General features: G+C 42.9%; 4 protein-coding genes and 2 long non-coding RNA genes across 7 annotated transcripts in view; 1 reads left to right on the top strand and 5 right to left on the bottom strand.

Moving 5' to 3' along the window:
• Window positions 1-870: 870 nt before the first annotated feature.
• On the bottom strand, window positions 871-4,980 carry zbtb8b (zinc finger and BTB domain containing 8B). Of its 2 annotated transcripts, none has more exons than XM_034094615.2 (5): window positions 4,882-4,980; window positions 4,158-4,352; window positions 2,881-3,772; window positions 2,517-2,695; window positions 871-1,882 (listed from the first exon to the last, which is right to left on the bottom strand). In XM_034094615.2, the coding sequence occupies exons 2-5, from the start codon at window positions 4,329-4,331 to the stop codon at window positions 1,571-1,573; spliced, it is 1,557 nt and encodes a 518-aa protein (XP_033950506.1). In that variant the 5' UTR covers window positions 4,332-4,352; window positions 4,882-4,980; the 3' UTR covers window positions 871-1,570. The 2 variants fall into 2 exon arrangements, with proteins under 2 accessions (XP_033950506.1, XP_033950507.1); XM_034094616.2 differs by having other exon boundaries at window positions 4,158-4,349.
• Window positions 4,981-18,283: 13,303 nt separating this feature from the next.
• Window positions 18,284-22,431, top strand: heyl (hes related family bHLH transcription factor with YRPW motif like). The gene is made up of 5 exons (XM_034094896.1): window positions 18,284-18,732; window positions 20,707-20,773; window positions 20,863-20,946; window positions 21,050-21,131; window positions 21,346-22,431. Exons 1-5 carry the CDS (start codon window positions 18,653-18,655, stop codon window positions 22,023-22,025), a joined length of 993 nt encoding a protein of 330 aa, XP_033950787.1. The 5' UTR covers window positions 18,284-18,652; the 3' UTR covers window positions 22,026-22,431.
• Window positions 22,432-26,418: 3,987 nt separating this feature from the next.
• Window positions 26,419-36,440, bottom strand: LOC117455317 (plasma kallikrein-like). The gene is made up of 11 exons (XM_034094771.2): window positions 36,287-36,440; window positions 36,051-36,207; window positions 35,568-35,677; window positions 35,308-35,470; window positions 34,520-34,638; window positions 34,297-34,429; window positions 34,033-34,139; window positions 31,160-31,319; window positions 28,982-30,987; window positions 26,806-28,809; window positions 26,419-26,633 (listed from the first exon to the last, which is right to left on the bottom strand). Exons 1-9 carry the CDS (start codon window positions 36,345-36,347, stop codon window positions 30,885-30,887), a joined length of 1,113 nt encoding a protein of 370 aa, XP_033950662.1. The 5' UTR covers window positions 36,348-36,440; the 3' UTR covers window positions 26,419-26,633; window positions 26,806-28,809; window positions 28,982-30,884.
• A 7,868-nt stretch (window positions 36,441-44,308) lies between these two features.
• LOC117454984 (uncharacterized) lies at window positions 44,309-45,076 on the bottom strand. The gene is made up of 3 exons (XR_004553045.2): window positions 45,019-45,076; window positions 44,857-44,933; window positions 44,309-44,396 (listed from the first exon to the last, which is right to left on the bottom strand). It is a non-coding gene; the product is annotated as an uncharacterized lncRNA (long non-coding RNA).
• A 234-nt stretch (window positions 45,077-45,310) lies between these two features.
• Window positions 45,311-45,854, bottom strand: LOC139434789 (uncharacterized). The gene is made up of 3 exons (XR_011644094.1): window positions 45,780-45,854; window positions 45,586-45,661; window positions 45,311-45,488 (listed from the first exon to the last, which is right to left on the bottom strand). It is a non-coding gene; the product is annotated as an uncharacterized lncRNA (long non-coding RNA).
• Window positions 45,855-70,560: 24,706 nt separating this feature from the next.
• The window catches only part of LOC117455323 (glutathione S-transferase A-like), a 3,074-nt gene continuing 2,296 nt past the window's right edge, over window positions 70,561-71,338 (bottom strand). The window contains exons 5-6 of the mRNA XM_034094781.2: window positions 70,990-71,075; window positions 70,561-70,860 (exon numbers count right to left, since the gene is read on the bottom strand). Of these exons, the coding sequence (XP_033950672.1) occupies window positions 70,731-70,860; window positions 70,990-71,075 (216 nt within the window). The 3' untranslated portion in view covers window positions 70,561-70,730. The remainder of the gene's footprint in view (window positions 70,861-70,989; window positions 71,076-71,338) is intronic.

The following is a 71,338-nucleotide window of genomic DNA, read 5'->3' as shown; positions in this document are numbered from 1 at the left end:
ACCATGGAGGAATGTAACGGGAGTTGACAGGAGAGGACTCTGGCCGCCTCACGAGTGCCTATTTGTCTGCACCGGAACTGTCCTGAGAGTGGAGGTCTGCAGGCAGACCCATGGATGTATAATGTATGCAGACCCCTCTCGAACTGTCAGTGTATCCGCCCTCTGGTGGTGCTGCAGACCCGGCGTCATGGGCGGGCCCCATGGGGCCGGGCCCGCCCATCCAGGATTTGGGCCCGCTGTTTTAATCAGGGCTGAATACAACATTTTAATTGTTTTTATTATTATGTTCAGTGGCGGCGCCAGGGTATACTTGGGTAGGCTACAGCCATACCAATAAATGGCTTAGCCCCACCATGAAAAATGATTTTAAAGTAAGCTAAATAAAGTCCGCCAACTCGCTCGGAGTAAATTGCACAGACAGCAGTTAGTAAGATTGATTTCAGCAGTCACTTGTCTGGAAATACCGAAGACTAGAAACGGTTTGAAAACTTTTTTCACGTAGTGATCATCTTCTCAATAGAACATCTTTGATAATGTCTTCTGGCCAATCAGAATCAAGATAACGACGTGGTGTTGTTGCAGGAAGTCCCGACGGAGAATACTTTTGCTTTAGTACATCTCTATATACATCGATACAACATTACTAATGAAATAAGACCCCACGGTTTGATGATTGATGTGTGGGCTGTCTTTCATTTTGACACACAGAACAATGGGGGCTATCCACCCTTATCCACAATGTAAAGTAATTCACAGCCTCTTCCCTCTTCTCTCTGTGAGGAGCAGCAGGTTCAGCTTTCAGAACAAAGTAACAAAAAACTGAAATGGCATTCATTTTTTTTTTAAATATGTCATGTAGTAATAGATTTATTTATTTTTCTTCTCAAGAGAGGACCAGAATGTGTATTTTATGTTAGTATTTCAAAAAATCTCCTGGGGGAGAATCTCCCCAGACCCCCCTGCAGGGGTTGGGTTTTCAGCATGTCAGCTCTTTCACAATTCAGTTTTCGCGGGAAATGTAAGTTTCGGGGTGGGCCCGCCCTGGTACATCAAATGCCCGCCCAGAGACGTATGTCTGCCGCCGGGTCTGTGGTGCTGTACAACATCTTACTTACAACTACTCAATACTGTTATGCAAATTGTGCAATTACCTTAAATAATGCATTAACCGTTCAATTGAGATCTTTATACATTTTAGAGGACTCCGTTTACTTTATTAATGCAAAAACGCCTGTGATTTCAATGACCAATTTCAAGGATTTCTGAATACTTTATACTTTTCAACCACTAGATGACACCAAATGGCAACTTTGTGCCAATTTTGCAGCAGGGAAATGTTCATAAAGCCAATGACAAGATAACGAAATATGTACACATAGAAAAGCTAATGAAAAGGGACCAAATGTATCCACATGGCCCCGATATAATCACAACTCAAACTTATTTTCATGACCTGCAATCTCTCTACAGAAGTCAATAAATAAGGCCATATTAAATTCATACTGTAACATCTACAGTATGGTCACAGTCGAGCAGTTAAAGGAATGTTTATTTCTCCCGGTGCAGTGGGCTACAGATTCACTGTGTCACCTACACCAGTGCAGACAGCCAGCTGCCTTTCAAGAATCTGTTTCTCCACCAAGTCCTCCACTCTGCCAACCTCCACCTCATCTACATCGTCCATAAAACTGGACCAATCTGGACCCCCGTCTGCACGCTCCATGGGCTCTGATTGGCCGGGGTGAGCAGAGTCATCGTGTGTGGTGGTCACACAGTTGCAGCTGTCACAGAGGCCGAAGCGCCGGAGCCCAGAAGAAACGCTCGATCCAGTGAAGGTTCGCCTGCAGCTCTTACAGGACACTGGCCAGTAGTGTCTGTGGACCTGTTGATGGTCAGCACAATGAGATACATCATTATATAAGCAACCCCAATTTATAGATTATAGGTGAAGAACATCAACAAAAGGGACACAAATATTTACTGTCCTCGTTATACTTTCTTCTCTGCACACAAGTAGCAGGGAACGAGACAGTTTTCAACAGCACTAACAACAAAATTAAGAGTGAGCTAATTACTGCGTATAAATAACTGTCAGCAATTACTGGCTTTGAGAGGGTTTTTAACGTCAATTAAATTCTATCAACTACAAAGGAGACAAAATAAAACAATCAATCTACAACGAGAGGACATATATTTGCAACCATCCCATTTCTAAATTGATTAAAAAGAAAATTCATGTAACCACTGACTGTGCTAAAATAATAATAACTCAATTTTTCAAACTAATTTCAATGTGTCTGTTATTTCTGAAAGCTGCAAAAAGACTTGTGTTTTTTGTTGAACAGGATTTGTAGAGAAAAGAGCTCACTACTTAACAGAAAGTTGATGACTGAATGGCATTTAGTAGTTGTATAATACCTACCTCATCAAGAAGTCTACATATCAAAAGCAGGTTAAGTGTCCCAACACATTCAAATCATATTGATTTGTATCTTGCAGTCACACTGAGCTCTTACACTGAGGGCATGGCTGCGAAGGTGCTCCTGTCTTGTGAACCTCTTGCCACACATGGGACAGGGGAAGGGTCTCTCTCCTGTGTGGCAGCGGATGTGTCTCTTCATGATTCCTTTCTGCTTGGCAGTGTACGGACAGAATGGGCACTTGTGGAGTTTGACTGGCACTACCAAACCATCACCTGCAGGGGGAGAGAGAGGGCAACAGGTCAGATTAACCTCAGTAGGACAGCACTGCAAATTGTGCATCCTTACATATGCATTGTTACATGTTTCTGTTACGTCAGTGTAATTAACAGTATGTATAAAATGAGGTTCGCAACCCAATCTCTACCATTCGCACCAGTTTAGATTGATCTTAAATTACCTGTGTCCTCTCCAAGCCAATCAGACTGGATCTCCATGATAGATGACCCCACAAACCCTAAACTTTCGTCCATTCTGCATCCTCCAGTGCTGCTACCCATTCCTTGGGTAAAACGCTTCCCCCCTCTCTCCCGCTGAGGACTTTGGCCTTCCCCTCTGGCCAGCATCTCCATGAGCTGCCTGGCGTTATAGGAGGGGCTGTATCCTGAAGGGGAGCGCTCATTGGAGGGAGAGGGAGGAAGTAGTCTGCTGTTATGAGGGTTATGGAGAGAGTGCCCGGGATATGACGACAGGTCTTTGGAGTCAGGGGACTCCATAAGATCCTCATCAGGGTCGTACTCTATCTTAGGGTTCACTAACTCAGGGGTCAAAGCAGACGATGAAGAAGATGAGAGGTTAGACTGATCCATTTGTCCCTTCTGTCCTTCATGAACAGATGCAAATTCTTCCCTAGGGTGGTAGTCCATGTCTCTGTTGGGGCCAGGAGTTGTGTTGACGGGGATAGACAAGGGGGTTCTAGCTGAGGTCCCAGACTCTGTTCCTCTATCCGAATCTGCAGCCTGAGAATGAGGCTCCCCAGTCCTTGCTCCACTGGAGGTGGTCGCAGCAGGAGTGCCGCTGTCTACAGGACCCGGCCCCCCATCCTGGGTCTGCTTCTCCTTCTCTGCGCTGCTCTCCTTCTCCTTGTTGCATATTTCCAAAGATGAGCGGATGTAGCCCTTACAGAAGTTGACCAGATCGGTCATCTGCAGGTAGCTGCCGGCTGACATCACCTCGATCACATTGCTTCTGTTCAGGGCCAAGCGGCCAGAGTAGAGGAAGTCCAGGATGATAGAGAAGGCATCGGCTGTCACAATGTCCAACGATGCCGTGCTGCAGCGCTGTCCACTATCCTGAAAAGAGATGTATTGAAAAGTTTAAGACAGTATTTCTTTAATTACTTGACGATACACATGTTGCTGTTGAACTAGACTTTGAGCCAGGTTTCCTGTTACTTACAGTTTTATGATTTAGAAAGAGAAGCAGTGCAATTATTTTGGCTAGATTTATTTAACAGATGTCATTTCAGATTAAAGTGTATTTTAGCAACATACTGGATGGCCCATTTTGATAAGATCAGCAATGTATGGGCCACAACAACTATGGGGAATCAGTTGTCACATTAACATACAAGACCCTAAACCACATTACATTTGTTTCTAAAAATAGACATGCCAAAACTCTCACCGTTTGCTTGAAATTAAATCATTGGTAAGCACTGATATAATCCAGTCATACCTGCAGATAGTGAACCAGAAGAGCCCGGAAATAGCCGCTTCCAGCAAACAACACATTGCGATGAGCTTTGAAGACGCGGCCTTCAACAAGGATGCTGCAGTCACAGAAGAAATCCCTCTTACGCTGCTCATTGAGCTCGAACAGCAGTTTGGGCATGTAGCAGGGCACCTCCATGTCTGACCTCAATGAGCCCTGCTAGGGAGAGGGGACAGATGGGGAATCATTTAAGGGTGTGTCACTTTAAAAAGAGGAAACAGCAAAAGGCACAATGGAGTTTTTGGTTTTTTAACATTAGAATATAAACTAATTTCATTTGTATTATCTTTTGGAATAATTGACCAGAAATGTCATGTTTATTTCTTCATTCTGTTAGATAATAAACATATGTTAATTGTACAGTACTGACTCAAAATGGGTTAAATGGAAAGGGGGAAACATTCACCAATGAGTTCACTTGATGCTAAAACGCATTGTTTACACATGTTTACTTACCTACGTGTTACACCCCATATAAAACAAAGCCTGCACATACCCACGTTTGAAATAGGAAATACAAAGAGAACATTCAAGTAGCTCTATACTTTTGTTTGCTTACAAGCTATCTTGTGATGCTAGCACAGACTAGCCAGTTGTTGATACTTTATACTAAAATGAAGGACTTTCAACACCGATTGAAGCATGAAAACACACAGTGGAATACACATATATAACATAACGCTCTCACCTTTGTAATTACGCGACCGAAGTTTCAAAAACCTTTATAATAACAGTAAAATATTGATTAGCAAGGAGTAGCATCGTTCATTGTCCTGTCCATAGGAACTTCCGGTTTCAAGAGTCGGTGACGTATCACATTCAACCAATCAGTGGCCGAGGGAGGCGCGGCCCATTCAGCCCGTTTGTAAGATTACTTTTTATATCGTCCTGTCTTTTTTATTTTTTTTTCTCTCTTTCTCTCTCTATTCTCTATTTTATACACCAACAAACACTGCAACAGCATCAAAAGGTTTCAGGTCTGTTTCAGGAAAGTAAATATAAATATATATATATATACTTATATACTTTATTCTTCATACAATATATAAACAATTAAAAATGTATCACTAGTTGACGATGTGATAAAATGAAAAGCCACAAATGTAACACAACATTTTTTACAGTTTTATGTTTGAGTAAATGGATCAACATATATATTTATATATATATATATATATCCTTTATTTAACCATGCATGGTAAAATAACTCATTGAGATTAAAATCTCTTTTCCAAGAGTGACCTGGCCAAGAAGGGCAGCATGAACAAAGTTACAACAGATAAAACACAAACAATACAGGCAGACAAATACAGCTGTGAAACACAAATAAAATGGCACATTAGCCCGTCAATATGAAAAATAAAAGAAACTATTAAAAATCATAAAAAACTCACATCTACCAATGGTGTCGTGTTCTCTGTCCTATTAAGATGGACCTGAATTCCCCCAAGGTGATCACATTTGATGGTTTCAGCTCCTTCTGTACATTATTCCAAGCATATTTAAAAGCTGTTTTACCCAGTTCTGTTCTTACTTTAGGAACCAGCATCTGAATAAAATATTGGGAGTGCAGGCCATATAGACGTTCTCTTTTACACATAAATGTGCACATGTACTGTAAGAGGGAACAAGCCCAAGCAGAGATTTATAAATAAAACCCAACCAGTGGGAAAGATGTCCAATTAGCAGCAGCATATAAAGTGCAATGGTGTACCCGATATCCACATCCAGTAATAAAACGTAAGGCACAATGGTACACAGTATCCAAACTCTTTAGGCACTTCATATAAAGCAGATCACCATAATCCAATACAGGTAAAAACGTTACAGAGATCAAATGTTTGCTTGTCTGAAAGGAGAAACAGGATTTGTTTCTATAAAAGAAACCTCATTTTATTTTTAGCTTTGAGACAACATTTTCCGTGTGTAACTTGAAAGACAAGTTCTGGTCAATAATAAAACCCAGATATTTGTAAGTCGTGACCCTTTCAATATCAGTCCCTTGAATATGTGACGATGATTGTTTGTTTCTGACAATAACATGTTTTTTTCATGCAGTTTCATTTCTATGACAGTTCAGTTATGTCTGCCTTTCCCCTTTGCAAAAACGAATTGATAGTGATGATGATAATGATGATGGTGATGATGATGATGATGATGATGATGATGATGATGATGATGATGATGATGATGATGATGATGATGATGATGATGATGATGATGATGATGATGATGGGGATGATGTTGTGCAGAAGAACCTCAAAGTGTCACCCTCCCTCTCATGCCGAGCCCAGCATGCCGCTGCACAGCCTGCCCACATTGTCTGCTCAGGAATACTTGTTTATTTGCTTTCCATTTTGGAGAGAAAATAATTCCCCTTTTTTATTTTCAGACATAGCGAGAGTAAACAAGTAGTTCCTTCAGCGCTGCGCCACACCCTCTCAGCACAATCCACAGCTCTTAGAAGTGTTTCTTTACACTGATGGGTGCCAACCAAGCAAGTTATTTGTTTCAGATATTTTCCCATGGCAAACAGGGCGAATACAAAGGCTTCGTGGTGGCCTGGAAAAACCACGGGGTAGGCGTACATGAGCCTCCATACTCACCCGCTTTTGAAAATGAGATTTATGGCACCTCGTAAAAGTTCTATTCATGCTTATAAGCACTAAATATAAACTAGTATAAAACAGCAGGGATCGACTCAGTCCTTGTAAACCTGACCTGACAGAGCGTTGGTCGGGCTGAAGGCAGGCCAGCCGCCTCTTGACCCAGCGGCCCAACCCTCACACAAGTCCAACCCGGAGCGAGGCTGAAATGAACTCTGAGGTAGCCCTGGACGCTGACCTTCATCTTGCTCTGACTCAGGGAAACACAAGGCCTTTGTTTTGGTCATTTGTTGACATATGAGCAGGAAACTCCTCTCCACAGAACTTTTACAGCCAAGCGCTCACACTGACGTTTCTACAATACCGCCATATCTGCGTGCCGGTTTGATGCTGGTTTACACCCATCAAGCCCTTAGGAACAAATAATATTCATGATTTATGATTGGGTTTTGGCTTAAGCCTATGATTATGATGGCAGATGATTTACTGTTTGAAGCTCAGACTAAAAAGTAAATAGATGCAGCGATGAATGGCTGCATCCAGGTTTGAGACCTCACTCATTGTGTGTGTTAGCCACTGCGAGACCCACGGCTGGCACAGAGGGCTCCAGCAGCACCCCTCTGGGTCCCTGTGGTCTGGGCCTCAGCACATAACAGCCACTTAGGCCTGCATTTTCCCAGGCTGAGACAACACACCACGGTGGCAGCGCGAGCCACAGAGAGGGCCTGATTAAAGAGTAGGGACAATGGAGGGAGAGAGACCGTGGTGGCATTTTCCATCTCCGCCGCTGTCTCCTGGGGGGACGAAGTATGTGCCGTGAAACGTTTGAATTATCCCAGAATCTCTGGAATTCAGACAGAGGCACCGCGGAGAGGACCCTCGACCGGGGATCAAAGAGCTTTGAGAGGGGTGTGGTGGACTGGTGGTGAAGTCGAGTACATAGGGGAGAATGTGTGTGTGTGTGTGTGTGTGTGTGTGTGTGTGTGTGTGTGTGTGTGTGTGTGTGTGTGTGGTGTGTGTGTGTGTGTGTGTGTGTGTGTGTGTGTGTGTGTGTGTGTGTGTGTGTGTGTGTGTGTGTGTGTGTGTGTGTGTGTGTGTGTGTGTGTGTGTGTGTGTGTGTGTGTGTGTGTGTTTCAGAAAATGGACTTGAAAAAGATATAGATGATGTTTGAATTTGAATCATATTTTCTTTTATGGCGACATGTTTTTTTTCAAAAGCCATGTTTGACTTCTGAGGATGCAGTGATCATTAAGCAATGAAATATAGGCGTGTGTGTGTGTGTGTGTGTGTGTGTGTGTGTGTGTGTGTGGTGTGTGTGTGTGTGTGTGTGTGTGTGTGTGTGTGTGTGTGTGTGTGTGTGTGTGTGTGTGTGTGTGTGTGTGTGTGTGTGTGTGTGTGTGTGTGTGTGTGTGTGAGTGTTGCTGTCCTTTTATCCCTCTTGGGATCAGATAATGCAATCATATGGGAGTCTAATACAGCGGGCGCCCCTCTTTAGTTAAAGACGCCACTCTCCTCTGTGGTGGCAGAGGGAAAGGAAGGGAACAGCGTGAGGGGGAAACCTCGTCCTTCTCTTTCTGTATTTCTCTCTCTGTAATTATCACTTAATGTTCTTCGGTGATTTGGAGACGTATGTCTCTCGCTTTGTCCTTTCTTCCCTCGCTGGAGAGGAAATGTATCACAGTCTGAAATAAATCTGCCAGCCTTTTTATAATTGTAAATTTAGCAGCAGAACAGAGTAGTAAATGGAGCCGTCCTAGACCACATGCTTCCGGTAAAGAGAGCCTCAGTGCTGGCTGTCTCTGCCACAGCCAAGTCTAAAGATCAAAGCCTGCCGTACTATATACAGTTAGTCGTCCTCAAGCGTTGACCTCAAGCAAGTTTGCATGTCTCAGAAAGGCAGCGTGTGTTTGGCTCGAGCCACATGCACAGTTTAGGGAATTAGTTCACAACACAAGTATGCCTTTCAGCAAGGCCTTTCTGCAGGAACATCTGTTGTGTGTGCTTTTCTGACTGTGTCGAGCTCATGTCTATCGATATATCTTTGCGCTGTACGTCAAGTTTTGTCATGGCATTGTGTTGAGTTTGTTTGATGGCATTCGTGTTTATATAAAAACTAAATGTAAAATGTAAAAAACGGTGGTCTTGAAAGTTGCATCATGGCATTCAACAAGAATAATTAGCATCACATGTTATCTGATTTGTGATGCCCAACCAGTGGTTTTAAAGAAAACTCAACTAATTAAATCAACTAAACTTCTAATTTGATGCAAACAATACATCCAAATATTTGTGTTAAATAGGAAAATAGATAGCCAAATAAACCAAGTATGCCTCCCAAGCAAAGTAGAATTGCATCTCTGCAGCAATGACAACTAAAATGGGAATCTATTCATCATGTATCATCTCCTAATCTTAGTGGATTGTAACATTTTGGTCATGAAATTAATCTGTAAAGGCTCGACTTCAAAATAAAAAAACAGACTTAAATGTTTTTAGTCTAGCTGATAGGCGAAAATGCCTTTTGCTTCTGAAGCAGTTGTTGATTACAAGCCCGTTAAAAGAAGTGAGTCAACAACGGTATAAAGCAGTCAACACCATCCACAAGAGGTCCTTGGGCGTACAATCATAAATGAGCACAAACAATAATGAGGCTGGTGGGTCCAGTATGTGAGATGAACTGCAGAAGTGCCTGACGAGATCATTAGTAACAATAAAACAGTTGAAATAGCAAGCTTAAGGTGTTGAGTAAACTGTTAACAGTCTTACAGTTAAATAGTGCTAAAATAGCTGGCTTCAAATGCATACATATAGTCCAGTCGTAATAATAATATATGAAATTTGTATAGCGCCTTTCAAGAAACCCAAGGCCGCTTTACATGGTGAACAAACAAACAAACAAACAAAAGGGGCAAATAATAAAGTAAAACATTTATAGCAGTAGGAGTGGAAGCAGGGGGACTGTGATGGGTTAGGGGTCAAAGGCCATGGTGAACAGGTGAACTCGTAGAATTAATAGATGATGAAAAGTATTTATTTGAAGTTAATTATCTGTACAGTGGTAGGTAGTAGAAAACAAGCAAAGACCTATCATGCTATTTTTAGGCAATAGCATAAGTATCAGATATATAAATACATATAAAAAACATGTCTATGAAGTGTTTTGCTCAAAATACCAAACAGTTCACCCATTCTAGCCATGCCTCATATCCCTCTATTTCACTTCCTGTTTCAAAAGTGCTGATTTGGGGTATAAAGCTTTTTAAAAAAAGGTGGTCCGCTGAGCTCATGCAGGAGATGCTACCGGCAGATTCTACGGTGATGAAACGCCATATCATGGATTATCAAGGATTATTTCTGAAACAGTCTGGAGCTCAAAGGCTTTCTCTCTTGCCGGTTATACCACAAGGTGAGTTCCTTTTTATTTCCTGCTTCTTCACACACATGCTCTCCAGTACCGGTTAGCTCTGAGTGTTAGCGATGCTAATGTAAACACAACCATATTATGTCCAAAACAGTCGGGCATTGTTTCTGATAGCAACGTTTCTGATAGGGCCGTGGGCGTAAAGCCATCCTACATTTCCGATATTACGTCATATCGGACGCAAATCTGGATCAGCTCCGATGTAGCCCCGCTTTTAGCGATTTGGGTACGGAGGAAAAAAGAGAGGGTTTTATTTTCTCACGCTGCGTGAGTTCCCTAACACACCGGGGAAAACATATTTATGTGTAAAAGACATCAAAAAGTGCATTTTGCATGATAGGTCCCCTTTAAGACATTCACAAGAACAGATTTGAAACATGGTGGTGCTGATGAAGAGGTGCTTGAGCTCATCTGACAGGGTGTTGGATGTACATCAGACAAGTGTTTCCTTCCAATACACTAAGACACACTATATTAGGCTGTTGTATTGTATAGTGTTGCAGTATATAAATTAGCTGACCTATAAATCCATTAGTTTTACCGAGCAATGCATAATTAGTTAGGCAAGATTAAATGTTGGCAGTACTGATTCCCAAGATTTGAGATAATCAGAGAAAAGCAAACTAAAGAAATATAAATATATTTACTTGGAGAAACAAATATCCTCTTCGATCATAGTAAACTGCCTCCTTTATAATAAACAAGTGCTTCTTTGATAATGAGGATATGTGTATGAAGGGGGGTTTGTTAAAAATACACAAATGATCGAAATAAAATCTGTAAGTTATTGGAAGCAAGCATTAAACCCTTGCACACATTTTCCCTGATGCAGGATACCCAGTGGAAAGGGCCTTAGGAAGTTTCTTGCCAACAGTATCTACTAAAATGTGCTTTGCATTAAGTAAAGGAAGGGTCATCGTGACCTGAGTGGGCCGTTCTCTACATCTATTAGGTCCTAATAAAAGGCTGATTGGCCAAGAAGAGAAGTAAATCATTCTGCTCTCAGTTCTTAATTAAGAGCCAACAGGTGATCTAAAAGAACCTCCAATCAACTCGAACAAATCGTGACATTCAGCTCAAATTAATTGGGTAAAGGGAAATAACAAGTATCTTTGAATGAAGGACACAGTGCTTCCATTATTTCAGTTTGAGTAATGTTCGTGATATTCATCAAGACCAATAAAAGCCCTACAAACTCCCTCAGGATATCAAAACTATGTTTGCCATTACCCTCATCCCCACTCCATCAAAGTCTCCCTCTCTTTCCCCCGCACACTCACTGTAATCCCCTTCTTGGAACGCTAAAAATTACCCAGCAGCGCGGTGGCGGCAGGTTTTTATGCTGGTTTTTAGGGGCTTATGCCTGCTCTTCTGAGCTGCCGTCGGAGCGAGGTGTCGGCTGGACGCCTCCCTGATAAAGCCGTAATCTGAGGTGTAAAGTTATAGGAGGGATTTATGAAAGTGTGAGGCTGTCAGGGAGCTGCAGCCAAGGGGGGGGGGGGGGGGGGGCGTAAAACAGGGATGGAGCACCATCTCCAGGGTGTATGGCTCTTTCTGATCTCTTCTGAGCCCACCTTGTGTCCAATTAACACAAATAGATCCTTGAATTTAAAACAGACAAGGGAACAGATGTTTCCTGAATACATCCTTTCATTGTACTTCTCAACTCATTCTGTAAAGTCTTTACACTGAAAGACATTTTTCTTTAGGCTCTGAGGCAAAAATAGAAAGCTGATAGAAGAGCGGCATGACGCCGTGCAATACAAATTAGTCTCCTCCATAAACTTGAATGGCTTCCAAGTCAAAACGCCTGAGCAAAACTAGTTTTACAACGGCTAATATTAGCCCAGTTATAAAAGCCCCGGTCATCAAATGAGGCAGTTGCAGGCATGGTTGAGGGTACACAGCGGATTAGCCTTGAACTCTTTCATTTTTCACTTTCCCCCCTTTTTCTCCTCCTCTTTCTCTGCGACTCGTAGCAGATTGCGTCCTGTGTGTGATGTGGCGGAGGAGTGCAGTCAGAATGAACTGATTACGGACGAGGGCCGGCGTGCCTTTGAGTCATGGCACAGAACGACATTCTTCAAGCACTTAAAAATAGTAACAGTTGGCTTTTTTTCAGGTTTGTTTTTCTCATTGGGAGGACTTTGGGGCATCCTCTGCTGGCTTTTTTAGAGACTGGAATCATAACCAGATACTTCTTCAAACCCCCTTCCCTCCCTGTGTCTTTCATTCTGTTATTGGGGGTTTGTTTAATCTTGTGAAGAAAATTGGCTTAGCGTGGGAAAGGCAGAATTCTTTTGGGGATAGGTTTTGTTGTTTTAGGGTTGTGCGCATTGTTGTAGTTTTTTTTTTTTGCGCAGCGAGGAAAAAGGGCCAGTTTGTGCCAAAACCTCACGAAGTAAAGATAAAAAGGATCTGAGTGAGAGGGAGGCCGCAACACCACGACAAAGATATGGGCTGTCCGAGCAAAGAGCTTTACAAATGACGATCTCCAGGGTAAAGAAGGGGGGAGAAACATAAGGGAAGAAGGGAGTGGGAGAGGAAGGGGGAGGAAAAGAGAAGAAACAAATGTGGATGGATTGGTAAGAGGAGGAGGAGGAAGAAGATGGGTATTGGGGGGAAATAACGCAGTGAGGAGGGAGGGGGAGTAGATGAGAGGGGAAACATTCCCTCTTGCCCACATTAGAGACATAAAAAAGAAAACAAACAGAAAAACATGTCTGACATAAAGAGGCTGGTTTCCGCGGCGACAGCACAATGGCTGCCTGTCGCTCTCGGGGCCCTCGCCGTCCCGTCTGGGGCCCCGGCACCAGCGAAAGTCACCGCAGTCACAGGGCCCATCAGTGTGTGTGTGTGTGTGTGTGTGTGTGTGTGTGTGTGTGTGTGTGTGTGTGTGTGTGTGTGTGTGTGTGTGTGTGTGTGTGTGTGTGTGTGTGTGTGTGTGTGTGTGTGTGTGTGTGTGTGTGTGTGTGTGTGTGTGTGTGTGTGTGTGTGTGTGTGCGTGTGCGTGTGTGTGTGTGTGTGTGTGTGTGTGTGTGTGTGAGTAAAACATGAATGTCATCACAGGCCTAGTGCTGTGGGAACCGCCATGAAAGGGACCCCACTCAGAAGCCACAAAAGTCCCTTTCTGCTTCTTCTCCTCGGCTTTTAGAATCTTTATTTATCTGTGTGTAGGGGAGCCGGATGAGGAGGGAGGACTCTCTCTCTCTCTCTCTCTGTTGTCTCTATATGTCTCTCGCTCTCTGACAGGCAGCATGACCCAGCGCTGCAGCCACCCTGCCCTCTTGACACCTTAAATCACAACATACCGACGGTGTCTAACGCTTTCTCTCTGGAAGTTTATTCACAGCTTATATCAGCCCAATCAGATCATTAACAAAAACACAATGCAGCATTTGGCGGACACAATGTGGCGTTCCCAGGAATGCCTCTTATACCCAGGTTATTCCGCAGGCAGGCAGTGCCACAGGGCCCAGGCATTCCTTATGTGTCTGAAGGGGCAAATAATTCCCTCATGGGTCCGACCCAGACGGTGCCAAGCTGCTCCGGTGCCAGTTCCCATGCCAATCCAAATCTTGACCCCAGTGACTGCTTGCCCAGACACAGGCTGGCTACCATGAGGGCCTCAAACCAATAAGAAACCTACAGATTATGGGGGGTTAGTGTATGTCAATAGCACTTGCATACAGCTGGGCACCATGCAGCGCCCCTTTGACCACAATTGGCCTTTTATACATTCTCAGCAGGGGTTCAAGACAGTGTGCAAACATTTCCTTTTGACTACTAAAGCTATTTGATCAAATCCGAGGAGTTATTTGAGGATTTAGAAGTACTTTAAAGTTATGAAAAACAAACAAACAACAAAACTAAGAGCACTTGGAGAGAACCCACACCAAGGCTGCTTCCATAAGTGAAAATAATAAGTACCATGATTAGGAGCAACTCCAACATTTCTCAACTCTCCTGCCAAGTTTCTGCCAGTAGTTTTTCCATAACCCTGCTGAAACACAACATATAAACAAACCAATTAACCAATCCGAAAACCTCCTTGGTTGCAAAAAAAACATCATTTAAATGAATATCTAAATCAAAGACGAGCAACAATTGTTAAAGACAAACAATCCAATGGCTCGACATCAAGGCTTTGCTCATAAATGTATGTCATTTTTGTATTTCCTCTTCCATCATCATAAACTGGCTGATGATTTAACTCAAATCCAGCAGATTAATGCAGGAAATAAAACTATAACATGGTCTAAAAACAAAGTGATTTGATTGCAACCCTGTGTGTGTGCCTTCATTCATTCAATGTGAAATATTACAAAACTGGTTTATTAAAAAGACCATTTAGGGTCTCAATAAAAGAGTGGGATACTCTGTTAGATCAAGCTTTTGATAAATAAAATTCTCGGTCTCTTGGAGTCTTTTTGATATTCAATGGCTTTTATTATATTTCCCTTTTAACTTTTATCTTGCGTGTCCTTTCGCATGAGACTTGCTACATTTGCGGGAAAATATGTTGTGGAGAGTTGGTTTTCTGTTGCTGAGTACTGTCCACATAATCAAAGTCGCCCACGCATTGAGACATATCTGACCATTGATTTAGTTTGACGTGAATGCAGAGGGAGAAGTCAGACACACAATATCCTGCTGAGCTGGTTCCATCTCACAGCCTATCAAACAATAGCAATAGTCATGCATCAGAGGCAATAATTGCAGCTGAGTGTTTGTGCCTTATAAATTGTGGGTATGCACTGTCCACATTCGTGTGAAGGGGTTGCATGTGTGTGTGCTCGTATAGGAATCAGTTGTGTGTTGTGTCCCTGAGCGAGTGAGCGTTCACACGTTCATGTTGAAGTTGCGTATGAGAGCGTGTGTGTGCAAATTGTAAAAGTATGAGCTTGTTAATTGCAATAAAGGACGCTGCCTTGTTGTGGTTTGGAAGGACGGGAGGGAGGGGACTTGAAGTGGCCGACCAGGATCGCCAGAAATCTCCCAGAATTCCATCCCACCATCCAGTGCCAGCTCTCTCTCTCTCCCCCTTTAAGTTTCTCTCCATCACACACCCTCACCATGAAACTATTTTCATAATTATTAACTCATTCATCTCCTTAATTACTTTCCACTGTGCGTGTTTGTTTAATGCAACTTGCCTCATCGTCCTGGAACAACTGGGGAGTGTAGAAAGGATGAGTGAAACCAGAGCGATTTCATTTAGAAAAAACAACAACAAAGAAGCAGAGCGATGGTGATACAGAGGAAAGTTGTTCTTTGAAGAGAAAACTGGGTGGGTGGGTGATAAAAAACAAGTAAAGGGAAAAGACTGAAGCCTGACTTCAGAGATGTCTCTTTTCTTTTGGACTCTTTCTTCCCTGTGTTCTGATGCAGAAATCAGATCCAGATCTGAATTAAGGAATGATGGGTAATGAAAGGATATGTAGAGCGGGGGTTGTTTGAATAAAAGCAGAGAAAAAGGGATACTTTTTTCTTTTTTGCTCCTGACTCATAACCACTTTAAGCCCCCTGGTGATGGTCCCACTGATTACTGACACTTGGATATTACAAACACACGCACATATTTTAAGTTTATTACTTTATATGTATGAGTTCAGGATCAACACTCAACGAATACAAGAGGAAAACAAAGATGTGGAAATACACGCTAATATTTAAAAGAGACAAAGAAACATCTGGAGTAATAGAAATGAAATATACCTGTGTTTCTATACAAGGCTTCTTGCTACTTACAGGACCTACAAAAGTGCATACAAAAATACTTGTTCAAAACACACACACACATCTTGTGCATTGTGGTATGTTTAAACTAACACACCCTTCCAGTCTGCCTGGCAGGAAGAGACACACTCAGCTGGGCATTGTGTGAAGGAGGCATGCCACTTGGCCTCTCTCCGTCTTTCACATGCACACACACATGCACACACCACTGGGTCAGTCAGGCATCGCTCCTGACAACGGGCGCCTGGGCCTCGTGTTTCCATGGCAATCTATACCAGCAATCTTCCCACGGTGGCAGCGGAACCGAGCGCTAAGTAACCGTATGTGTGTGAGTGTGTGGGGGAGTGTGTGTGTGTGTGTGTGTGTGTGTGTGTGTGTGTGTGTGTGTGTGTGTGTGTGTGTGTGTGTGTGTGTGTGTGTGTGTGTGTGTGTGTGTGTGTGTGTGTGTGTGTGTGTGTGTGTGTGTGTGTGTGTGTGTGTGTGTGTGTGTGTGTGTGTGTGTGTGTGTGTGTGTGTGTGTGTGTGTGTGTGTGTGAGCGTACAGAGAGCGCTATCTTGTCCAATGAAGAGCCCCAGATGTTCAGACACTCACTAGGATGATTCCTCTCTTGACCCCTCAGTACCTGCCCTCTTGCACACACTGACACACACGTTTGGAAGATATGAGGTCTATAAATCTCCCTCTGAGCTCAACAAAAAGTTAGGATTTCAGAAAACACACTGCCAAGTCTGTGTCGAAAGTCATCTTTTCATCGTAATGATATTATTCTGTGATTCCCAACCAAGAGAAGCTTCTTTTGTACAATTGAAATATAACGCAGTATGTAATGCTAGTTGCAATTGTTAGTTAAAAGTAATGCAAATAAAGATGGGAAAGCTAACAAATAAACAGTTGTTATATTGTAATTTAAAGGTAGCTAAAAAATAAACAACCAGTGTGAGATTTAGAGCGTTTTATTGGGAAAACAATTATATATAATATATAAAGCTGGGTTTTAATAATAGATCATCTTTTCAAACAAAAAATGTTTTTTTTTTTTTTTTTGCTGTTAATTCATATTCATATCTATCTAGGAAGCATGTCCTTTATACGCGGCCTTAGAGATGGCCTTTTGGCTTTTCTTTTACGTTTACCTGAAGGCCACCATACCTTTACTACACGCTTGAAAAACGAGAGGTGATTGAGGCGATATTCAAGTCGTTGCAATCTTCCACCAAATCATGCACATTGGTCTTTTGATGCATTAGAAGTAGGCTGAAAGTAATCTATAAACAGTTGAAATAGTTAGCTAAAATAAGCATGTAATTTAAATAGTTGAAATAATTGGTTAACTGTTAATGCATCCAGTTGAAACATTAAACAAAACTGGAATACATGTTTAAACAGTAGCTAAAAGTAATAAGCAAACCAGTGGAAATAGTAAACAAAATGGATAAACTGTTATAATAGCTGGATAATATGATTACAATGTCTAGCTTCTGTCCCTTAAAGTACAATATGTAAACATGATGGTGGGAAAAATGTGAAAGGCAAACTGCACCGTAACAAAAAAAGTGTTTATGTTGTAGCAAATTCACTTTTATGTAAATAAATAATGCTCAGACAACCGATTAAGTGGTAGCTCATCTGACAGGACTGTAGGGTACGCCTGACTGTTGTGAAAACTGATTTTACGTTTTTAACACATTATAACAATATGAAGTATGTGTTATAGTGTAGACAGGATGTGTATCCTTCTTTTCTTTTCTTCATACTGTGGTTCTTTGCTGATCACTGGCAGATGCCTAAAGGTCATCGCGTGTTATCCATCTTTGTATAACTGCAGTCATGTTCTATAAACCTCTGCTGTGTTCCTCTCTCACTCCCACCACCAACACGCAGCTCAATGACTCCATTCTCCGAGTCACCTGTGCGAGTGTGTGAGAGTGGAGCTTCATGCACTGTCACACACTCCCCTGCGAATGATGGAGTGGTTTCACAGTGCATCATTCCCACACTCCTCACCTCTCTTATTCCCTCCCTCCCGCTGCCATTGTTCTATGCAGCAGTGTAATTAAAGGAGCAGAAATAGAAAAGAAAGGATAGAGAGAGAGAAGGAAGGAAGGAAGGAGAACAGGAGAAGATTGGAGGCTAATTGACTGAGGATGACTGAGCAAAGGGGTGGAAAGATGGGGCCTGGGGGGGAAGGGAGGGTGACAAGCTGGGGAAGGCCAGATTAAAGGGAGGGAGGAGGGACAGGGAGAAGAGGCGGGGGAGCAGAAACTGGCAACCCTGCCCCGGCTGCCAAAGTCCTATTTTGTCATTGGGTGGCTGTGACAGAGAGAGAGGCAGCCAAGAGAGAAATAACACAGAGGGAGCGAGAGTCATGATTGGATGCCAGTGACAGAGTAGAGAGACCAAAGCAGCTTGTGAATTTTCGGAGTTGTCATGGGCCCTCGGGGGTCGAACAAGTGGCTCCGCTGACTCACAGAGGAAAAGGACAGAAGACACGTGAAGAAATCAACAAAAAAACTAAACCAAGTGACAAGAAGTAACTAAGGACAACAAGGCTTTTATAAGTAACAGCGCAAGAGAAAGTGAGAGTGAGGGGCACGCAGGGTGAGAGCTATACGCCTTCAGTGCCTCCACGCAGCAGAGAGCGGCCGACAGGGTCCCCCGAAGCCCTCCGTCCATCCGTCATCCAGCTCAGACATGAAGAGACCTCACGACTACAGCTCCCCGGACTCGGACACAGACGAGTTCATTGACCCGGGACAAGAAGACGGCTTTTGGTGAGCATCCTCCAAACACACCTGCAGGGTCCACACATATGACCTCACACTTTAAAGGGAAATTGCATAATGAGGATATTAGTATCAAAATACAAATCTGCTCAAAGCATATTGGCATTTTGAAACTTAGATGCTGCCATGCATAATATTGCAGAGTTAAAAGTAAAAAAAAGAGACAGGAACATTTTTTGTTTTTAGGTCTCAGAAACTGATTTTGTTTATAAACCAATTCATTAACAAAACAAATATTCCTACTCTACTGTTTTTATGCATTCACTATTTTCTGACAGATGTAATAAACGAGTTTTACACACCTTCGAACAAAGTTGAGCTGTCAGTTAAAAGTTAAAGCTTTAGGCCTCTTGCATCAAATGCCTGATATATTCAATGAAATATAAATGAATTGCATTTCCCTTCAAATGTCATGTCTGATCCTTTTTATTCCCATGTCAGTAAAAGTTTGGTAGTCGTCATTGCACGCATGACATGCATTACAATAAGTATAGGCCTGTCATGTCTGAACTGCGGAAACGGCTTGAATAAGAATGTCCTGTATGACACTGTATGATTGGAAATAAATGCATTTAATTTAGGAATCATCTTTCCATCAAAGTCATTTTTTAAAGTCTTGTGAGTGAAGATTTACTTTTTCCATCAAATATGTTTTAATTAATATCTTATTGTTGCTGACTGTGATGTAGAAATATTCGATTTGTATACATTTCCAGTTCAATATATATTAATATAACAAATTAAAACTCAACTTTTAAATTAACACAAAAGCTAGAGAGAGAGACAATCGCACATCACATTTTAAATCATAAGAATATTTGAGGCCCACTTTGTGAGCTTTTAATTTTTTTTTATAAAACTTCCATTTATTTAAATATAAAAAATATAGATTTCTGAGGGACTAAAGGACAATTTATTTACAGTTTTATTGAGGTTATTATTTGACATATAGTATTCTTGTGTCTCAAAATAAATAATAGTTTGATAATATCATTAAATATAAGACAATTTCCAAAAATGCAAATAAGAAAGTAAAATACTTATTATTTAATTTGCAAAACATATGTTTAAATGCAAATATTACTTCTACACCAAGATGTATAACTCAAAACTATATATATAACTTTATACAGCGTCTTGAAAAATGTCTGAGTAATTAAAATGACTCCCGACATTACACACACTCTTTACACGTCATTTATAGGCACATTTAAAAAAAGAAATCCTCATCTTCTAATGTGGATTAAAGGGAACATTCATCAGTATATATAGAAAACACATTCCAAGCAACACTGGTAACATCACAGACATCCAGCCAGCCAGTACCACTAAAGACTGTTTGGATAAATCAGATTGTCATGTGACATGCAAACAGAAGACAGTGCCGTCTTTTCAAGTCAGCCCATCAAAGGTAAACCTAAACAAAAACACACAGCTAAATTGGCAGCCTTCATGTTAAAATCTAATAGAAACGCAGTAAGTCTTTGGTGAGTCAGTTTCAAGCAAACTCCAAGCTGTCAGCGACTCTCAGGCCTGCAAGATGAAGCACACAAACAAACACGATCCATATTGAGAGACTGTACTCTGAGAAACTCAGATCCACACGCTGCACGCTGGAGCCCCATGCGAGCGAAAGCATCGCCCCGAGGCTATATAATCATCTTTCCAAAAGTGCTTTTGCTCAGATGGAAAGGAGAACAGCATGTCATTTCACTGAGACTAATGTTCAGAAACGCATCAAACCAAAAACAATCTCGTCTTCCCTCCTCTCCCGGGCACTCCTCTGCTCAACTGTGCCCAAAAAACTAATTCGATTGTAGGGAGCTGATGTGCCATCCCGCCTCTGTGTCATATTAAGCAGGGTAATACTAACAATATGCAGGAGAATCAAAGTGAACTCTCTCAGCCAATACCATCTCTCCATTTCCGTCATCCCTGTTTTTCTCTATCTCCATGGTACAGCCCAGTCACCGGGTCCATGTCGCCTGGCAGCGCCTCGCAGATCCTGGCCCGAAAGAAGAGACGAGGGGTGAGTGGATTACGGCCTTGGATCTTAATCTTTTGAGTCCTGTCATTTAGTTTGGCCCTGACGGTCCCTCTGCTCTTCTTGTTGTGCAGGTCATAGAGAAGAGGCGCAGAGACCGGATCAACCACAGCCTGTCGGAGCTCAGAAGGCTGGTGCCTAGTGCTTTTGAGAAACAGGTGACTGCTCATAAATCAAATGTTCTTTAAACAATTCAAGAAAAAATAACCAGCGAAATAAAATCTGCTGCAACTTGGTAACATGTTGCTCATTTCCATGCAGGGTTCATCGAAGCTGGAGAAGGCAGAAATCCTGCAGATGACCGTGGACCACCTCAAACTCCTGCACGCCATGGGAGGAAAAGGTTTGTTGCTTCTTCTTTTGTCTTTTGGAATATGCACACGAAAGGCCCTTTGGAATAATGCTGGAAAATATCTAAAACCAATTCCAAGTAAAATAATTTAGTGTACCCTTTTTGGAAAAGAGAAAGCACACAGTAGATTAATGATGGTTGCCATGACTAACTGCATTCCATTACTCTAAGTCAATATATGACTAACATCTCCTTTCTTTCTAAGGTTACTTCGATGCGAGGGCCCTGGCAGTGGACTACAGGACCCTGGGCTTCAGGGAGTGTGTTGGGGAGGTGGTGCGGTACCTCAGCTCCCTGGACGGGGAGTCCCCAGACCCTATAGGAGCACGCCTGGTCTCCCACCTTTCCCACTGTGCGAGTGAGCTCGACCCCCTCCTCATGCAGTCGCCCCCGCCCGCCGCCTTGCCCTTTCCACCTTGGCCTTTCGCATCCTTCCCTCAGATCTCCGCCGCCTCACCGGTCTCCTCCTCTTCACCGTTCCCCAGCGGGCGGAGGGACATGGCGCTGCTGGCGAGCTACCCGTCGCACGCCTCCCTGCGCCTCGGCCCCCTGGCTGGCTGCCATCCGGGCGTCCCCCAGCTCCATGCCCCCTCCGCCCTGGCCACCATCCACAGGTTGCCCTCCCTGGCAGCCTCTGCTTCCATGGCCCCCTCCAGACCGACCCAGCGTTCCCCTCACAGCGCCACCAGGGCCTCGCCTCTTCCCCTCCCCACCCCTTCCTCTTCCTCTCCTTCTACCCCCTCCTCTACTTCTTCATCTTCTGCTCCAATGCAGGTCTCTTTCAGGCCCTTCGCACCTCTGGGGTCTCCTACAGCCCAGCGCAGGGGCTTGAGCGGACCGGCCAAGTCGGGCCAGGGGTGGGGGACTGAGATCGGAGCTTTCTGAGGGTCTGGTTTCCAAATGAACTCTGGGCATGGAGCTATCCATGTTCACCACGTAGCAAATATGAACCCGTCGGAGAAAGATGACTCAACCTTTGATGATTGTCTCTGCCCTTGAGGGACTCTAAAAGCCATATGAGACTGTGGGTGGAGTTTCAGATAATCACAAACAATCATATATAATGAAAATGAAGGAATGTGAAAGAAGATTTGAATAAATTCCTGTTTATGATCATGCTTGACAAATGCACGGTGTCGAACAGAGCCATATATAACGCTCAACAGAGTGACGTTGAGTTTTTACTGATGAACTGTGATATGTGTTGTTTCCCCAAATCATTTATACATTTGATAATGTTTTCCAAGAATGTTTGACAAAATCTCTATAAAGACTAAGTGCCTTTACCTTTGTTCATGTATTTCTCTGCGTGTTTTTTCCAACTTTAAACAAATGGCCACATGCACATGCAGCTTCACGCGATCTGCTATGCAATGGTTGAAAGCTACATGTCTGCAAACACTGCTTGCATGTTCTCCAGCCGTAACCCCATCTGTATCTACGCTGTCTCCAGTGATGGCTGATGGGAGCTGTGGTCTTGTGGCTGCAGAGGATAAACATGGTGGGAGTTGGTGATGTTTTTGGGATGCCGCGGCGAGGCAAACAGACCCATCAATGTGCCCTCTAATTGGCAGTCCCCTGTAATTAACTTTACCCTCATATCAGTCTATGTATCTTCCTCTCCTCTGCTGTCTCACTGCCATTCTTTCTCTCCAATCCTGTGGTTCACCAGTGGATATCTCCTCTCTCCGATTGTCTGCGCCACTGTCTCCTCAACAATGGACAGACAGTGAAGGAGAGGGCGAGAGGGAGGATGGAGAGACTGAGCGAAGGGGAAAACAAAAGGGAAAAGATCTGAAGGGCTGCGGTTGGGTGACTGATTTGGCGTAGACGTTCAATAACAGGGTGGTGGGAAGGCAGGAGACAGAGTGGAGGAGAGACGAGAAGGATCGTGAAGTTTTAAAAAGGAAAGGGAGAGGAATAGTGTGAATCACCGAGAGTCTGCCAACGCGCACAGGGTGCACAGGAAAACCCCCCGAACAATGATGAATGACAACGAGTTGTTCCTCAAAAGGATCAGCATAATTGTGCCGTGCTTCACCAGAACGGCTCCGCGGGGATGAGAGAGCAGAGAAGAGCCTTGTGTGTGTTTACTGCCGGAGAACGCTTTGATCTACTTCAGGATGCAATGTCTGTGGTCTGCGGCCCCAAAATGTGTGTGTTCTGCAAAGTGCATATTGTTTATTTGAGTGAGTGTGCTGGTGTGTGCTTAAGCCCGTCTCGTGTGCTCGCTGCCTTGTGCATGTGTGTGTGTGCGTGTGTGTCTTGCCAAGTGTTTTGTTTATGCGGTGTTGTGCGCACACATGTCTTGTGTGTGAGTTTGTGTGTGTAATGTGAGTCTTCAGGGCTGGCGTCAAGACTGAACCGCGGTGGCGGCGTGGCTCTCGTGCGAGGCCGGACGGCGGTCGAATGGACGGCGGTCGAATGGACGGACGGTATGGTGGTGGAATGTTTGTGGAGGGTGCGTGCACACACAGACACACACACTCTCAGACATAGACACACACGGGCTGGCTGGCACTTTTCTATCCTCTGAGTGGAGGAGCCAGAGTCGCCACCACAGCTTCCAGGAAGGACAACCACAGTCACACTGAACTGGGTTTCCCACGGGGGAGGGGAGGCAGGAGGGGAGGAGAGAGGAAGGAGGAAGGAGGGGAGGGACCGATGCAGAAAGAAGGAGGGAAGTGAGCATGTGTTTGTGACGGGAGGCTGTACGCCATAGACTAACACTGTTGTTCAAGCTGAAAGAGGAAATAGATGCAGCGAGGAGGCAGACGTGAGAAAAAAAAGAGTCTGAAATCCGGAAGTGAGAGAAAGTCCTCCTCTGATGCCCCTTTCACACCAACGTGGTTCCAGGGCCGGTTCGGAGCTAGAGCCTGAAAAGCACCGGTGTGCAAATACACTCCTCCATGCTGATGCATTGGAGTATATGTGTGTAGTTTGTTTTACCATTGGTATAAAGCACTTAGTTCTTCAAGAAGACACGCCAGTGTTGTAGTGGCATTGAATAAGGATCTGGATCTAGTTGCAAGTAGGCTATAAGGGGACATTCTTAGAAAAACATCATAACTAAGAGTTTTCTGATTCTACTAGGAAGCTTTTTGTATAGTGCCATGGTCCACTAGTTGGGGCATGAGAGAACCTGAGCATTGTTTTCATCCGTCTCAAATACAGGTGATCAGGCTGTCCAGGTGTGTCACATCTCTGACGACGCTGGCCTTTACAGGCACTCTGGAACATGACACACTAAAACAACAACCCCAGGGAGAAGCAGCTTTTCCACAGTAATGATGTATGCCTTTGAATCCCAGGGTAAACGACAAGATATGGGTAAAAAACAGTTCATCACTGGGTTGATAAAAGGGTCCTTAAAGGTCCCCTATTATACTGTTTTTCATCAATATATAATAGGTCTCAGATATATACAAAACATGTCTCTGAAGTGTTTGGCTGCAACACCAACAGATCATTGCAGCATTACCCATAATCCCCTCTGTTTCAGCCCTGTTTCAAAAGTGCTGATTCTCTGTCTGTTACTTTAGATGAATATAAGGAGCCCCTCCCCACGCCCCTCTGAGAGATATTTGGTTAAAAAGAACACAATGGTGCTCTAGGAGGAGATTCAGGTGATAAGAGGGGGGGGGGGTTACCTTGGTTGCTGATTGGCTAATGGCTACACAAGACAACAAATCGTTATGACATCATAAAGTGGCCAAAATCTGATCAGCTCATTTTCAGACAGGTTTTTTTTATATAAATGGATCAGGACCAAAAAGTGAACAAATCTTTTTTTCTGAAACTTTCTGAATCTTTTTACACTTTTATGTATTAAAGACATGACAATGTCGATTTTGCATAATAGGTGACCTTTAACCTTCTGAAAGAGTCTCACTGGGGAAGTCATATACATTGCAAAACATTGGAGTTCCTGTTTTGGTGTACATTGGAGGAATTGAATGTCAGGACGTGTAGTTCAGTGCCCTCTGCTGTCAAATCTACATAAGTGCAGGACTCAAGGTACAACCAGGACAAACACTTTAACTAAAGACAGCCTGCATACCGATTAAGACAACAACATTGGAACTTTAGGAATGCAATGAAACAATGTGAAGAGGTGGAATGTCATCGGTGCAATCAAACGACCCCAATCTTTTTTTCAAATCTTAGATTACATTACAAGTCATTTGTTAGATGCTTTTATCCAAAGCGACTTACATACATTCAGTACTGTGGACAATCGCCACAGGAGCAATTTGGGGTGAAGTGTCTTGCCCAGGGACACAACAACATGCTGACTGCAGTGGGACTCGAACTTGCTGATTCGAAGTCAGCACACTAACCACTGAGCCACAGCCTCCTAGATAACTTGGAATGATCCTGAATGAATGAATTGTGATTCATGCATCAAAAGACATGACAGCTTTGATAGTGGCAGCTACTCAACTCAAACTCTAGAGTCCAAACACTGAATCAGAGAAAGATACACAAAGAAAGTGCAAATGATATGTACACGTCATGGATGCATTATACAGTCGCAGCCTGTTCAGTTTAATGATTGCCAGAGCTGGTTTACTTTACGTGTGCAGAGGTACATGAAAAGTGCTGAGTCACTGTGAGTTTTCAGCTGTCAAATATTGCACACAACAGGTAATAGTGAGGTCAATATTAGTGGAGGAATATAAAATCAAAACCATGATAACATTGTGACGTTGTGTTGAAGTGTGATAACAAATCTAGGTGTTATTATTCTCAATCCCAAGCAGCGCACCATTTCTAAATATAGGTGTAGAATCACTAAGGACTATTTTAATATCTTTGCTCGCCTCATACCAGTGAACTATCGACGGTGCAGCCGGCCAGGGGCCCATATATATATATTTCGCTTCACGCAGACTTCAAAGTAACCAAGCAACCTAAATTAAACCGATGAAACGGTAGCTCGTCACGCAAGGTATCACATGTCATGTGATACCTTGCGTGACGAGCTACCGTTTCATCAACCTCAAAAGTTATAGGTACTGTAGCTAGAAGCAGCAAGTTTGGCAGCATTATAAACAATTGAATAGCTTGCATTTATAATGTAGGCCTACAGCAAAGCAAAGCACAAGAGCGGCGCTCAAAAGAGAAAGGACAAGAGAGAACAAGGAGATGTAACGGCTAAACTGACGAAATTAGACCGTTTTCTTTGTCATACATCTTCCTCAAATCTCGATTAATTCTGTAAAGTGATTGTGTGATTAGTTCGCTTTTAGTTGAATAAAGCAGGCTGAAAGCAAACTGGTTTTCTTTCTGTTTTATTACTCTTGTTTACACACAAAAATAATCCTCTGCAGTTTAAACAGAAATCAAACGGTGCTGTTTAGATCTACATGACGTGTGTGTGAAGCAGTCTACACACAGGACCTCAGCTGGAAGCCGGATGTAACCTTCTCAAGTTTGGTGATTTTAGGCGGAGCAGGCATGGTGATGGTACGCTTGAAATAGCAGCGACGCCTAGAACACACAATCAACACAATCTCAATTATGCACCATAAATACAGCTGTAATCAAATTATAAAGTGTGTTACAATGAGGATTTAATGTTAAAAGATTACCTCAATTGTATTTTTCAAATACAAAATGTGATTCTCTGTACTTTTGCATGCATGCATTAAGAATACTATACCAGACATCTCTGTCACTGAAGGCTTCAGTGAGGTAGTCGTAGAACTGGCAGAGAGGATCCTCAGTACATTTCCTCTGACAGGAGTCTGCATCGTCCACCAGCTCAAAACGGATATCAGAACCATGGAGAGTCACTCCATCGTGAGCAACCTTAAGCCAATCTGTAAGCAGAGAGAACCAAGGTTAAACTTCTACTGCAGGCTAAACCACATAAATACATGCATTTTGATTAGTTTTTAGAGGAGACTAATAAATGTATGCCCATACTGTATTACTCTATTTCTTTAAACAGGGGTGCCTGTATGCAACACAATGACTATCTAACTAAATACATTTACTCAAGTACAATACACAAGTACTATAATTATACATGATTGTACTTTACATGAGCATTTACATTTAATGTTACCAATATACATTTTGAAGACAAATATAGACTTTTTACATTTATTTAACACTCATAGTTACTTTAGAGATTATGTGATACACTTATGAGTATACTGGGTTCCAGGGGCGGTTCTAGGGGGGGCAGGGGGGGCCAGTTCCCCTGACCTCTGACCCCCCTGTGGCCCCCCTAACAATAACATTTTTTTTTTTAAATGTATATTTTCTGGTACTCGGTTTGCCAAAAAACGCAGGACTTGCATGCACTTATATATATATTAGGGCCGGGACTTTAACGCGTTAATTAAGATTAATTAATTACACAAAAATTAACGCATTAAAAAAATTAACGCATTTTAAACGCACTTATTTTTGCACAGCGGAACGTTTCTCACTGGATGAGTTTCAAGCGTACCGATTATACTGGAGCACCAACTAACGTTCATGACTTCAGCATGGGACTTCAAACAACAACAAACCACGGTGAACAATAGTCAAACATGAACGAACAAGCTGATGAGACCGCTTTGGTCGGCCCCGTGGATGGGACATTTTGTTTTAAAAAACGCACGGATGGAAGCGTCGATAAGAGCACGGTTGTGTGCAAATTATGCAAAAAAGAATTTGCATATCACCGCAGCACATCAAGCCTAAAGTATCACCTAAATGCAAAGCATGTAGCAGCTAGCGTGGACGTTAGCCCGACTCCGAGTGCAAGGAACCACACCCTGACCCAACCCACACTCAACCAGATGACTGGTTTCAGGGCCAGGATAAGTAAGTCCACGTCTGAGAAAATAACCAACTCCCTGGCTCACTGCATTGCACTCGACTGTAGACCACTTGGAGTAAAATCCATGTGAAAATTGCTTCTCACTGTTCTCAGGTCAAATATGTATATTTGATTAAAAATGCGATTAATTTCGATTAATTAATTACAAAGCCTCTAATTAATTAGATTAATTTTTTTAATCGAGTCCCGGCTCTAATATATATATATATTAGGGCGTTAATAACGCGTTAACGCAAAAAAAAATTAACGCCACTAATTATTTTAACGCGATTAACGCATGTTAAGGTATCACATGTCATGTGATACCTTGCGTGACGAGCTACCGTTTCATCAACCTCAAAAGTTATAGGTACTGTAGCTAGAAGCAGCAAGTTTGGCAGCATTATAAACAATTGAATAGCTTGCATTTATAATGTAGGCCTACAGCAAAGCAAAGCACAAGAGCGGCGCTCAAAAGAGAAAGGACAAGAGAGAACAAGGAGATGTAACGGCTAAACTGACGAAATTAGACCGTTTTCTTTGTCATACATCTTCCTCAAAATCTCGATTAATTCTGTAAAGTGATTGTGTGATTAGTTCGCTTTTAGTTGAATAAAGCAGGCTGAAAGCAAACTGGTTTTCTTTCTGTTTTATTACTCTTGTTTACACACAAAAATAATCCTCTGCAGTTTAAACAGAAATCAAACGGTGCTGTTTAGATCTACATGACGTGTGTGTGAAGCAGTCTACACACAGGACCTCAGCTGGAAGCCGGATGTAACCTTCTCAAGTTTGGTGATTTTAGGCGGAGCAGGCATGGTGATAGTACGCTTGAAATAGCAGCGACGCCTAGAACACACAATCAACACAATCTCAATTATGCACCATAAATACAGCTGTAATCAAATTATAAAGTGTGTTACAATGAGGATTTAATGTTAAAAGATTACCTCAATTGTATTTTTCAAATACAAAATGTGATTCTCTGTACTTTTGCATGCATGCATTAAGAATACTATACCAGACATCTCTGTCACTGAAGGCTTCAGTGAGGTAGTCGTAGAACTGGCAGAGAGGATCCTCAGTACATTTCCTCTGACAGGAGTCTGCATCGTCCACCAGCTCAAAACGGATATCAGAACCATGGAGAGTCACTCCATCGTGAGCAACCTTAAGCCAATCTGTAAGCAGAGAGAACCAAGGTTAAACTTCTACTGCAGGCTAAACCACATAAATACATGCATTTTGATTAGTTTTTAGAGGAGACTAATAAATGTATGCCCATACTGTATTACTCTATTTCTTTAAACAGGGGTGCCTGTATGCAACACAATGACTATCTAACTAAATACATTTACTCAAGTACAATACACAAGTACTATAATTATACATGATTGTACTTTACATGAGCATTTACATTTAATGTTACCAATATACATTTTGAAGACAAATATAGACTTTTTACATTTATTTAACACTCATAGTTACTTTAGAGATTATGTGATACACTTATGAGTATACTGGGTTCCAGGGGCGGTTCTAGGGGGGGCAGGGGGGGTCAGTTCCCCTGACCTCTGACCCCCCTGTGGCCCCCCTAACAATAACATTTTTTTTTTTAAATGTATATTTTCTGGTACTCGGTTTGCCAAAAAACGCAGGACTTGCATGCACTTATATATATATTAGGGCCGGGACTTTAACGCGTTAATTAAGATTAATTAATTACACAAAAATTAACGCATTCAAAAAATTAACGCATTTTAAACGCACTTATTTTTGCACAGCGGAACGTTTCTCACTGGATGAGTTTCAAGCGTACCGATTATACTGGAGCACCAACTAACGTTCATGACTTCAGCATGGGACTTCAAACAACAACAAACCACGGTGAACAATAGTCAAACATGAACGAACAAGCTGATGAGACCGCTTTGGTCGGCCCCGTGGATGGGACATTTTGTTTTAAAAAACGCACGGATGGAAGCGTCGATAAGAGCACGGTTGTGTGCAAATTATGCAAAAAAGAATTTGCATATCACCGCAGCACATCAAGCCTAAAGTATCACCTAAATGCAAAGCATGTAGCAGCTAGCGTGGACGTTAGCCCGACTCCGAGTGCAAGGAACCACACCCTGACCCAACCCACACTCAACCAGATGACTGGTTTCAGGGCCAGGATAAGTAAGTCCACGTCTGAGAAAATAACCAACTCCCTGGCTCACTGCATTGCACTCGACTGTAGACCACTTGGAGTAAAATCCATGTGAAAATTGCTTCTCACTGTTCTCAGGTCAAATATGTATATTTGATTAAAAATGCGATTAATTTCGATTAATTAATTACAAAGCCTCTAATTAATTAGATTAATTTTTTTAATCGAGTCCCGGCTCTAATATATATATATATATTAGGGCGTTAATAACGCGTTAACGCAAAAAAAAATTAACGCCACTAATTATTTTAACGCGATTAACGCATGTTAAGGTATCACATGTCATGTGATACCTTGCGTGACGAGCTACCGTTTCATCAACCTCAAAAGTTATAGGTACTGTAGCTAGAAGCAGCAAGTTTGGCAGCATTATAAACAATTGAATAGCTTGCATTTATAATGTAGGCCTACAGCAAAGCAAAGCACAAGAGCGGCGCTCAAAAGAGAAAGGACAAGAGAGAACAAGGAGATGTAACGGCTAAACTGACGAAATTAGACCGTTTTCTTTGTCATACATCTTCCTCAAAATCTCGATTAATTCTGTAAAGTGATTGTGTGATTAGTTCGCTTTTAGTTGAATAAAGCAGGCTGAAAGCAAACTGGTTTTCTTTCTGTTTTATTACTCTTGTTTACACACAAAAATAATCCTCTGCAGTTTAAACAGAAATCAAACGGTGCTGTTTAGATCTACATGACGTGTGTGTGAAGCAGTCTACACACAGGACCTCAGCTGGAAGCCGGATGTAACCTTCTCAAGTTTGGTGATTTTAGGCGGAGCAGGCATGGTGATAGTACGCTTGAAATAGCAGCGACGCCTAGAACACACAATCAACACAATCTCAATTATGCACCATAAATACAGCTGTAATCAAATTATAAAGTGTGTTACAATGAGGATTTAATGTTAAAAGATTACCTCAATTGTATTTTTCAAATACAAAATGTGATTCTCTGTACTTTTGCATGCATGCATTAAGAATACTATACCAGACATCTCTGTCACTGAAGGCTTCAGTGAGGTAGTCGTAGAACTGGCAGAGAGGATCCTCAGTACATTTCCTCTGACAGGAGTCTGCATCGTCCACCAGCTCAAAACGGATATCAGAACCATGGAGAGTCACTCCATCGTGAGCAACCTTAAGCCAATCTGTAAGCAGAGAGAACCAAGGTTAAACTTCTACTGCAGGCTAAACCACATAAATACATGCATTTTGATTAGTTTTTAGAGGAGACTAATAAATGTATGCCCATACTGTATTACTCTATTTCTTTAAACAGGGGTGCCTGTATGCAACACAATGACTATCTAACTAAATACATTTACTCAAGTACAATACACAAGTACTATAATTATACATGATTGTACTTTACATGAGCATTTACATTTAATGTTACCAATATACATTTTGAAGACAAATATAGACTTTTTACATTTATTTAACACTCATAGTTACTTTAGAGATTATGTGATACACTTATGAGTATACTGGGTTCCAGGGGCGGTTCTAGGGGGGGCAGGGGGGGTCAGTTCCCCTGACCTCTGACCCCCCTGTGGCCCCCCTAACAATAACATTTTTTTTTTTAAATGTATATTTTCTGGTACTCGGTTTGCCAAAAAACGCAGGACTTGCATGCACTTATATATATATTAGGGCCGGGACTTTAACGCGTTAATTAAGATTAATTAATTACACAAAAATTAACGCATTCAAAAAATTAACGCATTTTAAACGCACTTATTTTTGCACAGCGGAACGTTTCTCACTGGATGAGTTTCAAGCGTACCGATTATACTGGAGCACCAACTAACGTTCATGACTTCAGCATGGGACTTCAAACAACAACAAACCACGGTGAACAATAGTCAAACATGAACGAACAAGCTGATGAGACCGCTTTGGTCGGCCCCGTGGATGGGACATTTTGTTTTAAAAAACGCACGGATGGAAGCGTCGATAAGAGCACGGTTGTGTGCAAATTATGCAAAAAAGAATTTGCATATCACCGCAGCACATCAAGCCTAAAGTATCACCTAAATGCAAAGCATGTAGCAGCTAGCGTGGACGTTAGCCCGACTCCGAGTGCAAGGAACCACACCCTGACCCAACCCACACTCAACCAGATGACTGGTTTCAGGGCCAGGATAAGTAAGTCCACGTCTGAGAAAATAACCAACTCCCTGGCTCACTGCATTGCACTCGACTGTAGACCACTTGGAGTAAAATCCATGTGAAAATTGCTTCTCACTGTTCTCAGGTCAAATATGTATATTTGATTAAAAATGCGATTAATTTCGATTAATTAATTACAAAGCCTCTAATTAATTAGATTAATTTTTTTAATCGAGTCCCGGCTCTAATATATATATATATTAGGGCGTTAATAACGCGTTAACGCAAAAAAAAATTAACGCCACTAATTATTTTAACGCGATTAACGCATGTGTATTTTTTTTCCTCGGCCGCCCCGTAGTTTCAGAGCGCATCGAGTTTAAAATACCATCTACAAGCTGATGCTGCTGACAGCCCCGCTCCTGCCGCCCGCTTGTAGCAGACCACACTTCCACGCTCACCGGCAGGCACCAACTGGCCATCGGGAGGACCGGGAGGGTGTGTGTGTATGTGTGGCGAGAGTGAGCAAGAGAGAGACCTTACATGCATTGTTGTTGTTAGCATCGGGTGCTAGCTAGCTGCGCTAACGGATATACGGAGCTGTTTAAATGAAAACAGAGGAGCGCTCTATCCACACAATTGCGCCGAGCACTTGACTTGATGCAGGAAGCCAGACAGTGGGACATTGGAGGAGAAGTCAGCACACTCATGATTGCAGCAACATGATCGCAGCGTCCAGGCAGCTCCCGTTCGAGCATATGCCTTGAGTTGCACATAGCTCCAACGATCACACACACACGCGCGCGCATGCGCACACGCACACACCATTTGTATTGTATGAGAGGTTCCAGGTTGAATTGAGGCGAATATTTGTAATGTTCAGAGGTTGTTGTGTTTAATATTCATGAGGATATTTGTCATTGTTCAAATGATAATAAACATTAGCATAAAGCATATTTGTCCACTCATATGTTGATAAGAGTATTAAAAACTTATAAAAAAAGTAGAAAAATATTCCTCTAAGGTACATTTAGAACAGATAAAAAATGTGCGATTAATTTGCGATTAATCGCGATTAACTATGGACAATCATGCGATTAATCGCGATTAAATATTTTAATCGACTGACGGCCCTAATATATATATAACTTAAGCTGAAGCTAACAGTAATAACTATAAGATATATCTGAAATAAATAAGTGTACTGAAACAAATACCAATAACTGTATTGCATTGTTTTCTTATGCGCAATTACGTCATACTGTCTAGTTCTCTTTTTCATCCTGCATTTATTGTGCCCCCCCCAGAAAATAACTGGCCCCCCAGTGCCCCCCCCCAGTCAAATTGGTCTAGAACCGCCACTGATGGGTTCTTATTATGTATTAGCAGTGCTCCATATTATGTTATAAGTATGTAAACTAGGCTCCCCATGCATATTTTGAGTACAGTTTGCTGATAATCTGTACTTCTACTTTGAATTCTGGATTTTTGCTTGCAATAAGTATTTTCAGTCCATAGTATTTCTACTTTTACTTAAGAAAAGGATCCAAGTACTTTTTTCACCTCTGCTGAATATTCATAAGCACCACATTCAACCCCTGTTCAACGAATCTACATTTCACACTATCTCCATTCAAGTGTTTGAATGAGTCCATCATCAAACCAAAGCTATTGCAGATGGTCTACTCTAGGTGTTGCACTGAAAGCTTTCCCTATCTGACAGTTTCAGTGTTGATCAGTGATACATACTCTCATCCAGCTGACAGAAGCGTTCAGGAAAACCAGTTGTGGATCCTTCTTTAGCTATCGTCTCCATTTTGACTTTGTTGTTCTTCAGGTGACATTTAAATTCATTACTGCATGAAAGAAAGCAAATAAAACCCTTAATAAAATAAAAAAATCACAGAGAGGATACTTAAGATACTTTCTAAAACAACACATTGGCTAGTAATAATAGACACTCTATGATACCTCAATGCATGTTCTTATGGATACATAGGAAAGAAGAAATACCTGTCGAAAGTGAAGAAGGTGCAGGCTGGATGAGCAGAGCACAACGCCCGACAGTGATCAGGACTGACACCAGGAAGAGTCTTCAGGTTGCTTTGCGGGACGCTTATGGATGGAAAAAGCTTGCCCTCACATGCTGTAAGAAACATGAGTAACACATTAAAAAAACATGCTTAGAAACGTACAGGACGTTTACCTAATGGTTTTGATATGACTGCTTGTGTACCTGTGGTAGACTGTTGAGGCAGATGCACGTTTTGGGAGAATCCAGATACTACACCAGTCTCTCTTCTCACAGTCGGAGGAGCTGGTATTGACGGGCTATATTTAAGGAAGCACTTGAACCTAAAACAACACATGACAAAACATATTTAGGGAATTGTAGAGCCTATCACATGTGGCCAACCTTCTGGTGCAAGAGCAACATGTTCACTCTGTTACCATCCTGGTATCATTATCACAACATAGGGTATAAGAAGTGGACATAGTCAGTTGGACGTCACCCACTGGTTTGTGGGCTACGGTTTTTGAAGCCATAGCCTTTCTGGCCGTTTAAAGGTAGGGTATAGGTAATTCACTTCAGAAATACTTTTTGCTATATTCCATGGAATGCTCTTAACATCCCGATAGCAATGAATACATGAAATGCTTTGGCAATAAATACATCCAAAAATGTCATCTGTGGAAGCCGTGGTGCTGTAAAAAGCACGACCAATCATCTGAGCCGGCCCGGCTAAAATAACTGGATGGCCTACCTGCCTGTCAGCGTACTTGCCAAGTTCCATCTCTTGCACAAACTTATCTCGTGCCCTCATTGGTCATGTGCGCGTTCGTGTGTGTTGGAGGAGGGGCTCTGTAAGGAAGTCTAAAGGAAGGGGCAGATTTTTTCCGGTTGTGTACTTTCAAATTCTAGCTTACTCGAGCTGGTTTCTCCATTCCTACCTACCCTACCTTTAAGAGCATGGTTAAAGGCACTTTTCTACAGCAATGTTACATTATGTGATCCCGGTTTACCTGATAGTCTCTGTTCCAAAGTCTTCATGTACAAAAGTAAAGAACTGACAGCCAGGGTCTTGAGTGCAGGCTCTCTGGCACTCCTCATGGTCCGCTGTGAACAAAGCAGTGTAGTCGGCCCCAAAGAAGTCCACATCGGGGTACACCTTAGGCAGACAAGGCTCTAGAAGACAGAGACAGAGAGTAAATGAGTGTTATCACATAATAGCTTATTAACTAATGCTCTTCATATTGGTTATAAACTGTTTTTTTGAGCTTACGTAATTCTGGGGTGCAGGCTTTGAGAGAAAACCCAGAGGTGACGCCCTCTAATGGTTTCTGAACTGCAACATTTCCAGAAGCAGTGGTCTTTAAGTAGCAGTAGAAATGCCTGCAGAGATGATTGGGTCTTTTTACTTAAAACCTTTAAAAATCCAACAGACACCAATGATAGTAAAAATAACTAGTACCCACAAAACATACCCAATGAGCAAATAGAGCCGTTTTTAAAGACAATACCTATAATGTAGGGCTGTGAAAGAGCTAATATAATAATCTGCATGTTTGTTTTTCATTTACATTGAGTTCAGCATTGAGATTAGAAAAAAAGCTTCAAATGGATACAAAAGTTGGGTTTGAATTATTGGTCCAATTTTCCAGTTCCAGTTTCTGATTCTCACTGTTTTCTGAAAGAGAAGTCCAAATTCACAGGAAAATATAACTTACTAAAGTATATCTAGTTACTTGTGTACTGCTTGCCATACCTCAAATCTCCTGTCCAGTCAGGGCGTATGAAAGTAAAGAAGAGACAGGAAGGGTGCTGGGTGCAAAGCTGCTGACAGTGGTCAACATCTGGAGAGTATTCAAATTTGATGTCCGTTCCTGGGAAATCCACATTCTCCAGAAGCTGTGTGTTACAAACTAAAGAAATGTACATAGTAAATATGTTGTGCCACACATGAATGGTCAAATTACAATATATATAATGTAGGGTAATTACCTTGACTTAAGGAGAAGCTGCAGAGAGACAGCAGACCAACCAAAATCAAATGTGTTTCCATCTTCTCAGTTTGGAAATCAATACAGATTCTTGAAGCACAACTGCAGTGAAACAGCTGTTTCTGCAACTGCAGTAATCATCCAAGTTGCAAATGAACTATTTAAAGGCTGTTCACGAACTATGAACCTTTAAGTCTATTAGCCTTTTCAAAGTCCAAAATCACTATCACTAACACTGTTTACTTTTCCTCAGTTGACCTTATCCTTACTTTTTTTTTTACAATTTACAGTAAATGTGATGTTGCTGTTTTATAATTAGTATGCTTTTTTTGTTATGGCATGCAGAACCCTGCCACATATTATGCTTAAGCAGCACATTTTAAAATGTGTGTTATGTTTGTTTCCATATAACTGCAGTTAAATAGTTCGTTTTGCAACTGTACTTTGGCCAAAGGGATGTTTAGTAGGCTAATCATCAAAGTTGCACATCATTGATTTTAAAGTCAGTCCCTGAAATGTTCCCTGAAAGTCTATTAGCTTTTTTTATTTTATGAAGGCTGTAACTAAAAGCCTCACAACAGATAACACCTTAAATTACATCCTTTCTGTCACTGTTTAACATCACACACACTGTAAAAATATTCACCGTGAATTCACAATAAATACCTGGCAACTTGTTGCATAACTTTCACAGTAAGGTTCACAGCAATTTACTGGGAATGTCTTCACAGCAATGTATTGTAATTTCACATCCATGATATTACAATGCATTGTTGTAAAGGTAAAACTGTATACTGTAACTTCACAGCTTCAATGACTAAGGAATTACTGTGATAGTACAGTATGTTACTGGGGAATTACATCATTTTGTTCTACATGCATTACAACAAGGGCCTGTACTTTTACATTTCTATTGTGAAAGCAATGCAGGAGTTGCCAGTAATTTACTGTGAATTTACAATGCGTACTTTGAAAGTAATGCAGATGAGTGGCCAGTAATTTACTGTGAAATTACAATGATAGACGTGCATAACTGTAGTCCCCAGCTCCGGTACTTCCTGGAGGAAGCTCATACATTGGTTTCCTGTCAAATACTATTATACACATACAGCAAGCACAAATGCACCAAAAGCATCTCAACCGTGAGTCCAGTTGGGTCAAATCAAAAACAAACAAAAACAAAATTCAAAAACCCTGAAATTAAAGTAAAATACTTTAACTGAAATAAAGTGCAAAAGTCATTAATTTACGGGAATTGTCCATAACGATCTTACAGGAAAACACTGTAATGTTACAGATGTTTCCTCTCTTTTCAAAATCCATTGTCGTAAAATGTTACATTCAAATACCTTAAATAAAGTTCTGATGAGAAAAACTGTTTTTTACCTTTTTGTTTATTAGATTTTTATGATCAAACACAAAAATAAATACAGAACCTAAAGTTCTACAGGTACAATTAATATTTTACAGCTTTTTTCTAACATTTTCCAATCAAACACGCTCAATAAAATGGCAGCACAACATGTTCTGTAGGGAACAATTACTATAACAATTTTAAAACTTAAAATATAAAAATATTTGTGGAATTATACAACCATTAATAAATACAGCATTTCATATTGAAACTACTTATAAACAGTAGAAACAAAAAGTAAGTTTAATTTTTTAAGATTATTTTTGAAACATTCTCAACTGAAAATATATAACATTGTCCATTTGAAGGAGCAGTGTGCACTGTGCAGGATTTAGTATGTCTAACAATGGGGATGTAGGTTCCAAACAATGGATAACTTATTCACTCACCCTCCTATCCCAAGTTTGTAGAAGAATGTATATTGGCTGCAAAAAACTTGAGGCCCAATCATGTTTCCTCTGTCCATTCTGCGCTACTGTAGATGTGGCAGTGCAACCTAGAGGACAAAAAGACAACAATTAGTAAACCATAATGATGAATGTTATTATCAGCAGCTGCCAATAGATCCCCTATCTTGTATGATGGACCTTTGAAGCAGGGTTGGAAACACACACACCAGACCCGGCGTCGGGATTTGGGCCCGCTGTTTTAATCAGGGCTGAATACAACATTTTAATTGTTTTATTATTATGTTCAGTGGCGGCGCCAGGGTATACTGGGGTAGGCTACAGCCATACCAATAAATGGCTTAGCCCCACCATGAAAAATGATTTTAAAGTATGCAAAATAAAGTCAGCCAACTCGCGGAGTAAATTGCACAGACAGCAGTAAATACCGAAGATTAGAAACGGTTTGAAAACTTTTGTCACGTAGTGATCATTTTCTCAATAGAACATCTTTGATAATGTCTTCTGGCCAATCAGAATCAAGATAATGACGTGGCGTTGTTGCAGGAAGTCCCGACGGAGAATACTTTTGCTGTAGTACATCTCTATATACATCGATACAACATTACGTGTTGATAGAAAACAACACGTAATGAAATAAGACCCCACGGTTTGATGATTGATAAGTGTGTTTCATTTTGACACACAGAACAATGGGGGCTAGTATCCTATGGAGCTATTTCAGGGTTATAAGTTTTGATCATTAAAAAAAATACAATTTATTTGAAAGTCCAAGTTTTCACCCTGAACTTTGAAAAATACAGTGTTGTATTCAAAACAAAAAAAAGTATTTGAAATAATTTTTCAGGTTGAATATTATTTTGATTCATTTCAGCAATTTTTTTGAATAAAATATTTATTTTCATATTTCACTTTTATACATATTTTGATATTTGAATATTTGTTTTTTTCAGTTTCAAATTTAATTTTTTCAGTTTCAAATCTTTTTTTTTCGTTTTCAGATTTATTTTTTTCGCCATCAGATCGTTTTTCACTTTCAGATCTTTTTTTTTCGCTTTCAGACTTTTGACCCTGATATTGCTTTGGGGGGCGGGGCTTACCAAAGAGTAGTTTGGTACCCTGAGTGACAGCCCTCCCTCTGTCATGATGCCTTCATGGATGTTAGGTAGCGCAAGAAATACAACTACACACTTTCTATATATAATACTCCCATGATTGGTGGTAAACAAAACTGATACCAGCGTCAAAGTTCCGTTAAGCGAGCTGTTGAGCATCGTAGTTGGCAACAATTGCGGTATAAGAGCAATAAACTGTGCTAGAATGTGAAATTACGTATCCGCAATGAAGCGTTGTCCTTCCCCACTTCCACGTAGCTCCTTGAACGCAGCTTGGATTTTGTGATGGCGTCAGGTCCACCTGCTGGCTCCATGGCTGGCACCAGCGCACAGGTAAGAAATATTAACTTTTTTCCATTCATGGTCTTAGATGTTATCCAAGAGCATGATTATAATATTATAGCGACATACATAAAAGGAAGGCAGGCCTTTTGAGGTGGGGAATGAATGTGGCAACGCGGGAAACTAACCATGGCATTGAGGCTACTCATGTAGGCTATGCTATTAGCTATAGTCAGTGCAAGTGAATTTCTCTTATGTTGATAGAGTCCAGCTCACGTGTTTCTCAATCTGTTTTTGCCAGAGTGGCGACCGTAATTCATCTGTGGCTGCAGCAGCACACACTTTAATTACCGTGCTCACACAGCACCTCTCTTTAAATGATTGTGTGTTTTGATTATGTTTTGATTTTATCACCTATTTATAGAGTTTGTTTACAAAGCATAATTGTTGCAGTCATTTTCTTTGCACATGTCCTTAACGATAGTTTTCATGCTGTTTATTATTTGAACATGAACTAATCCAGTGCAATATGGTAAATTGATGTTTGTCAATTCTAGGAGCAACTGAAAAGGGACTTTCTTCAGAGACTACTGACTAGAATTTCCCAGATCACGCAAAGACTGCCCTTAGATGTTGACTATTTGCAGTTTGCAGTGGACCAGGAGATGGCTCTTTTTTGGTCGCTATCAGGCCAGGTTGATATGCCACAGGATGTTATCAATGCTTTGACTGAGCTGTCAAGGCTTGTCAATATTGAAGACATCTCTAATCAGACCCCTCATCAGGTGCCAGTAATGCAAGGAGAAATGGGACGACCAAAATATGTTGTCTGTCCTCAGCAACTACAAGGCTTAATAGAAGACTTGTCCCTACCAGTGTCGGCCATAGCAACACTTCTGGGTGTATCTGAGAAGACAGTCAAAAGGCGCATGCATGAAAATGGCCTTTCCATAAAACAGTCCTACAGTACCCTAACTGATGATGAACTAGACAATTTGGTTCGGTCAGTTAAGGCCAGGACACCACATGTAGGATATCGAATGATGAAAGGAATCCTGAAGGCCATGGGTCACCGTGTGCAATGGAAGAGAGTGTCTTCATCAATGCATCGTGTTGATTCTGTGGGTGTACTCACAAGAATGGCAAGGATGGGGTGTGTTGCAAGAAGGACATATTCTGTTCAGGGTCCTCTGCACTTGGTACACATCGACACAAATCATAAACTCATCAGGTACGCCACAGTAATAAAGGATAATAGAGTACAAATTAAAAAAGTTATGTTTTAAAATGCCCTGTCACAGTTGTTTGCATAATAGATAACAGACACTAAAAGTGATTTTGTGTTGTTTTTCAAAGATATGGTCTTGTTATTTTTGGAGGGATTGATGGCTTCTCACGGAAGGTAATTTTGTTTTCACAAATAACGATTATTTATAAGTCAGATAATGACAGTTATTGGTTAATAACTAAACCTGATGCATGATTTACAGTTCCTTTCAAAATATCTATATTTTTAGTTTGTATCCATCTTAAACCTTGTAGCAAGAATGTCTGGTGTTGGTTTTTAAACACATTTAGAGATCTGCTTTTATTTATTCTGCTTAATAATTTTCTCTGCTGCAGATCATGTACCTGGGTGCTGCCACTAATAATAAAGCATCGACTTCACTTGACTTCTTCTTGGAGGGTGTGCAAAAGTATGGCTTTCCATTAAGGTAAGGCCAACATTAGGTGTGGCTCCCTGTTGTACTCTTTAGTAATGTGGGCCTTATCTGTCATTAAAAGATGCATAATGGTTTGTATAACACTTACAGTGATCAATGTTTTGATCACTGAAATTACCCGAGAATTATTCACGACCGAGTCAGGAAGTAACTACGACTCTCGAAATAAATCTGACTGAAACCAACCTCAATCTGTCCAAAGCCTTATTGATAATAAAATATATCGTATAGAATACTTGATGACTAAGTCACCTTCTGTCTCTCCAAACAAACCATGTTTAGGATTATTTCCATTATACCATTACATATTCATTTTTGACCTGTCTTTAAAAAACAATAATAAAAATAACTTGCCTATTTTCTTCTACATTAAGAAATCTTAAAAATGCCATGTCATAACTTTTTGTAATGTTTTATTTCATGTGTGTGATTCATCTTTTTAAGAGTAAGAGCCGACCAAGGAGTGGAAAATGTTGGCATAGCGCGATGCATGTTCACTATAAGGGGCTGTGGAAGGGGAAGCTTCATGTCAGGGAAAAGTGTGCACAATCAAAGGTACATTCTTTGAAGTAATGTCAAACAATGACAAACACAAAGCCATAATTTGTGAATATACTGTGCTTTGTCCAATTTGATGATTTTTATTTTAACAGAATCGAACGTTTGTGGCGAGATGTTTGGATGGCTGTTTCAAACGTGCACTACGAGGTTCTTCACAGCCTCGAGGATGAGGGTGTTCTAGATCCGTCTGATAGCATCCACATGTTCTGTGCCCAGCATGTATTTCTTCCGCGTCTTCAGAGGGATCTCAATGTCTTCAGGATGGGTTGGGATAATCACCCTCTAAGGACAGAGCGAAATTTGTCCCCACACCAACTGTGGACAATGGGAGTCCTCCATAATCCTATTGATGTTCCAGACCTTGCAGAGGTACTCATTACATGTTTATTTCAAGCAAAATTGTATCAACATCATTTTGGCCAGTGTTCTCAAACTATTTCAACTAAAATATATTAGACCAAAGTATTGTGCTTAAAACAGCTTAACAAAATTAAAGGAACTCCATTAAACTTATATTATGAAAGAAATTGGCATTGCCACTGTATGTTCGCTGTTCATTACATTAGTATTGAACCTTTGGGCTAGGAAAAAATTATATTTGTCATGTTTCAATAGAATTTACAATCACTAGCATCAAATAAATGAAAGATAGATATTTTTCTATAAAATTGCATAAAACTTGCTTACTAATGTAAAATGCAAAGCATGGGACTGCACTTGAAATGTATTTTGTAAGACCTCAAAATCACCTCTTTTGATAGGTGTACAGTTGAAAAGGCAAAAAAGTGTTTTGTTTTTATTCTTTACATTCTCTAGTGTTTGTGGTGCTTAAAGGGGAAAGGAAACAGCAATTACAGTTATAATATTCCGGTAGTTTATTCATTTTACAATGGATATTGATCGTAATATTTATTGTATATGATATTACTCGCCAAAAGAAAATTAATTATCCGCCGGCCGGGTGGGGAATTCCGGGACCAGGCCACCGCCATTAGGGGAGTCCCAAATGGTGACGTCACTGGCTGTGTTTTCGCTCCACCAGAAGTCAACACAACGTAGCAGATATGGCAGCGATGGAGGAATTTTGCAATGAGATCAACGTTTTGAACGATGAATTTGACTATTCGTCGGGAGATGACATTGATGTGGAAGCATCTACAGTTACCAGGCATCCCATGGCCTATGCTTATGAACCGATTCGGTCGAATAGAGTGGCATACGATCCGGAATAAAAAAATTAAAAAAACACAATGCTAACAGTGAGCCTCTGAATTAGCCCAGAGCGAAAATGCTAACCTATTACTGCACCGAAAATCACTCCTAGCTCCCTTATTACTTATCCTAGCCGCACATCCAACACATCGTTTATGATCGCAAGGAGACACAGAATCTAACGGTGCCCACCTCAACACTGAAAGATACAAACTCGCGAGGTTATCCACAAAAACGTACATCAAAACAAGTGGCGCTAGGTACTAACATACGCCAGGCTAACGGCTTACCTTCCTCATTGTCTGGTCTAAACTGGTCTTCAATGGCATTACAACGATAAAAACGATGATGTAGTTAATCCATAGGTTAATATCCAATGGGGCTGTGTCCCCTTTGAAATGTTCTGATAATCTATAAGCAATACAACTGCAATTCCGTTATCTGCTGTCCGCTCTGTGCTCCGTGCGCTCTGGGTCCTGCAATACCATCCATTGATAGCAATACTAGCCTTTTTAGGGCTGTTTTCGACAGATGAGCGTGTGTATGCCAGTTTAATTAGTTGAGCTATAGAACACCCCCAATTCTCTATTGTGCGTCATAATAATAGCTACCATTTAGTTTGGACGCGATTGCGTTAATTAATAAGGTCACACTGTGTCAGTAAATACATGTGTGAGCTAGTAATCTGGTAGTGCTGCAATATTTACCTCTCTCTCGGCAGCTGAAGCAACTCGTTTGGTGGCTCGAACTTCACGTTTGTTGACACTGTCATTGTCTTGCGCGGCCGACGTGCTGGGACGGTCGGTGTTCCCGACTGCATACGTTGAGAAATCGAATATTGTGGGAACAGATCCTGGCTTCAAATCCAATGTTTTGTATTGAACCAGGCATCCAGACTGGACTTTGAGCAGCTTCTCATCCTTTAGTGGCAGCCTATGGAAATGTACTTCTTCCTTCTTTGTATAAAATCCATTTGTGCAGCCTGGGGCAATACAATAAACTCCTGACGACGACCGTTTTCTTGTAATGTAAACTACTGGTGCATTGCACGCCATGTTGTTTGTTATTGAGCTTTGGCCCAGGAAGCCGTACCCACTCAGTGACGTCACTGGGAAAGTCCCGGAGCAATGGAAGCGCCCATGGTCATTAGGCACATATTTCAAAAAGTAAATTCGCGTATCTCGATCGTTTACATTGGAAATAGACTAGATAAATACATTTCCTAATGGTAATATTGTCGCATGGAAAGCAGTTTGACAGGCGTAAACTACTGATATTGAATAAAGAGCTTTTTTAGAATGAAGATCCCAGTATTTACCTTTCAAATTGCCTCTCCATTGCCTTTCCATTGTTGTGGCCCATGTCAGTTTTCTCATCCAGACGGACATGTTGATCTCTGAAAAAGTACAAAGGAGATTGTTACGTGCCGTAGTGTGTGTGTGTTTTCCTCTCTCCCTCTGATTGTCCCCAGGTGCAGCCTCTTCCCAGGTGCTCCTGCTTTGCAATCAAGGATTCCATATAGGACCGGAGGAGGACGGCAGTGAGGGCCTTCTTTCTCTCCTTCTCGTCTGGCTGCGTGTGTGCAGCCTGTCTCTGTGTACAACCCAGAATAGTTGTGTTGTTTTTTATACGTTTATGTTGTAATTTGGCTGGTGAGCCGCCTTACGTATTGACGGATTAAAACCTCACTGAAACTCCTTCAGCCTTCCGTTTCCTCTCCTTTTTTCTCTCGTCTGGCTATCTGGTGTGTCGCTACTTCCCTTGGTACCCCTAGCTCTACAAGGGAACGTAACAGAGATGGATATCGTTAATATAAAACATGTAAAATGAACCTTAATGTACTCGCTCTAAAATACCTTTCTCCACACATGCTTGCATGTATTTCTAAAAACTGTGGTGTGAAGCTCTCGAAGCAGATGGGACATGGCACCTTCTGATGGAGGTAAAAGTTTAAATATTAGCAGCTGTATCAAGTTTATATAGGCAATTTTACAGTGCAATACAATTAAGTCCTTTACCTCTTCAAGAGATTTCTCTGTATGGTTTTGCACAGGGTGCACGACCGAAACCATTTCCACCTCACTTGTTGTCTAATAAACAAAAAGTATTACCAACACATATGTTATAACTCACGGAATAAAAAAATATTTAAAGCAAGTTGTACTATTAAAAATGCAACATTACATATATTTCATGCCCACATTTACCTTAATGTCTTCTTCCGATGATAGACACTCCTCCATACACTCCTGGACATGCAGAGCCAAAATTTGCAGAGGAAAATGTAACTTGCATGTTTGGCATTGGGCTTTTGGCATATTCTGGAACTCTACAGCATCCGCGGGCAAAGGTGTTAGGTCGAATTCATGCTGCAGAGGGACAATATACAGGGTGTTCTTCCCTGCCCCTGTGACACTGCGGAGGAGTGTGCCGGTGTATCCGTCCGAGTCAGGCGGAATCATTATAAGTTTTCGTTTACCCTGACCTCCTGTAATTTACATTGTTTGAATCATTTCAGTTGCTTTAAGCTCAATATTTAAATGAAAATGTATTACAATGAATGTTATTTGACACGTTTTTCGCACCTGTTGATTTGTAGAGGAGCCATCCTCCATCCAGCGCCTGCAACTTTGAATATTCCTTTTTCAGGAGACTGAAGAACTAAGGAAACAATAAAGTAGGGTGTTCTTGAAATCAAACCAACTCTACAAATAAGTTTGAAGTTTCAAATATGAATACAGGTTATATAAATATGGTTTTCAATTTCTTTATACAATACCTCTTCATGGCTCACGTCCAGGGGCATCGATATATGTCTTTTGCCCAGTCCCGCCTGGGCAAGCGCAAATTCTTCCGATGCTGTTGGGGTACTGTCTGCATTGAAGTTTAACAGGTAAACATAAAATGTAAAGGGTCTCCAGTTTTTCTTCGCTTGAGTTGCAAAGGTCTTGAGAGCTGGAAGCTTTCTCTTCCCAAGGCAATTTTTTTTTTCCACAAAGAATCCAGGGAAAGATCTGCATTATTTAAACAAAAAAGTAATGTTGTTTAGCACATAATCATAAATGGACATATCAACTTGCAGTTTACCTGTAGATAAACACAAATATATATGTATTAAAATCTAAAACCTGGCCATCTCCTGCTCTACAGAAGGACCAGGCAGTGTCTGGTCCTCCTTCCTTCCTTCCGGCTGTCCCTGGCTTAGATGCTGTGTGAGCATGGTTATTAAAGTGTGTGCTGCTGCAGCCACAGATGAATTACGGTCGCCACTCTGGCAAAGACAGATTGAGAAACACGTGAGCTGGATTCTATCAACATAAGAGAAATTCACTTGCACTGACTATTAGGGCTGGGCGATTATGGCAAAAATCATTATCACGATTATTTTGGTCAATAATTGATATCACGATTATTAAAAACGATTATCCATTTACTTTGAAAACATCCATTTATTAAAATAAAAAAGTGAACCGTATGTTTTTAAGAGTTGATTAACCTGAACTGTAAGTATAATTCAACTGAAAAAACAATAAAACAATAAAATAATAATTCCTTTTTTTTTTTTAAATAAAAATAATAATCGTTTTATTTCGATTACGTTGTTTTCGTAATCGTTGCAAGCCAAAATCGTAATCGCGATTAAAATACGATTAATTGCACAGCCCTACTGACTATAGCTAATAGCATAGCCTACATGAGTAGCCTCAATGTCATGGTTAGTTTCCCGCGTTGCCACATTCATTCCCCACCTCAAAAGGCCTGCCTTCCTTTTATGTATGTCGCTATAATATTATAATCATGCTCTTGGATAACATCTAAGACCATGAATGGAAAAAAGTTAATATTTCTTACCTGTGCGCTGGTGCCAGCCATGGAGCCAGCAGGTGGACCTGACGCCATCACAAAATCCAAGCCAATACTATGCTGCGTTCAAGGAGCTACGTGGAAGTGGGGAAGGACAACGCTTCATTGCGGATACGTAATTTCACATTCTAGCACAGTTTATTGCTCTTATACCGCAATTGTTGCCAACTACGATGCTCAACAGCTCGCTTAACGGAACTTTAACGCTGGTATCAGTTTTGTTTACCACCAATCATGGGAGTATTATATATAGAAAGTGTGTAGTTGTATTTCTTGCGCTACCTAACATCCATGAAGGCATCATGACAGAGGGAGGGCTGTCACTCAGGGTATCAAACTACTCTTTGTTAAGCCCCGCCCCCCGAAGCAATATCAGGGTCAAAAGTCTGAAAGCGAAAAAAAAAGATCTGAAAGTGAAAAACGATCTGAAGGCGAAACAAATTAATCTGAAAGCGAAAAAAAAAGATTTGAAACTGAAAAAATTAAATCTGAAACTGAAAAAAACTAATATTCAAATATCAAAATATGTATAAAAGTGAAATATGAAAATAAATATTTTATTCCAAAAAATTGGTGAAATGAATCAAAATAATATTCAACCTGAAAAATTATTTCAAATACTTTTTTTTGTTTTGAATACAACACTGTATTTTTCAAAGTTCAGGGTGAAAACTTGGACTTTCAAATAAATTGTATTTTTTTGAATGATCAACACTTATGACCCTGAAATAGCTCCATAGTATCCTCCCTTATCCACAATGTAAAGTAATTCACACAGCCTCTCCCCTCTTCTCTCTGTGAGGAGCAGCAGGTTCAGCTTTCAGAACAAAGTAACACAAAACTAAAATGGCATTCATTTTTTTTTAAAATATGTCGTGTAGTAATAGATGTATTTATTTGTCTTCTCAAGAGAGTACCAGAATGTGTATTTTATGTTAGTATTTCAAAAAATCTCCTGGGGGAGAATCTCCCCAGACCCCCCTGCAGGGATTGGGCTTTCAGTATGTCAACTCTTTCAGCTGTGGGGAAATTGCAGGATTGGCTTCAGGTCGCCCTTTTTATTTACTACAAGACAAATGTGCCTTTTTATTGCATACAGTTCAATTTGGATTGAGACAGGGAAATAATGTAAACCTCACGCGTGGCATTTCACTGTCAAGGGGAGCATGTATGTAATTATATTGCAAATACTGACTTGAGCCCCACCGCTGTATGGGTTAGCCCTACCATAGATTACCCAACACAAATACTCTGGAGCCACCACTGATTATGTGTATTGTTGTTATTTGTAGGGCTTTGTCCTAATATTTATTTTTGTTTTAAACTATGTTGAAAGATTAGTTTAATATCATTTATTTATTTTGCTATGAAATTCTGAATGAAAGGCTGCGCGCGAGACTGGTATTTCGCTGGGTTAAGTCGTGTGGGGTCTTGAGTGAGATGCGGCACAGCAGCCTGTCAGTTTACTCTTGCTAGGTTAGTTTGGCTATTATCATTTATATTTATCTGCAACAATGGATATCAGGAAGTGGTTCACACTTATACACGTGCCTTGAAAGGAATATGGCAACTCAGCGCCAGATGCAGGCACATTAGAATACATCAGTTACGTTACCAACGAGCTAGCAAGCCAGCCAGGGACAAGGGAGGCTGGCAATCAATTCTATTTTGAAGAGAAATTGACTCTCAAGCCGGCTCTCTCACAAACTCCTGCTCTGCACGCTGCACATGCTCTCTGCCTCGCTCAATCTCTCTCTCCCTTTCTCTCCATCGCTCAACCTTACTCCACCTCTCTCCACCCTGTGTGCGCTCAAGTTTGACTGCGTGCTTGCCCAAGTTGGCACAGCGTTACAAATGTGCCACAAAAGTTACCAACCAATGGATGTAGCCTATAATAAGACCGTCAACAGCCTTATGGCAACCTAACCCCCCCCCCTTGACAAATCTCGAGATTTCCCGGGAAATGTAAGTTTCGTACATTTCCCGGGCCCGCCCTGGTAAATCAAATGCCCGCCCAGAGACGTATGTCTGCCGCCGGGTCTGACACACACACTATTGATTGTAAAACAGTTCTTGATCGTATTTCTGGCTAGCACTTAGCATGTGGGACCGGACAGCTTTGATCTCTCCCACAGAGCGGAGCAAGGTAACGAAACTTAAAATAAGAAGCAGCATTTTACGGCGCGCTATGAATGGGGCCGCCTTGAGGGGGTTTCCCGACATGTTGTTTCAGTCAATTATTAGAGGGTTTCATGTTGTCGTTGCTGTGGACCTTCTTAATACCTTGGAAAATGCCGTTTAACACTTTTTAATAGCCTTAATTTTCGCTAAATTGATTTATCAACTTTTAATACTTTTTAAGACCCCGCGGCCCGCGGACACCCTGAATACCTTAGAAACTACAACAAGGCGCTGGCACGAATGTAATGCCTCAGCTTCCTACAACTTTAAAGCTGTGTGACTGTGGACGTGGCTCTATGAAGAGTTGTTCATATTTTCCTCATTCATTTCATAAGTTTAGAAGGGGAGAACATCGTCTAACAACAGTTAGCTTTTGTTAATGTTACCTCGAGCCAAACTTGTGAGACTTGTTTCTGAAATCCCTTTCTCTTAAAGTGAATACATACAAAGCCTAACCCTAAAACTAACCACTGGATTGCTTGTCTAACATGACCTAGTCCATAAATGTGGTAAGGGTGGGAACAATCAAACGCACCCTCCCAGGCACTGCGTGTTAGCTTAGTACAACTAGGATTTCAAAGAGGAAGATATGTCATGTCAATTCTTAATAAAAAAGCAAAAGTAACAAATTGAGCACTTGAGTTTTCATTAGCAGCGCCTAGCTACAGCTGCGGAGCTTCGGTTAATACCTCTAACTAAAAAGTCTATTTCCTTAAAATAGTACATATCGCTGAATCTATATTTTCATCTTCAGGGGATTAAATCTGCATAATGTCCCTGTACAATAAAATTCGAGCATTTTGTAATCCAGTGAGGAAATTCAAGACCAGTAAATATTGATTGATTAAACAACACTAAATAAAATGTTAGTGTTTTCTTCAAACTCAGACTCTCTGCTGCGGCTGTACCTTAAAAGACAACACAATTGTCTGATGATCTTTGTTGAACAAGGTCTGATTATCCTGTACATGTGGGGTATTTTTAAATACTTAACTAAATCACATTGAATATTATGTTAGACACAAGTTAGTTATTACTCACATATCAAAGTCTTTTCATCTGCAAGATGGAAGAATAGCTGGGTGCTGCCTGGAGAGACTGATGAGGAGTCACCGGCTGGCGTCAGCAGCTTTCCACAAAGCCATCACATCTTCTCTTCCATAGTCTTCACTGTCCTCTGGTGCTCTGTCAAAAGAGTGAACATCACAGCTGTCATGTTTACCCTTTGTTACACAACATGCAACCAACATGCTCAAAAGTGACCTGAATTAGTTTTAATTGTAAATATTTTTGCAATAAATTACTTTAATCATCAGCTTTATTTAAAGAGACTCTTGGTCCATTATTAAAAGACATACAACACTCAAATATAAATTAAAAAGGCGGCCGAGGCTATATACAGGACGGTCCTGTACACAACGCCAAATGGCTATATACAGGACGGTCCTGTACACAGCTCTCTGACATGGCTATATACAGGACGGTCCTGCACAGAAGCCCTGAAATGGCTATATACAGGACGGTCCTGTATATAAGGTCTCTGAAATGGCTATATATAGGACGGTCCTGTGGATAAGATATCTGAAATGGCTATATACAGGACGGTCCTGTGGATAAGATATCTGAAATGGCTATATACAGGACCGTCCTGCAGCTAACGTCAAATGACTATATACAGACCGGGCTATTATAGCATGCTTAAGCAAGTTTCGCGGGTGGTAATGTAGGGATAGGATTCACAGATAAATATTCCCACGACAACATTATTTTCAATGAGTTTCCCCTCAATATAAAATTGTGGCAATTAAATCTCTTTCCATGCCAATTGCTTAGCTTTTTATGCTGATTTCAGTCTTTTTTTTGGCTTATCTTTTTATGTTGTTTCAATCATTTTCTACTTTATATTTTCCAATGCACAATGTTTTACTTGTAAAGGATATCACTGCATACTTTAAAGACTACTCGGTTTTATTAAAACTGAAGTTTTTTTTTTAAAGAATACGCCGACATTTCGTTGACGTGTAGTGATTTTGCATTGAAAGCAACACAAATCATTTATCGGCTACGCCGGCATTTTTATTTTAGAAATCGGAAAAACCGTCTTTTGAATTGTATGTAGTATGCTGTACATTTTTGTAATTTATCCTGCTGTAAACGTTAATTGTACACCAATTATATCCATATTTCTTACATAAAAAGCCATTTCAGGCAGACCCGGCGTCATGGGCGGGCCCCATGGGGCCGGGCCCGCCCATCCAGGATTTGGGCCCGGCCATCCAGGATTTGGGCCCGCTGTTTTAATCAGGGCTGAATACAACATTTTAATTGTTTTATTATTATGTTCAGTGGCGGCGCCAGGGTATACTTGGGTAGGCTACAGCCATACCAATAAATGGCTTAGCCCCACCATGAAAAATGATTTTAAAGTAAGCTAAATAAAGTCCGCCAACTCGCGCGGAGTAAATTGCACAGACAGCAGTTAGTAAGATTGATTTCAGCAGTCACTTGAAAATACCGAAGACTAGAAACGGTTTGAAAACTTTTGTCACGTAGTGATCATCTTCTCAATAGAACATCTTTGATAATGTCTTCTGGCCAATCAGAATCAAGATAACGACGTGGTGTTGTTGCAGGAAGTCCCGACGGAGAATATTTTTGCTGTAGTTACAGTACATCTCTATATACATCGATACAACATTACGTGTTGATAGAAATCAACACGTAATTAAATAAGACCCCACGGTTTGATGATTGATGTGTGGGCTGTCTTTCATTTTGACACACAGAACAATGGGGGAAATCCACCCTTATCCACAATGTAAAGTAATTCACAGCCTCTTCCCTCTTCTCTCTGTGTGGAGCAGCAGGTTCAGCTTTGAGAACTGAAGAAACACACTCCTCAATGTCAGTCTTGGTACTTTATTGACAAAGATGACGACACCCTGAAACAGAGCAATGCCGCAGGATAAGCTGACAAAGTATTACATACATGCATGTCATGACCAATACACATATATTAAATTACATATATTAAAGACACACTAAACAGCAGTGGAAACAGTCTTACATGAGTGAGTGGATGAACGTCTCAACTCGAGGCGGAGTGAATGAACAACATGTGAACTAAAATGGCCGCTAAGCACTACCGGGTCAAAGCACGGCATATCCGGGCAGCGACAGCAGTGACGCTGCCCTCTTGTGGCCGGCGATAAACTCTTCATCCCCCCCAGACTGGAAAGCTATGGGACGGAATAGGTTAACGGTCTAAATCCAGCTGCCGGACTCGGGCTCGTAACGTGCAGGCGGCCTCCTCACGCGGCCTGGCTTAGTAGGCTGGGGCAGCATCGGCGGCGACTGCGGCACCGGTGCGCCCAGGAAGGCACCCGTAGGAACGGTGAGGTCAGAGGAGGGGAAGCGCCCATAGCCGAGTCGCGGGGTCCAACAGCCGGCCACTGAGCGATCCCCTGGGGCGTCGCCCAGCCCGGGTGGATAGGTGGGGGCTGATGGTCCAGAGCAGCGGGCGGCGGCAAGGGTGCAGCCGGTTGCTCACGGGCGCAGGGTGTGGCCGGCGTATAGGCACGGAGGAAGCGCCGGTTGCGCAGTGTCAAACGTCCCGAACCGTCAACCCTGATCCGATACTGGTCGTGGCCCGGCGACTCCACCACGATCCCTGACCTGTCCCATTTATGGGGGCTTGGGCCTTGCTGGTTCTGGAGGAATACCCTTTCGCCGAGTGCCAATGGGCGGAGCGGTCTTGAGTGAGTCCCCAGAGACTCGGTGGTACGGGACATATGGGTCCGAAGGGCGTCCTCCTTCGCCGCCCATGCCTCGCGCCATAGCAGGCGGATGTGCAGGTTCGAGAACTTCTCTAGGCGGTTCACGAAGGAGAGCGAGCCACGAAGGGGGCGGCCGAAGATGATCTGCGCTGGCGAGAGGTTGCAGTCGGGGTCAGGCGTGTTTCGCAGCTGCAGCATGGCACGCAGGAAGCGGTCCTGATCAAGGCCGCCCGACGGGCCGGTGTTGGACATAAGGAGGCGCTTAGCGGTCTTAACCGCAACTTCTGCCCTCCCATTAGACTGCGGGAAGCTAACGGACGACACACGGTGTTTGACGTGCCATAAGCGGAGGAAATCCTCAGTGTGGCTCGCCTTGAATTCCGGACCACCGTCGCTCGAGAGCTCCTCCGGTACGCCGAAGGTGGCGAAGAATGAACGGAGGTGTTGGACCAGGCCAGCTGAGCCCGCCAGGGCAGTACCCTGCCGTAGAGCTCAGGACCTCTACCCAGCCCGAGAGACGGTCCCCGACAACTAGGTAGTGGCGGCCCCCATAGTCGAAGAAGTCAGCAAACACCGCCTCGAATGGCGTGGACGGGGGTGAGGACGGCAGGGGGGGTGTAGCCGCCTGTGACGGAGCATTGCGGTTGCAGTCTGCACATCCGTCCCTGGTGGCCTGAATGTCCCCGGACATCCCGGGCCATTAAACTATGGCTCGGGCATGCTGCCCCATCGCTGAGGTTCCCTGGTGGGCGGCATGGAGATGCTGAAGGACTCTCCCACAGAGGGATGGGGGGACCACGACGCGGTCCCGATAGAGCAGGACGCCGTCCTGTGCGTAGATGGACTCACAGACCGATGACAGACTCGCCAGGGCAGGGTCATTTACGTCAATCCCACCCTCCTGCTCGATGAGTTGGAGGAGGTGGCCGAGGCATCCGTCAGCTGCTGTCTCCCGTGCGAGGAGGGGCCAAGAGACGGCTCCGAGCTCCCGTGCGTCGTCGCGGATGGAGGCCATGAGTGCTGACTCCACGGCGTCAGGCCCGCTCGGCAGCCCCAATGAGAGGCCGTTCGCTGAGCCCGAGGGGGAAGGATGCCTCAGCGGCAGTGGCATCAGCGGCATAGTTGCTCTTGCCAGGCAGATGCACAATGTCAAAGCGCCATGGGAGGGTGCGCTGCTTGAGTCTAAACAGACGCGAGTTTGTGATCTCATCCAGCGTACGGTCGCCAAAGATCTTCACCAACGGCTTATGGTCGGTGACCACGACGAGGTTGTCGGACCCCTGCGTGAAGTACCGCGTCTGTTCCAGACCCCAGGCCACAGCTAGGGCCTCTCCCTCGACGGCCGCATAGCGCTGCTCCGCAGGGGACAGGAAACGCGAGCCCGGTATGCCCGAGGCACAGTGACAATGTTGCTGGAGCAGGAAGTAGCCAATGCCACGCATGGACCAGTCAGGGCGGAGGCAGGTACGCTTCTGCATGTCGTAGATCTCCACGCCCTCACGGATGGCCTCCATTATGGCTTGCTTGGACGCCTGGAAGGCCTCCTCCAGAACGGGGGACCATAGGAACACACAGCGTGGGCTGAGGAACGGCTTAAATGGAGCCATCGTGTCACGCAACTGGGCGTAGTTGGCCACCTGGTTGACAAGGCCGAACCAACTCCTGATGTCCGTCGTGGAGCTAGGGGCGGGGAAGTCCCGGATGGCGTCCAAGTATTTCGGGAGCGGTTCGATGGTAGATTCCGACACCCTGAAGCCAGCAAAATCGACGCACCTCTCCGCGAACTGAAACTTGTCTGAGTTCAACACGATTCCTGACCGGCCGACACGCGTCAGGAAGTCGATGGTCCTCCACCAGTGTTGCTCCAGGTCGGTGTCATAGTGGATGGTATCATCCACGCAACGTTCCTTGCGTTCATAGTCCGAGAGGACGGCATCAAACCGACGGTTGTAGCCATCCCCTGATGACAGGAAACCCTGTGGTGCCCTGGTGTAGCGCCAACGGCCGAAGGGTGTGATGAAGGTAGTGAGGTGGCGATCCGACTCACGCAGGGGGACACTGTGGTAGCCGTTCCAGGCGTCCGTGACGGTCTTCCAGGTGCCCTTAGGGACGCGGCGTGCAAGGTGGAACGGGGACTCAGTGGCGAAGGTCTCACGTTGGCAGAACTTGTTAAGGGGGGAGAGGTCCACGGTCCTGCGTGGGGAGCCGTCGTGCTTCCGAGTGACTACCATACGATGGCACCACGTCACAGGCTCGCCGTATGGCACACGTTCAATGACCCCAAGGGCTTCGTCCCGCAGTAGGTCATCGTGGACCCTCCGCTGCCAGTGTAGAGGCACTGTAGCCGCGGTGTGACATGCCCTAGGCGTAGCTGCGGGGTCCACGTGCATCTCGATAGGTGGCCCCTCCATGCATGGTAGTGCTCGATGGGGGCAAGTATTGAACGTTGATGAGGCATATCTCCCGAGTAGCCAACCTTCATCATGTTATTGTTCTCTGGCTTACAAGGGAACGGCAGTGCTACGGGGCGTGCCGGGGGGACCGTACGCTGAGGACATGTGCACTGGGCGTCCCGGGGGTCACCTGGCCCCACACAGCCGCCGTTGGCTGACCTCGTCGCATTGACGGACAAGGGCTGGTCTGGCGTGTCAGCCGTGTCAGGGCTACGCCTTTCCTTGTGCCCCCTGCAACGTCGTCCGATGGGAAGTTCACGGGCAATAGGCCGAGGTTGAGCAACGACTCGTAGGAGAGGTACATGGCCCGGACCAAGCTGCTCACATATACCATGGAACGGCAGGATGTGACACGCCCCCCACTGCAGGTTGTCGAGAGCCTAGCGAAGAACGCCCCCTCGATGGATATAGGGGAGCGGTTGGCGGCTGACAGGCTGAGGCTGACGGGTCGCAGGCCAGGAACTCCTCCAGCGACCAAAGGTCCGACTGCGCGCCAGTGTCCGCGACGGCGGATATCCGAACTCCGTCGGCCGAGCCCCGGTTGCCGGTGCCATCCCTCAGCCCGACTGGCATGTCCATCGAGATGGTGATTAATGCTCGGGGGTGGTCTCTCAGCCTGGCCCGTCTCCATTCGCCCTTGGAGAAGATGTGGTGCTCGAGTCTGATAGGTGCTTGTCTGTTGACACATCCGTGCGACGTCGGGGCGCGGCGTCGGCGATGGCTCCTGTGACGTCGGCCAGGACGGGCCCCAGCTTGCACCGATGAGACCTGGGAGACCGGCTCCGACCCCATGGCGGCCTGTTGACTGTCGGACGACGGCTGTTGACGCCTCTGTCGTCGGCGGGCCCTATAGCAGCCGATGCACACCTGGTGAGGCTTAGGATTCCACCCGCGAGGCCCCTCCGTGAAGACGTTAAAGACGCTCTTACATTCCGGGCACAAGGCACGTTTAGCCCCGTCCGCAGGGCTCGGGGCGGGGCTCGTCTGTGGAGTCGTCTTCAGGCGCCGGAATGACGACATGGCTGATAGGGAGGACGACGGGAGAGCGTTACGGGCCATCTCTCTGTTCTCGACGAGTGCAATTACGTTATTAACTGGCTTAACCAGGACGTCAGGTGTCCCCAGCGTCTCGCGCCGTATGTCCGAGTCATAAATGCCATTGAGCAGAACATCACGGATGATGTGGTCGGTATAGTCCACGTCCTTACCACACTCGCATACCGCATTATATGCACATGTCTCTGCTTTACCCCGCACTCTGGCAGCGAATGCACGGAATGTCTCATCGCGTTCCTGGTGGAGCTGAAGTAGCTCGGTGCGCAGGACGCATGTAGCGACTGGGATGACAGCTAGGGAACGCATGACGGTGATTAGGTCTGGCAAGGGTCCGGAAGCGGCGTCGGGAGCGGCTTTCAACAGGCTGTCTCCAAGTACAGGTCCAGCGCACTGAAACAGCTGGAAGGGGGCCTGGGCATCCCCTATGCCTGAGCCGGCGCGGAATACGTCCCATCGGCGGATGAACACGTTCCATTCCTCTATCGACACGCCCACATCAACTTTGGGCCGATCGAGTCTCGGGCCGTGAGGGGCTGGGGCCTGGGCTGGCGCGGCCATGACAGGCGCTGCGTGCTGGTGGCTAAATCCATGAATCGTCAATATAGCAATGACGAGTGCTTCAGACAAATCTTGGGATTCAAACTCGCAGCCGGGGACAGGGCATCCAACAATGACCATGGTGTCGTCATGAAGAAACACACTCCTCAATGTCAGTCTTGGTACTTTATTGACAAAGATGACGACACCCTGAAACAGAGCAATGCCGCAGGATAAGCTGACAAAGTATTACATACATGCATGTCATGACCAATACACATATATTAAATTACATATATTATAGACACACTAAACAGCAGTGGAAACAGTCTTACATGAGTGAGTGGATGAACGTCTCAACTCGAGGCGGAGTGAATGAACAACATGTGAACTAAAATGGCCGCTAAGCACTACCGGGTCAAAGCACGGCATATCCGGGCAGCGACAGCAGTGACGCTGCCCTCTTGTGGCCGGCGATAAACTCTTCAAGAACAAAGTAACAAAAAACTGAAATGGCATTCATTTTTTTTTTAAATATGTTGTGTAGTAATAGATTTATTTATTTTTCTTCTCAAGAGAGGACCAGAATGTGTATTTTATGTTAGTATTTCAAAAAATGTCCTGGGGGAGAATCTCCCCAGACCCCCCTGCAGGCGTTGGGTTTTCAGCATGTCAGCTCTTTCACAATTCAGTTTTCCCGGGAAATGTAAGTTTCGGGGTGGGGTGGGCCCCGCCCTGGTACATCAAATGCCCGCCCAGAGACGTATGTCTGCCGCCGGGTCTGATTTCAGGGCTTCTGTGCAGGACCGTCCTGTATATAGCCATTTCAGAGAGCTGTGTACAGGACGGTCCTGTATATAGCCATTTGGCGTTGTGTACAGGACCGTCCTGTATATAGCCACTTCAGAGACCTTAGAGGCTTCTCAATACTCAAATTTCCCCTCCTCGACTCCTCGACTCCTCGGTCCTCCGGTAGTGACCCGGAAATGAATTTCAGCGCGCCATTTTGAAGGACGTCTCATTTCTCTAAATGCACACCGAGGACCGAGGATCGAGCATCGAGGAGGCTCTCTGGAGGAGCTATAACCGAGGATACACTGATGGTTCCTCCACGGCTCCTCCGCGGATGCATTTCCGGGAACGGTGGAGGCGTGACGCACGGCCGGACTTATCTCAGCCAATGACAGCTCTGCATGCATCCCCTGGATATTATTTGAGAACCTGCTCTCATCGCAACGCGATGTTTACAGTGAGAACAGCTGTGAGGTCCTGCAGAAAGCAGAGCAGTGTGTAAAATATATATCACTCAGTACAACAGGCCTACTCTCTTTATTTGCTTTAGTTTAGTAGATATCTACAAAGAGTCCATATTTTTCTAAAACCATTTAGTGCTTCACATAATAAAATACACAACGGCTGTAGCCTGATTATGCTTTAGCAGCTGTAGGTGTGTGTGGTACAGTATGTAGGTGTGTGTTGTACAGTGTGTAGGTGCGTGTGTTGTACAGTGTGTTGTACAGTGTGTAGGTGCGTGTGTTGTACAGTGTGTAGGTGCGTGTGTTGTACAGTGTGTAGGTGCGTGTGTTGTACAGTGTGTAGGTGTGTGTGTTGTACAGTGTGTAGGTGTGTGTTGTACAGTGCGCAGATGCCGCGGACAGACGGGTCTCAGTTGGTTTGATGTCCTTACTTTTAATACTTGCAAATACAACTTTTGGCCCGTAATTTCAATTCCCCATTTCAGCGACCAGAGAGAGAGGGGGGGGGGGGGGGGGGGGGGGGGATATATCCAGTCTCTGACTGTGTTACGTTATTATGAGAGTGCTCTCATACTTTAAATTGTATATATTTATATAAATATATTTGTGTGTGTGTGTCCGCATCTGTAGCCTGTTATTGTCTCATTATACCGCACTCTCAATGAATTCAAATAAAATATGTGGGGGAACAATGTTCAGCTGATCTAACAGAGATTATAAAATATGACAAAACACTCGACAGCTGATGCAGCTGTTGCCACGTCATAATGAACGGACGTCGCTTTAATATGACCGCTCAGAGGAGAGGAGTTCTCATTTCTTTAAACGTCTGCTGCTTCCCCTCCTCTCTCCTCGGTTCCCCTCCTCGGTCCTCCGCTCGCATCTCCTGTGGGCGGGTCTAAGTCTCGAGGAGGGGAGTCGAGGAGGGGAAATTTGAGTATTGAGAAGCCTCTCTTATATACAGGACCGTCCTGTAAATAGCCACTCCCAAAAAAGGCAGTAACACCAATGAGACACGGATTTGAAAGCAGCATAATGACAGAGTTATGAGAAACATTCAATCGACAGATGAATTTGTACATCAGATTTCTCGAGAGCATGGAACGTGTTGACTCGTGCATTACAAAACATTTCACTTGCACTGCACCACCTTGGTTTTCTAAGCAGTATACGCAAACAATCATTATAAGCAACCTGGAGCTTCTTAGGCTCGCCTTCTTAAACTTGACCCACAAGGGGGCAGTATAGAGAGGAGTACAATAAGCTCTAAAGAGGTTCACCTTAACCTTATCTGAACACCAAGATAATTTTCTAGCCAACATGTTAGCTTGTGTATATAAGACACGCCGCTGTCTATACATGTCATCATCATCAGCCATTTCATCTGTAATGATGTGTCCCAGATACTTTGTTTTACAGCAGGGGTGGGGAACCTCCGGCCCCCGGGCCGTATACGGCCCCGCGAGAGCATTTGGTATGGTCCTCGAGGTAATTTATAAACACACGCAAAAAAGAAAAAAATTAAAGAAATCTCGACTGCAAAATAATTAAACAAGCGAGTGCCTGTTTTTCCTGACAACGGTCATGGTCCTTGAACACAACACGAGCCTAACGTGTCATCACGTGGTATATGTCTCGTCTGACAGGGGTGTAGTTCTGACGGAGAGCACCAGAACGCCGCTCCGGGACTTCAACAATGGCAGTACCCAGAGCCATATAATAGAAGAGTTACGACAACGGAAGTCCAAAAACGGTTATCGTCATGTGGTTCATGTAGACGAGGATCGTTCCCCGGAAGTTCATGGCGGGCAATGTGAATGCATTGATAACAGGAGATAGAACTACGATTTTTGGTAATCATTAGTGAATAAAGGTTTTGATTTGCAATATTTATACAACAAATCGATATGTGTATGTATTTACATCAATATGTTTTAAAAAATAAAATAGAATTTGCTAATATTAAGTGATAATATTAGGATTAGTGTGAACAACTAGTTTACATGTTAGGCTAACAGTGCCTTGGTTAAAGAGCCTGTTGCTGTTTATTTATAGCTTTGAATTATTTAAACCAATATTATCTTCTTAAACTTGTATGGTAGTCAGGAGCATCACTTTCTAATGTTTATTGATACATTTAGAGGGAGGGGATCTAAAGTAATGTTTTAAAATTCAGATTAGATTCATTTCTACCATTTTCTTAAATTCATGGTAGTTTCAGTAATCCCATGGTAATTGAGGACACAAGTTATCTAAATGACTAATGTCATCTTTATGGCTTTCAGAAAGGACAGGAGACCGACAGGTGACTATCAAAGGACTAGCAGCAGCAGCAGCAGCAGCAGCATGATGATGATGATGTTAAATGTGTTGTTTTAGGAACATCCATTGCAAATACATGGAGTTCAATAAACATTGAATAGCATATCATGCAGTTTGTCGGTGCCTTTTCCTCCGTGTTGTCCTGGTTTGCTGTGCTGCCTCCTAGTCGCCACCATGGTTTGCTGTGCTGCCTGAGGATGCTCAAATCACTCAGAGAAAGGAGTACGAATGTACGGCTTCCCCACTGACACAGAGCGGAGGAAAAAATGGCTGGCTCAAGTCAGCAGGAGCAATTTCACGACCAACAGCAAAAAAATATGTGATGTAATTATATACAAACACTGCATTTGCACTTTTTCACCAAACGAAAACCACACCATTGGGAAAGCTTAATGTTTTGTTTAATACAAAAAAACAGGGAAAGGCTTGAAAAACACAGAGTTGAGACTCAGGGTGCAGGGTGAGGGTCTCAGTGCAGGTATTCAGGCTCCATTGAATCCCCCTCTGGTTCTTGTGCTGAAAGAGGGAGTAACAGACAGGAGAAAGGGTTATACACACCTATATAGCACACCTGTTGGATGGGAAATTGCCTTGGGGAGATAAGGTGTGGTCTTTGTTCCCAACTGAAGTTATGGAACTTTATTATTTGTGAGTTTAACAAAGTATGACAAATGGCATCAGTAACAGATGTGATATGAATTTCTATAAAGTTGTCTCACATTCTTGGTCATATTTTATATACAGTATGTAATGAGTATAACATGTCCAGTAAGTATAAAGTGTTTCCTAATACTGTGTATTCAACCACTATGGAATATATATGTGGGCAGACAAGATTCAGACACAGTTGTTCTGTGTGTGAAGTAACCTCAAGTCACTCCGCTGCCACATGTTGATGCAGACCAGTTTGTCAAGCAAAAAAAGGGCAAGACTAGGCTGAGAGCAGAGGCTATACCCACCATCTTCGTGCATCGCCCTGTGGTCAAAAAAAGAAGGGCCCCTGCACCACGATTCACCCCGGGACCTGTATCTACAAAGCCCATAGCTCATGATCACAGCTGTAGGAGCCAATTAACTGTGGGTATAAAGGTAGGAACCTATGTGTGTTGGGGAGAGGTTCCGCCGGACGGCCCATACAGTTTTTGAACACACACACAAGGAGCACACACGGAACACACACACAAGGAGCACACACACGGAGAACACACAAACACGGGATTACAAGCAAAGCAAATGTATTGTGTAAACAGTAATATCGTGTGGTGAATATGGAAAGAAGCAAGTAAATGGAAACCAGTCAAATGGAAATAAATGGACTGTTTCAAACTGGAAACTTTGTTTCTGACCTTTATTCGGCAGAAAACTTGTGTGCGTCAATTACACACACCAAGCAGATCCTCAGAGGCTTAAAGCGTTGGCTTAGCCTCTACAACAGCTATAGTGTGAAAGGTGACACAGGTATAATAAGTATGAACTCTTAGTAACAAAAGTAATATTTCTTATTTTTAAGTGGTATAATATTTTAAATGTTCGAAAATGTACAGTGCCATGTCTTCTACTTACATTAGTCTCAAAGATTGAGGGAAGAAGGGAAGGGATCACTGCCCTCCACCTGCCAGCACCCAGCCAGAGGCAGTAGGGCCTGGCTCATTTCGTGGCATCTGCAGGCAGTGGCAAGTCCTTCCGGCATATGCCACAGAGGCCGCTACTCTGTGGTAGCTGTGGCAAGTACTTCCGACATATGCCACAACTTGCCGAGGCATCTGCCGCTGCTCAACGGGAGTTGCCACAAGATGCCAGAGTAAGAGAACGTTTACGGTAGCTGCCACTCACCTTCCGTGGCAAATGCTGCTATTTAAACCCGTATTGTCGCTGTTTTGGCATGACTTTATCGAACTGATCTGTACACAGGACTGATGATCTGTACACAGGGTTGGGTTGTAACGGAATACATGTAACGGCGTTACGTAATCAGAATACAAAAACCAAGTAGCCCAACTGTATTCAGCTCGCGTTACATTTGAAAAACAACTAATCCGAATACAGTTACTTTCGTAAACCTGAATTGAATACATTTTGGAATACTTATTGGAATTACTGGTGGAAAAGTTTCCTCACAAAATGTATCCTAATATTCATTACCGGCAGAACTGTGTGCACAGCGCAGCAGCATGTCTGTGAGGCCCCCGCCCCCGCACGCATAGCCCTTTTGCATGACATCGCCCAGAAAGTTGACATACTCCTCGTTAAACGTTGCATTTTTCTTAACTTTCCTTTTAAGACACAGAGCCCTTTGCTCAGCAACATGACAATTGTTTGGCATTGAAACTTTCTCTTCTCTGAAAGGTAGTTTCAGACTGTAATGTCCATCAGTGAGGTTGGCGGAATTTTTCATGATTTCCAAAAACGTAACATCTTCTCTGGACATTTCTGGCTTTTCGTCAACTGATCTCTCATTGAAGTCGTAGTTGTATTGCTTTACCAGCAGTTCCTCCAAGCTGGTTAATGATATGTGATTGACTGCAATGGTGGGACAGCTGTTTACAATTTGGCGGTCTCCTCTCAGCAGTCCATTGACAACCCACCCTAGCAGGGTTCTGACAGCATAAGGTCCATCATCATTGCTGTTCACCACCTCCCATGATTCCATGAGTTTTGAGACATTAGCTCCAATTAGCAGCTCCACGTCAGCGTTAATGACAGGAAGTTTCACAGAGTTTAAGTGGGGCCATGCACTTAACTCTTCCTGTTTTGGAATGTTGTCACGAGTCACAGGCATTACAGTTTGTGTGAACACATCAGGTAGCTCATAGTAATTGTTACTGTTGAGTGCAGCCACCTCCAACCCAGAAATGATGTGACTACCCACAAGCTTTTCCTGATTCATTGTTCTCAACAGGAATTTGGATTTTCTTCCTGTCATCTTAAGCTCCCTCATCAGTCGCTCTGAGCAAAAGGTGGCCGTGCTACCAGGATCTAGGAAGGCATAAGTGTGTATCACTGTGCTGCCTTTTGTAGCCTTGATCTGAATGGGCACAATGGGCAAGGCACACTCCTGTCCTCCAGCCCCAATATGGCCACATGTTTTGGTAGAAACTTTGTGATCCTCTGTTGATGTTTCGTGCTGTATGTCCTCTGATGAGACTTCCTTTCTCGGTGAATGGATGTGGAGGATAGTGGGATGTTTTAAAATCACACACTTGGCAGTACAGGCGGCTGCGGCAGTCCTTACTCATGTGTCCAACAGCTAAACAACCAAAACAAGCACCCTTTTCTTTCAGAAAACAAATTTTCTCTGTGTGCATCATCCTCTCCATTTTGTAGCACATCTCCAACTTGTGATCCTCTTCACACAGCAGACAAGATATCCTTCTTGGCCTATACGGTAGGCTATTCTCCTTTTGCTTTTCAGGTGCAGTTCCACGATTGACAGCTTCAACAGAAGTAGCAAAACTGCTTCCTTTCTGGCGGCTGCGAGGCTGGGATATGTTGTTTCCACTTATGTATTTTGGTGAAGATATGGACGTGTCTTGAATGTTTCCAAACAATGGATCAGAGGCAATAGATACTTGTCGCTCAACAAACTTGACAATATCGCTGAAACCTGCTTGACGATGTTGCCTCTCCTGTAGCTCGTAAGCAAGGTTTCTCCATCTTTCCCTCATTTTATAGGGCAACTTTAAGATCATCGCCCGCATGTTAGTTGGCATATTCATCTCTGACATGTAGCTTATGTCCTCCATGGCATTGCAGCAAACACGGAGAAACAAAGAAAAAGCTTGCAAAGCTTTAGCATCCTCTGCTTTCACTGGTGTCCATCCAAGCGCTTGCTCCATGTATGCAGTGGCTATTATGTGTTGATTTCCAAAGCGTTCTCTCAAAAGTGTCTTTGCTCTTTGGTATCCCCTGTCGGGTGGCATGTGTTGACAGCTTTTAACCAGTTCTTTGGGTTGTCCCTTGGTGTATTGTTCCAAAAAGTATAGGCAATCAACATTGGTAGCAGTCTTTGCTTCCACTCCATGTTCAAATGCTTGTATGAATGCACTATACTCCAAAGGGTCTCCATCAAAGGTTGGTATTTCTCTTGGTGGCAGTGACAATGTTAAAGGAATGGTATGCTCATGACACTCATTTTTTAAAAATTATCATCCGATAAAACAGACCAGTCTCTGCCAGTCTCTCTCTTTTTTTTTTTAATCCGATGACATTATCAGTGATTTTAAACTGATTATATACCGAAATAACATCAACACTGTGGGCGCCGCCATTTCCCGGACGTGACGTAATCCATGCGTTTGGTTTTCGAAGACACGTTGATCTCCATGTTATTTACTGTAGTTTCTCTATTCAAATATGCCTCACTGTATCGCGAAATATTGCCATAATTCGGATAGGAACAATCCACGGAATGCTCGGTTCCATCTGTTGCCAAAAGGTAAGCATAAGAAGTACATTCGGAGGCAGTGGCTAGCGAAATGTGGCCGGCCCGAACCGAGAGATTCACAGGCTCATGTATGCAGCGAACATTTCACATTTCCGGACGACTACTCTGAGAGTATGATCAAACATAACATGGGATTTAAAGAACAACCATTACTCAATGGAGATGCAGTACCATCGGTCTTTCTGGTGTCATCACCGACCAGGACACCAGTTCGGCCAGTAGAGAAATCGCCCTCTGCAAGTGTGAAGCGACGGAGGAGCAGAAGTAGTGCTCGGAGTAAGAATAAGGTATGTTATAGCGCATTTCCATTGCAGCGGCTAGCCCCGTTTTAACGTCCAGGCCAGGACAGTTTTTGGTGGCCTTTCCATATAGCGTAGTACCGGCTAGTGTGTATTTCCCCCCAGTTTTTTCCGGCCCCATAAAATCGTGATTCTATGGCCAGGGACAACGAAGCTGAGTATGCTAAACTAGAGAGGGAATCGCTAGCAAGGGTGGTACTACATGCATACATATAGTATCTTATATCATCTTCCCATTATACACACATGCATTTCCAAACATTTGGACTACCTATGTTGCAAATGTATTATCTTTTCAATTTACACACGGCATCTATTGCACGTCTGTCCGTCCTGGGAGAGGGATCCCTCCTCTGTTGCTCTCCCTGAGGTTTCTCCCATGTTCCCTTTAAACTGTGGGTTTTCTTCGGAAGTTTTTCCTTGTACGATGTGAGGGTCTAAGGACAGAGGGTGTCGTATTGTCATACTGATATGTATGGCTGAATTCCCCCATCCAATCTCTTCACATTGGTCAAAACTTGTTCCTCTGCTGACGAGTCCGAACTGAAATACTCGACCATGTTTCCGTGTGTTGACAAAGTGAACGCATGGATGACGTCACGACCATTACGTGACTACTGAAAATGGCAAACATGGCGGCGGCCAGACGGAATATACAGGTCTTGATAAAAAAGAGCTATAAAATCATTATTTACCGGGGAATATCGCTGATTTCTTCAGGGTATGGTTTAAACATAACGTTTCACTAAATACTGAAGTTTTGATTAATTATCTAATGAGTGGACCATTCCTTTAACTGTTGCTGCACCAACAGAGCTGTGATATCATTTTGCCTTTGCATGATGTTGATAATGTTGCCTTGATTCATGTTACTTTGCACTGAACCCGTATGTTGGTTGGTTTCCTGCACCAAATGTGTGTCAAGATCATGAGTGACTTGTGTGGCAGAGAATGTCTGCTGACATACTTGAGATGACGTGGGATTGAGTTCATAGGTCCATTTCCTTCTGGTATTGTTGTGGCTGTGAATGCCTCCATTGGCAATAGAGTGTTACTGCCACCTACTGATGGATGATGCAACTGCTGGTTTGAATCTTTGGGGTGCGCACCCATTGACAGAGCAAAGTTCTTATCCTCTTCTGTAGGATTATGGTACTGCAAGTTTGCATCGTTGTGCAGAGTCTCCACTGACACTACCGCTCTGTTGCCCCCTTTTGGTGAGGGGTTGAACTGACCTTCTGAACCTTGTGGGATGAATTCTGTAGCAGAGGGTCTAAGAGAGATTTTCCTTTTGGCTCTGTCTAGATATGAATTCATTCCATTTGAATCAGCCCTTGAGCTTTGAACCTCAGATCCTCTGTACCTGAGCACATTGGCCTTTGCTGTATAGGCAGCAATTCCACTTTGCAATTCAAGCCACTCCTTGCGTTGTCTGATCTGCTCCTCTTCACACTTTCTGGCTGCTGCGAGGCTATGCTCTTCACACTCCAGTGCATGTTTTTCTTTGAGGATAGCCGCCATAGCACTGAGAGCAGCCGCTTCAGCCTCCGCCTTGATACATGCAGACGAGATGGATGACATTTTGGACCTGTGGCTGGAGCGACCAGCTGATGTGCACGTTCTTCTGGTTACATTAGAAACGCTGTCATTTGGACAGATATCATCAATTACCACAGTCTTGGTTGCAGCATTGATATTTACCACATCATCATCATTTGCATGTGTAAATTGCTCCTTTGTAGTTTGCAACCACCTTTTCATTGTATTCATCATTTCTCGATTGCCGTGCATTCGTGTTTCAAACCATTCATTTTGTTTTATAACTTCATCCTCTGGTATTAATGGTTTCAGGGACTCATGCAACTCATTTAATTCGATCATTGTTTTCACAAAAATGTCACACATGGATTCCACCTCAGACACATTTTGGCTTGAAAGTATCAATTGTTCAACATCCTTTGTTAATTTATGCAGTTTCTTTATCCTTGAACTCCTTTCATGTTGAATTGAAGCTATTTTTAATTCCAATGCTTTAACAGTGAGTTGAGGCTGTCTTTTACCGAGCCCACTCTCTGTATCACTTTGAGTGGCAGGCGCTTTAGGCCGACTCCCCTCTTGGCTCATTTTGACAGTAACACACCAGCTGCGTGAGGTTTTAATTTAGAATTGTCGCAGGATTTACCTTTACCCTGATATGAGAAGGTCTTTCACAGCTTGCAACAATTCTTAACGATCCTACCGTGGTTCCTCGTGGCTTTCACAGCGTTCACATGTCAGCAATCATCTGGAGCTGTGTGGGAACGCAGCAGCTCCTTCTTCCGTCCAAGATCCTACGATTCATTCATTGGAGCCTGTTTTTCAACAAGTATAGCGGCGATCGCTCATCAAAAAAAGCCACTCATGGAGGTTAGCAGCCAGAGTTCCCAACGCGTGTTGTGGTGAAGGATGAGGTCCACCATGACGTAATTTGTAATGCTTTATTTCTTTATAAAATGTTAAAAGGTTCTTTTAGGCCTATCTAAAATCTTGGTTAACATATCACAATCACGCACACGGTCAACACGGTTGAAAAACGTGTGGCTTCCTCTCTAACCTCTCATCCCCACTGATCACCTGTGCCCACATATAGCTTGATTACCTCCCGTGCTCCCAGGTGCGCAGATTAGATGACGCATTCACACACACACACAAATTGGCTCCAACATTACCTTTAAAAGTCCGTCACGAACGGTCTATTATGCTGCAACTCCACAGCTCTGCTAGCCTTGGCGCTAACTTCCGGGGAACGATTGAGAGGCTCCACCATCCGCCATTGCTGTAAAAAAGTGGTCCATTGGAGTGAACGGAGATGTCGTAACTCTCAGTCCATATGGCGCTGCCCCAACCCATAGATCCGTGGGTGAATAATGTCAATCACCACACTGTGTACATTAATTTATGCTTTTATGGGGGTTATTCCCTATCTTTATTCAAGAGCGTGGTATTTAAATTTGAGAGCATACTTTATGTATTTATTTCCCTCAAACTCTGTCCTCGCACTCAAATAGTGCCTGCTTGCACTTAGATTTGCTCTGCTTGTGCTCAAACTGTACGCTTGCACTCAGATATATTGCTGCTCAGAATTATTCTGTGCGCACTCGAAACTTTTTCTGCTCTCAGAATTATTCTGTGCGCGCTTGAAACTTTTGTGCAACAATCCTGTCAAAATCCCTCAACCAACCAGACCTGCGGGTGCGTTCGCTTTACTTATTACAGCGTCCCGTAAAGGCGGTTACTCTTTGGTTTATAAACTACCGCCCTCCACGGCTTTATAACATAACATGTACATCACTTCGCTGTACAACTTTTTTTTTTGGGGGGGGTAAGCACAGTTAGTACATGTTTATAAAACGGACAATTCAAATCAAGCAATCTGACGTTTCTTAGTCGTGATACAATGAGCGTATATCCCGGGTATAATTGTAGTTACTTTTCACAAGTCAGTATCCCTCCGCGTCTGAGAACCGTGGTATGATATGATTACAACTGTTACATTACGTCCGTCACGAAACTAACTAACTAACAAAGCTTAAAATGGAAACATTTAAGGTTAACTTCGACCTCCCGGGTGGCCTTTCTATGGAGGAGTGGATTGAGAAGTGCCTATCTCCAGAAAAAAAAGCACCTAAACGACGACAATGCTGTCTGTCTAATATGTTCTCTAGCTGTTATTGTTGTTGCATAGCAACCACCTCGCACTATGTTTTGTGCAGAAGGCAACGGAGGGACTATTTTATTTTGAACATCATTATTTAATAATAAAAACTATTTAAATTGAGTGTGTATTTTTCTTTCACATTGCCAGCCACACGTGGTAACCGTTTTATAAATGCAATAGCTCACTTCAGGCCGTGATATACGAATATCTATACAATATGGTTGTCGACACTCCGCTTCGCGTCGGGCCGAACCAAGCCGTAGCACAACAGTGCTGGAGTAGAACAACAGTCTGGAGGAAGAAGTGCGCCAGTCGGAAAATTCACTAGCAATCCCCCCTCCCAGAGCTCTCTATATGGCGCTTCCCCCTCCCCCCGTTGACAATTTACTAGCGATAACGAGGGCCGGTCGAGATTCCCGGGCTGATTTTTAGTCCCAGTACGCCACTGAACGTAGCTATTATGTAAGGTGCTGGTATATATATATATATATATATATATATATACATATATATATATATATATATACATATATATACATATATATATACAAGTGTGTATGTGTATATATATACACACACTCTTGTATATATATATATATATATACACACACACACTCTTGTATATATATATATATATATACACACACACACTCTTGTATATATATATATATATACACACACACACTCTTGTATATATATATATATACACACACACACTCTTGTATATATATATATATATACACACACACACACTCGTGTATATATATATATACACACACACACTCGTATATATATATATACACACACACACTCGTATATATATATATATATATATATATATACAAAAGTATATGTAAATCAAACAAGTGAAGTACATGTTATAAAGCCGTGGAGGGCTGGAGTTTCTAAACCAAAGAGTAACCGCTCTGACGGGACGCTGTAATAAGTAAAGCGAACGAACCCGCAAGGACACCTGGCCACTATTTGAGTGCAAGCACGCACTATTTGAGTGCGAGGACAGAGTTTGAGGGAAATAAATACATAAAGTATGCTCTCAAATTTAAATACCACGCTCTTGAATAAAGATAGGGAATAACCCCCATATGCTTTTGGTTCATTGATTGAACTCAGCAACATGTAACATCGCTGAGTTCACAATATGTAAATGTTTACTTTTGCTCAGTTGACCTAAAAAGATTAAAAAGGACTTTGAGCATAGTCAAAGACAAACTATGTTATTATTGGGTGCTTAACCCCGGGCCCACATTTAAAACCGATACTTTGACCTCAGTATATTGTCAAAGTGTTTCTAAAAACAAAAAACGCCATATGAGTCTATCAATGTTTTTAAATGAAAACATTGAAGGTTAATTCTCTTTTTACAGTGTGTTGCCACCTTTGGGACATACAGGGAAAGACAGAACATCTGGAGGGGCAGGCAGCTAAATGCAAAGCCAAGTCAAAGGACTGTAAAAGCAGCAGTTGTTTATTTGGGTTTAGCGCCATCTGCTGGCAAACCTTCAAACTTCCAGTGAGACACTAGATTTAATATGGCCAAATATCTTTGTGTAGAAAAATACTATATAGCTCCCCGAGACAGACTTCTGTAAAACATGTTCCAGTCAAACATGGGCATCAAGTTGGCTCCGTGTAAACTGAATAATAAATGCACAGAAACTTTCAACAATCAATTTGTATTGTTTTCGTTATAAGCACAACAACAGTATCCACAGATTAAGTCAAGCACATTATGTAAAGGAATAACAACAGTAGGAGCAATGCACATTTCCTAAAAATGCAGCAGCTAGATAAGTGCAAGGCAAGGAGTGGTGACAAATCTCAGTCTCAGATGTCTTTCAGGAGGTCCTGTCCTGGGCTCTCCAGCCAGGTCGGAGGCCAGGAGGTTTTGATGCTGGATCTGTCCTTCAGAGAGTTATAGTAAGCTGCCAGTTTTGGGTAACGCTCTTCACAAAACCTAAAGAAGGAATACAAGATGGTGTTAACTTCAAATTACAGATGTTCTCTTTGTAAGGTATACTTGGTTATCCATGCATTCATATTGTCAAGCAGTTTTAAGTCATTTTCAGTGATTTAATGCACATACCCAAAGCGGTAGAGATAAGCGACGCTTGGAAAAACCATCACATCCGCCAGTGAAAAGTTCTTTCCTGCCACAAAAGGGCCTGATGCCTAGAAAACAAATAAAAAAAGGAGTTCGGAAAGATTCATGTGCTGAAGGGCAGATCTGATACTGATACTCATGAAAGCTGCCAAAATGGGCTACCTATTTGATCCAATTACCCTTAGGCTACAATTCTCTATGCTATGAAGCTAACAACAACAAACAGCTAGCCTGGCTCTATCCACAGGCACCTAAATGTAACAACCAGCATCTCTAAAGCTTACCTATTAGCATGTATAATCAGTAAAGTTATAGCAAGAAGATGTAGGGT

The sequence above is a fragment of the Pseudochaenichthys georgianus genome, chromosome 11, assembly GCF_902827115.2.
Source record: "Pseudochaenichthys georgianus chromosome 11, fPseGeo1.2, whole genome shotgun sequence".
NCBI classification, from domain to species: Eukaryota; Metazoa; Chordata; class Actinopteri; order Perciformes; family Channichthyidae; genus Pseudochaenichthys; species Pseudochaenichthys georgianus.
This window is presented reverse-complemented; position numbering and strand designations above follow the sequence as displayed.

Excerpts from the sequence above, each read along its gene's own strand:
- heyl (XM_034094896.1), top strand. The coding sequence starts at position 18,653 with ATGAAGAGACCTCACGACTACAGCTCCCCGGACTCGGACACAGACGAG. Across the intron at positions 20,774-20,862 it reads CCCGAAAGAAGAGACGAGGG|GTCATAGAGAAGAGGCGCAG; the intron begins GTGAGTGGATTA and ends CTTGTTGTGCAG. Across the intron at positions 21,132-21,345 it reads GCACGCCATGGGAGGAAAAG|GTTACTTCGATGCGAGGGCC; the intron begins GTTTGTTGCTTC and ends TTTCTTTCTAAG.
- LOC117455317 (XM_034094771.2), bottom strand. The coding sequence starts at position 36,347 with ATGGAAACACATTTGATTTTGGTTGGTCTGCTGTCTCTCTGCAGCTTC. Across the intron at positions 35,471-35,567 it reads AGCCTGCACCCCAGAATTAC|AGCCTTGTCTGCCTAAGGTG; the intron begins GTAAGCTCAAAA and ends TCTGTCTTCTAG. Across the intron at positions 30,988-31,159 it reads TTCAGTGACAGAGATGTCTG|GCGTCGCTGCTATTTCAAGC; the intron begins GTATAGTATTCT and ends TGTGTGTTCTAG.
- zbtb8b (XM_034094615.2), bottom strand. The coding sequence starts at position 4,331 with ATGGAGGTGCCCTGCTACATGCCCAAACTGCTGTTCGAGCTCAATGAG. Across the intron at positions 3,773-4,157 it reads TTCTGGTTCACTATCTGCAG|GATAGTGGACAGCGCTGCAG; the intron begins GTATGACTGGAT and ends ATCTCTTTTCAG. Across the intron at positions 2,696-2,880 it reads TTGGCTTGGAGAGGACACAG|GTGATGGTTTGGTAGTGCCA; the intron begins GTAATTTAAGAT and ends CTCCCCCTGCAG.